Source organism: Sus scrofa, chromosome Y (assembly GCF_054392235.1).
Source record: "Sus scrofa isolate SSC_HxYL_T2T_F1_AM1 chromosome Y, Sscrofa_HxYL_maternal_Yorkshire_Landrace_v2.0, whole genome shotgun sequence".
NCBI classification, from domain to species: Eukaryota; Metazoa; Chordata; class Mammalia; order Artiodactyla; family Suidae; genus Sus; species Sus scrofa.
This window is the reverse complement of record NC_139402.1, coordinates 14479885-14551973: the sequence shown is the minus strand read 5'-3', so window position 1 is coordinate 14551973 and position 72089 is coordinate 14479885. Positions and strand designations below refer to the sequence as shown.

The window sequence follows — 72089 nt, the reverse complement described above, 5'->3', positions numbered from 1 at the left end:
CCCCACCGGAGCATCTCTATCTTTGGTGTCTCTGTGTGTGGTTCAGATGGTCTGTGCAGCTCTCACTCTGCTTCCCAGGTTTCAGACATGCTGCTGTGTTTTTCTTGGAGTCTTGGAGATCCCTCCGACTTGGCTGACCTTTCCATTGGTTAGGCGATTTTCCAGGGTATGTGTTCCCTTTCTCCTTCAGAGCTCCCTCTCAGGAGTGCTAGTCCAGTCCTGATTCCCCTTCCCTCTCTCTCTTTGTTTCCTGTTGTCCTACCCAGTTATGTCAAGAGGTTCTTACCATTTTGGGAGGTCTCAGTTCTTCTGCCAGCGTTCCGTGGCTGCTCTGTTTGAGTTGTTTTAAGTGTAGTTGTGTTTATTTGTATTGTGATGATGGAAAGGGCAAGTGTGTCCCAGTACTCTCCCACTATCTTGCCTCCCTGAAATTGCATCCTTCTGTATCTTTCTTTGTGGCCTTCCCTTCAAAGTCTACTTTGTTTGCCATGGTTAGCACAACTCCTGTCTTCCTCTCTTGTCCGTTGACATGAAATATCTTTTCCCATTCCCTCATGTCAGTCTGCTTGAGGTCATTGCTCTGAAGTGAGTCATTGTAGACAGCAGCTTGTATGTTTTTGCTTTTTTATCCAATCTGACACTCTGTGTCTATTGATCAGAGTATTCAGTCCATTGGCATTTAAGGTAATTCTTGAGAAAGATGTATTTATTGCCACTTTCCCCGTGTTTTTCAGTTGATGCTCTGTATCTCCTTTGTTCCTTTTCTGTTGTTTGGTTTGGGTTGGATGATTTCCATTTATTGTATGCTTGTGTACTTTTCTTTTTGGTTTTATGTGAATGTAATGTTTGGTTTTGAGTTGTGGTTTCCCTGTTTTTTAAGTATGCTAAACTCTCCCTATATCTGCTAGCTTTAGCCTGGTATTCATATAGGCTTGAACACATTTTATTTAAAAATAGGAGTCTATATTTTCTTCCTTTCCTTACCTACCTTCTATGATTTTGAAGTTCTTTATTAATATCTTCATGTGTGTCCTTTAGTTGTCCCTTGAGTTTATGGTCACTATTACAGTAGGTATGTATGTAGTTATGTATTTATTAATTTATTAGTTCTGTATTCTGACTTATTTAAGTGATTACTTTCCCCTTGGGATTTCTTCCACCCTATTTCTTACTACTTATGTTATGCTATTTTATTTTATTTTTTATTTTATTTTATATTTTATTTTACTTTATATTTTATTTTTCTATGTTAATTTACTTTTCTTAGGGAAGCCCTTGCATTGTTTCCTTAAGAATGGCTTTAATGTTGATGTACTCTGTTAGGTTTTGTTTGTTGAAGAAATTCTCTATTTCCCCTTCTATTTTAAATGATATTCAAAAATAAATACATACACAAAGTAATGATACATTTGCTGTGTAGAGTATTCTAGGCTGCAGATTTTTCCTTTTGGAAAGTTGAGTATATCTTGCTACTTTCATCAGGCCTGTAGTGGTTCTGTAGAGAAATCCGGTGTTTAGGGAGGTCCCTTATAATTAAGGATTTGTATCTCTCTTGCTACCTTTAGAATGCTCTCTCCATCTTCGCCTTTTGCCATTTTTATTGCAACATGTCTTGGTGCGGGCATATTTGGGTTCAAAGTGTTGGGGGCCTTCTGCGATTACTGCATCTCGATATCTCTTTCCTAGAGTTTGGAAAGTTTGAGGCATAATTACTTCCAATATATTTTCAATCATCTCTTCTTTTTCTTCTCCTTCTTGAATGCCTTTTATGCATAGATTGGCATGCTTTATATTATCACATAGATCTCTTATATTGCTTTTGTGTTTTTTCATTTGTTTTTCTGTCTGCTGTGCTGATTGGGTAATTTCCATCATTCTATCTTCCAAGTCACTAATTCATTCCTCTGCACTAGTCATCCTGCTCTTTAACTCAGTTTGGGTCTCTGCAAATGAATTTTCTATTTTTTTTCTATTTTTCCTTATATGTTGTAGTTCCCTCTAAAGTAATCTGCACTAATGTTTTTATCTGCTCTTAACTCCTTGATAATCAGCCTTCATTTTTTCAGTATTTCCACTACTTCCCTTTTGAACTCAATGCCTCTCAGCCTCCAAAGTTCTGTTTCCTTGTTTGCTGCTTCCCATGAATTCTCCCGTCCCTTGCCTGGGAGTTATTCCTGAGCTTCTTCACCTTGCCCATGTTTTTCTTTTCCTGTCAGTTTGGGGAAGCCAAAATACACTTGGAGGCTTACAGCTATGCAAGGGTAACTCCTTGTATTCTTTGGGTGGTTACACTGTATTTTTGGGCATGGGTGTTTGTACATTTGCTGCTTCCTTCTTTGGTGTGAGCAGGCTATCATGCCAAGGGTGCTGAGTGTATTTGCAGGGAGAAGGCAGCAAGGGATAGTGCTGGTTATTGATGGGATCTTAGCAGCAGCAAGGACTTGCAGGAAGGTGATGCAGGTAACTCCTAGTTTCAAGGTTGAGGGGGTGATAATGAGCTTCATGCACAATGATAAGCTACCTGGAGCATTTGGTAGTGGCAGCAGTAGGGTGTGTGTGTATTCCCAGAGTAGTGAGAGAAAAAACAGGCAGTGTTTGGTCACAATGACCTCAGTGGTGCCCTCGGAGATGATTAGGGCCACAAGTGGTAGCAGGCCATGCCCACCTCTGGAGTCAGAGGTAACCATGGTGGTTTGCCTCACAACTGTAGATGCTGGGAAGAAGCACCCTGTCCCTCTTAGCCCACACAGGAGGTGCTGCACCTGCTGCTCCTAGTTGCAGGGCCTTGGCAAAGGACAGTTTCCAAGCATCTGGGTGCTATCTGGAGCATCTGGCAGTGACAGCTGCAGGGCCAGTATGATCCTAGGGGTGTGAGAGCAACAGTTGTTGGTGCTCAATTGCGGCACCATCTCTGTTTTCTGACCTCTTAGGTGACTGTGGTCACAGGCTGTGACCTGCGGCTTCTGAGAGGAATACTTTGGTTTGACCCTGGTGCCTGTAGAGTACACAAGAGGCACCACATTTCATTTAGCCCCTGCTGTACTAAGCCTGCACCAGAGGTGCCTGGCTGCCTCTAGCCTGCCCAAGATGAATCCAAGGTGCTGTAGCCCAAGCAAGTGGCTTCTTGCCACCCATAGCCTGCATCAGGAACAACCTGACCTCGGAGAGCCTGTGCACATGTGAGCAGGGAGATTTCTTTGGGGCTCACCCCTCCTCCCCTTGCCCTCCCCAACAATAGTGCCTTGCTTTTGTAGACAAAGAGAAGTACTTTCTTTTTTTTATTTTTTTATTTTTTATTTATTTTATTTTCCCACTGTACAGCAAGGGGGTCAGGTTATCCTTACATGTATATATTACAATTACAGTTTTACCCCCACCCGTTGTTCTGTTGCAACATGAGTATCTAGACATAGTTCTCAATGCTATTCAGCAGGATCTCCTTGTAAATCTATTCTAAGTTCTGTCTGATAAGCCCAAGCTCCGGATCCCTCCCCCCCCCTCCCAACAGGCAACCACAAGAAGTACTTTCAACTCCAAGAAATATTGTAACATGACTGCTGGTAGGACTGAAAACAATTTTTCTGAATGTGGCTCCAGAAAGGTGGCGAAACAGAAACATGAAGCTGCCAAGTCAGACAGATTCTGCATCTTCAACGGATTTGTTAACCATGCTAAGGTTTGGCATTAAAGACCAGCATAATTATTTAAGCCTCTCTTTGTGGAAAGCAAGAACGCAACTTATAAGTGTGCAGCAGGAAATATAAAGGGGAGGAAATAAAGGCACACCTAACCCGGAGAGTTTGAGCATTTTAAAACAATAATGATACCCCCTCGTTTTTTGTTTGTTTGTTTGTTTGTTTGTTTGGTAAATGTTTCATTCGAAACTACCACCATGTGCTGATGGTGATGCAATCGCTGATTATGTCATTGGCCTTCATTATTGCAGTTATGGTGCACTTATGGACATGGGTCCTGGGGAAGCTAAACTATGCTGTAGTTTGGAGTATGAAATGTATTTTCTAACTTATGCTTATCTTTTTCTTTTTGTCTTTATAGGGCCATACATTTGGCATATGGAGGATCCCAGGCTAGGGGTCAAACCAGAGCTGTGTCTGCTGGCCTAAAACAGCCATAGCAATGCTGGAACTGAGCAACATCTGCACTTTGATCACAGCTCACGGCAACTCTGCGTCTTTAAAACCCCCTGAGTGAGGCCAGGGTTTGAAGCCACTTCCTCATCAGCACTAGTTCGGTTCGTTCACTTCTTAGCCATGGTGGGAACCCCATGAAATTTATTTATTTATTTTTGTAATGAAGACAATCTTGTCAGGTAAGATCCAAGTTCCCTTTGAAATAACAGAGTATAATGCAGCTGAGAAAATGCTACATAAAGAATATGTATTTTCCCTTTCAAAACTGAACTTCATCTGCCCCTCTTTCCCTACCATCTTAATTTAGGCATCCATTCAATACAACCTAGACTATTTCAGAAATCACTTAACTCCCACTGTCTTTTTCCTTAGTTGCATTTTCTTTTTTGAAACCGTTATCATCAAGGAGGCATGTCAAATATTCCTGTCTAACTACCAAAATTTTCAAATATGGAAAAACCACAAAACAATCTGGCATTGAAAACCACTAAAAAGACAAAAGGACAACTAACAATGGGAGAAAATTGTTTCCGACCATGCAACTAAAAAGGGATTAATCTCTAAAATATACAAACACCTTATACAATTCAACCACAAAAAAGCCAACAACCCAATGGAATAGGGGGCAAAAGACCTGCATAGACATTCCACGAAAGAATATATATACAGATGGTCAGAAAGCACATAAAAAATTCTAAACATCATTGTTTCTTAGGGAAGTGAAAATACAAACTACTATGAGGTACCTTTCTCACCTGTCAGAATGGCCATCCTTAACAAGTCCACACATAAAAAAATGCTGGAGAGGGTGTGGAGAAAAGGAAACTCTCCTACACTGATGAAAGGAATGTCAATTGTTACAACCATTATGGAAACCACCATGGAAATACTTCAGAAAAGTAAGTATAGAACTAGTACCTGACCGACCCAGAAATCCCACTCTTGGGCATACAGCTGGAAAAAAACGTCCCTTGAAAAAGACACAAGCACATGTATGTTCATTGCATCACTGTCCACAAGAGCCAAGACAGGGAAATAACCTAAATGTCCATTGAGAAGATTGGACTAAGATGTGGTGTGTATGTGTTCCATATACACACACATACACACAATGGAACCCCGACTCAGCCATAAAAAAGAACAAAGTAATGCCATTTGCAGCAACATGGCTGGAATTAGAGAAGATCATGCTAAGTGAAGTTACTCAGAAAGAGGAAGGCGAATACAATACGATATCACATATGTGTGGACTGTAACAGATGGCACAAGTGGAACTTTCCACCTGAAGGAAACTCATGAATGTGGACAACAGTGTTTGGGTTGCCAAAGGGGAGGCGGCAGGATTGTGATGGACTGGAAATCGGGGGTTAGAAAAGGTGCAACGTATTGCATGTGGAGTGGGTATGCAATGAGATCATGCTGTAAATCAATGGGAACTACATCTAGTCACTTTTGATGGAGCACAACGGAGGGTTATGTGAAAAAACAGGATGCGTACGTGTATGGGTGTGGGTCTTGGGTGGTTGGGGTGGTGTGTGCCTGGGTCACTTTGCTCAACAGTAGAAACTTGACAGAACATGGGAAACAAGCTATGATAGAAAAAATAAACATCATTTTAGAAAAAGAAACACAGCCCTTAATTGTTTCATAAATGAAGTAATTGCAACTATGAAGATAAACATATATGTTTATTTTTGAAATAAAGGAATTGCAGGAAATTGTTGACATTTGCAAGCATAAATGTTCATCTTCACTATCCTGCAGAATGTATAGACCGTTGATAGGTCAAAATTAGGATGGTGTTCAAATAATGAAGAGGATGGAGGTGTTGGCCTTGAGAGAGAGGCAGCAGAGGTATCAGTGGCCATTGGCAATGGGTACCACGGATGGTTGGTTGGTTGAGGGTTAGACAAAGGGCCCTCTCTTGGTGGTATATTCTGATATCTGGTTGGAAAAGGGGACGGCTTCACCGTCATTCCAAAATAACCACTCGGGAAGGGAGAAATAAGGTGGTACTGAGACATGGAAGTGGTAGTTGTAATGAAATTCACAAGGTGGCCACTTGCTGGAGAGTAGCTGCTTTGTGAGTGCGTATGAAACGTGGTCAACTGATTTAAAGTAGCATGTTGAGCCACAACAGTTTGTCCTGTGGTCTGGCTGATGCTGATGATGTAGAAGAAACGTCACTTCTCACGGGGGTAGTTGTATTAGAAATTCTCTGGCTGGTAGAAGGCCTTCTTACTAAAGGCACATGTAAATTTGTGGAGGTTGAAAATGCATTTTCTCCACGAGTTTCTGCTTCAAAATCAGAATTATGATTATCCACCTTACGCCCTGTTCTAGAGTGCTTCTTGCTGCAACCTTGAAGTAAAGAAGCCGATACTGGAGAAACATTTTTATACGTGACTCTTCTTTTCCTCCTTACCAACAGTTGAGGACAGCCTCATTTAAAGTTTGGATTATGGTAGAACTGCAGCTAAAACCAAGGAGAAATTTATTTAATGGTATTTGAAACAAGGACACGAGGAGACAGAAACCATAATATCTGACTCTTTGCATCATATGGAGTTAATATCATGAGACAATACACGTCCATTGCTAATATTTTCAAAAATGTTCTTAGTGGTCACAGCCAACTATTGCTCTCAAGGAAAAATGTCTGGTATATTTACATTAATAGTATTAGGCTCTGTGGCCTGCATTTTTTGAGGTTCATTGACAAGCCTCAAGGAGGCTAGGACAATGATTTATCATCCCAAATATTTTATGACCAAGCCATCCTCAATTTAAAAATGTTGAGCATGGATGTTCCTGTCGTGGCACAGTGGTTAACGCATCCGCCTTGGAACCATGGGTTTGCGGGTTTGATTCCTGGCCTTGCTCAGTGGGTTAAGGATCTGGTGTTGCCGTGAGCTATGGTGTACTTTGTAGATGTGGCTTGGATCCCACGTTGCTGTGACTCTGGCGTAGGACGGGGGCTATAGCTCCAATTCAACCCCTGGCCTGGGAACCACCATATGCCATGGGAGTGGCTCAGGAAATGGCAAAAAGACAAAAAATAATCATCATAATAAAAATGGAACAGTACTTCATCCCACTTTCAAGGTCTACTTTGACCCTATATGGATGAACATATTTGCACATGTCCAAAGAAAATCTTATACACTCCCTCTATAAGTAGTAACTGGAAATTTCTTAATGCCATGATCCAAGCACAGACTTCATTTTCTTCTGCCAGAAAGTCATCTAGTGAGGCACATCTTTGAAAATTCCTTTGCAACTTATTAAATGCATAGGGGTTAAGCTGTCAAACTCAGCTTTTCATACTCTCAGTTTCAAATATTCTGAAGGGAGACTTTCTCTCCAGAACTTCTTTCTTGACACGTTCTTCATTAATCACTATCAAGGTTCCATTTGCTTCCCACCAAGTGGACTTAAAGTGATCACTTTCAGCAGTTTTCCAAAGTTTTCTGGGAAAGGGCAGAGGAAGAAAATCATCGTCTTCATCTGGTTCAGAGGCACACAATGTGCGACATGGCTTTTTTATCAGGGAGCCTTCAGACAAAGCCCGAAAAGCCTTTTCTTCAATCTGAGACCTCAAGTCCAAGTCCCCAGTGATTGAGTTATCACACCATGGAGATGTAATGGAGGATTCTGAACCAGTTGGTGCATCTTTAGGAGACACAGGTTGAATTTCTGAAGGAGCATGTGCCATCTCAGATTAGTTTCTCTGCAGCTACTCTTCTCAACAGCATGCCTTTTGAACTCTGCAATTTTAAATGCTGCTTTGGTAAGCCTACAGAGATAAAATCGCCCATGCATCACAATGGTTGCTAAGCTAAGTAGCTGTCAGATGACAGGTCTCCTAGCAATCTGAGCATAACCTTCAGTCAGTGCTTACTTTCCTATGAAATTGGTCCAGTTAACGTAAAATATGAGCTCCTTACTTAAACAGTAACCCCCCCTAACAAAAGTGAGGTCAGCAAAATCCCATTCCAATGGAATCTTTTTAATAAATAAGAAAACACATCACATAAATAAATCCATTTCATCACAGAAGTAAACATAAATTCCCTATTATAAACATACACATTTGGTGCCTGTTATTAAGGCCTGGAAAATGGGACCAAAAAAACCAGTAAAGTGAAACATATGGTATGTATCACTTCCCAGTTTATAACTAGAATCTATGCCGCATCTGTATTCAGAAAAATCTTAGCCAGGATTTCCCTGGCAGCTAGCTTGTTAAGAATCTGTTGTTGTCACCGCTGTGATCTGGGTTCAATCCCTGGCCTGGGAAATTCTGCATGCCCCAGGTGCAGTCCATAAAATAAAAATTAAAAAAAAGAAATAAAGGAAACAAACACACACACACAAAAACACAACCTTTATCACTAAGCAAGACACGGAAGATCCCTGGGCACCAAGCAAAATATCTATAGCCATGGAGATATAGAAAGAGGGATAAATGCTGTGGTTAGGAGAGGAAATTTTGGGAAGCACCATCCAAAGGGATATGAGATTTCCTTGTGGATTGAGGCCAATATTTCACAACTGGAGAAGTGATGGGTGTACAACATTCTGAAGATAATATATGCCATTGCATTGAATACATTAAAATTCATACACAATGTTTTCACATTGTTAAAAACTGACAGTGATTTGCTATCACTAATTTTAGCACATAGAGTTTTCTGTGTATCCTACGTAAGTAGTCTGTGTGTTAAACAATATTCCTAATATTTTCTCCTTTGGATGGCTGAGAGAGGAATTCACAAGGCCAATTGGTATTCACTAGGGCATCAGAAAGTGAGGGGCTGAGCTCTAGATGGCATCAGCCTTAACTGCAAGGAGGTGTTAGGCTTACAAAGCACCTGTGGTGGGAATCCGTGGATGAAGTCCATGCTGGGAACCGGTTGCAGGGACAATGAAGAAGGAGGGGAAGGTCAAAGGAAGTGTAACGGCTCGAGTCCCATGATGTAGAGCAGTTACTCCCTGTAAGAGGTTAAGCTCTGCAGGCAGTTGTTTCCCACAGGTCATTGTTTCTTGCTGCCCAACTTGAGCATCCACATACTGGGAGGGGGTGTCCACAGCAAGTCTCTCAGGTGAACTGCAGCGGTTGGGGTGTATGGGGGTCTGTCTCCATCCTCCTGGAAACCTGTCATTCAAGCCTTCCATTATATGGGATAGGGGTGACCATCTACTCTTCTCTATCTGCTTCCTGCTGGCCTGGGGTGACAAGTACTGGGTGGATGGACATGGTACAGGCTACCATAGAGTTTGGGAAGTAAAGAAAAATGAGTTTAAATAGGAGTTTAGGATGTAGGTTGATACCAGTATTGTTGAAGGAGGACTTCCATTTTATCTGAGGAGGTTTTAACACTTGGTGTGGTATTAACCCATAAATCACAGGAGCTATTGGTCATAACACATGTTGTCTCCTTTCTGTTGCTGTATGAGGAGACCTTGAAAGTGTAAGGTTGCCGCTGCCAGCTGATGATGCTTTGAGAAGCGTCGGTCGCATCATGTCTGACAGGGCACATAAACCCTAAGATCTTAGCCAGGCAAGGTTTGCCTAAAATTACTCCTGAAATATTTCCTCGTCTTCCTTGGATGTCTGGCCCACAGTTACTCCATTCTGCCTTTTCTCCCTACTGGCCCATGCAGATGCCATGGTTAACGATCTCTGTATTTCTAGATGAGAGAAGAGGCAAGAATTTGGGGCCATAGAAATGCTCACCTGAAATCGAACTGTCTGAAGGCATGTACCTCACTTCTGGTCTCCTCCCTGAGCTCTGCTCAGCAGGTGCTGCAGGGAAACAGCTGCTGTGGCTCAAGTTTTACTCCAAGGAGAGCCTGAAGGCAAGTGCTATACTTGAGGTCACAGTTGGCTATAAGCCCCCATGGTCATTGACAGTTTTGACAGGCATTTTATGACCATATCATCCCACAGTGCTAGGAATGAACATCCCTCATTCTGGCCAAGAGTTCACAGATAGGCCACTCAATGTGCTAATACTGGACAAGGCCACGTTAGGAGTAGCCAAAAGTCTCTGGACCACCTGACTTGCTAGTCTATTATGGTCCAGGAAAATATTCCCTCTTGTTGCATTTTCCCATACTTAGATGTCACCGATCTCATATGGAACTGTCTATCATTTTCAGTGATTCAGGCGCACATTGGAAATGCAGGAAATAGCAATTTTCTGAAAACAGTGAATAAAAATCACACAGAGACACTCATGCTGAGAGAAGGAATTCAGAAAGAGAAAGACAAATACCATATGATATCACTGATATCTGCAAGCTACTATACAGCAGAAATGAAGCTTTCCACAGAAAAGAAAAACATGGACTTTGAGAATGGATGTATGATTCAAGGGGGTGCAGGAGGCAGAAGGGAGGGAGTGGGAGTGAGTGGGAGCTTGGGGTTAATTGATGTAGACTATTGCCTTTGGAATGGATGAGCAGTGAGATCCTTCAGTGTAGCACTGGGAACTATGTCTATTTGCTTACGATGGAGCATGACAATGTGAGAAAATAGGGTACACGTGTGTGTATAACTGGCTCACAATGCTGTATAGTATGAAATATAATAATGTATTGGGGAATTAAAATAAACATAAAACCTCTTTGGATAAGGAGTCAAAAAATAATATAAGATATTTGTGGTCCATTAAAATATTATATAGAAAGAAGAATTGGTAATGTCATAAGTAAAAATTGAAAAGCTTCACCCAGAACAGACCAGTATTACCCTGTTGAGGTGGATTGGTCTGTCTCTTACCTTTAAAGGAAGTTTTATACTGGTTTGCCCAGTGTTCTTACCCTGTTTTTCCCTAGATGGTTTAAGTGTTCCCAATACAAGGAATCTTAATATTTAGATTAGTATAGATTTAATAATATAATTAATAAATTAAATTAGAAGTTATGTCAATTGGCTAAAGTTTCAATTTTTATTTATTGAGCTTTATTAGCATTAGATGAAATCATATTTCTGCCCTTGTGAGGGCAGGTATTATATTACCAGGTGAGGTGATCTCACCAAGGATCATAAATAATTAGAGCTCTGGTGGGAAGAAACACATCAATTTAAATCAGTAGGAAAACAAACAACAACATGGGTCAGGTGTGGCAATCTTGGGATAGTGGTACACTTCTGATGGTGTTTTCATTTTGTCCAGCCCTGGGTGTTTTGTTATTAGGGCCTTGTTATAAGGTGACTTTGAAGTCAGTAGTTCTCTCTGTAGACCAATGCAATGTAGAGGCCCTTCCTAAGTGAGAAATATCAATTTCAGAGTTATTTTATTCACATTATTAGTGCATATGTGGCTTAAGAATTCCTGATAAGGGAACTTTCATCTAGCCTGGAGACAACCCTTTAAATGATACTTTTCCAGAGTGTCTAGCCCCCTGGTTATCATGGAGCATCTGATATTCTCCCAGAGGCAGATTACAGCAATCAGTTTCCCAAGCTTAGAATATTTTCTGATTAATCCAGCTAAACTTTGAAATATTGTCACATAGCATCAAAGAACTCTTTGGGAAGTTAGTTTTAGAAAGTGAACCCTAACCTCGAAACACAGAACTAGAATATGAATCACAAGGTTTTGCTCTAAACGGATCTTCATTTTTCAGCAGATATGGTCGCTTTAGAATTGTAGAAGTTATACCCCAAAATGGGAAACACATTTCCTAAGTATTTCTTCTTCATTATTGGGTTTGCCTAGGAGCCAGGAAGAACCAAGTCACCTCTTGTATTTCCCATAATCCTGGCTCTTTAATTCATAGGTATTGTTTACCTTTTTTTAATCTTTTTGCCTTTTCTAGAGCTGTTCCCATGGCATATGGTGGTTCTCAGGCTAGGGGTCTAATTGGAGCTATAGCCACCAGCCTATGCCAGAGCCACAGCAATATGGGGTCCGAGCCGCATCTGCAACCTACACCATACCTCAAAGCAATGCCGGATTCTCAACCCACTGAGCAAGGCCAGGGACTGAATGTGCAACCTCATGGTTCCTAGTCAGATTCATTAACCACTGCTCCACAATGGGAACTCCTATTGTTTACCTATATTAACTTCCCTGCTTTAAGGGCAGACTTTTAGCACGCACACAAGGACATCAGGATGGCAAGTCTGACCATGAGGGGTTAATTTTTCAGCCATAATCCTATTGATTTTGTTCATACATTTCATTGCACAAATTGTCCCCTGTAAGTTACACTTCATAAGTTTGCAAAAAAATAACATATATATTTATATATATAAACACAAACACACACAGAAGAAAAATTTAAAACACCTGGTCAAATAGAGTCATACTTTATTGTTTAATATTACTTATTCATTCAACCAAAGTAACAAAGGATTTCAAAAGCAAATGCAAATTAAAGACCAGCAAATTCATGTAACCTGTTATCAAAAGCTAAGATTAAGAAAGTTAGTAAAACCTTCTTTTAACAGAGAGACAGAAACTAAATTCAAGTTTTGCACTAGCTTACCTTTAAAATTATTTTACTTCATTAATGTGAATTCCCAATGCAGTCAATTCTGACCAAGCACAAAAGTCCTTTCTCACTGTCCACTTCCCATAAAACTACCATCACTTTCTGCATCCATATTATTCTGTCTGCTACCGTTCCATTCAAGATAATAAGCTATAAGACAGACTTACTTTCTGTTCCCCTGGTAAAATGCAATTCCATTCCTCCTCCCTTCTTTACTGAAAAACCCATCAAACTTTCCTGGATGGACTTTTTATCATTTCTAAAAGAACATGCTTCCTGGTACAGAATATCTCAGCACAGCACCAAAATACCAATCATAGTCTTAAGTGATGTTGTAGTCTCTTCTTCGTAACTGAAGTCTCAGTATCTGATTTGACTTTTATCAAACCTAGGTACAATATGTTATTATACTTATGTTGATGACTCTGAAGACCTGTGCACATAAGTTAAATCAACAAATTTTAACTTTAACATCAAATGTTAATTCAATACTGAATATTTTCCTGTTCATGCGAATCCAAAATTAACTTACCTTATGTATTTTGAGAATTACAGATTTTTGATGAAGTAATTTTGGCAAAGTGGTACATGCACAACACACACAAAATACACAAAACAGGAACCTCAGATTTCCCATTCCAAAGCTTCAGCCATGAAGAACCCACAACTGTGGATTCAAATTGCAATGAGAGACAGTGGATTCAAATTGGGATTCTGACAGATGGAACAAAACAAGATCACTTGTGTAGATGTTTAAACCCCTTACATAGTCTTTAATTGATGATGGTAATGATAATTTTAATAGTTCTTTCCCCAAAATAAATTTTTCTATGGTACATAATTTTGACCCAGTTATGCATACATGTACAAATTCTATTTTCACATATTGTCATGCTCCATCACAAATGACTAGACATAGGTGCCAGTGCTGCAGAGCAGGATCTCTTTACTCATCAATTCCAGAGGCAAAGTTTATATTTATTAACCCCAAGCTCCCAACCTACCCAATCCCTCCCCCATGGCAATAACAAAACTATTCTGCAAGTTCGTGAAGTACATTTGTGCCTTATATTAGGTTCCAGATATAAATGATATCACACAGTATCTGTCTTTCTCTTTCTGACTTACTTCACTCTGCATGAGAGTCTCTAGTTCCATCCATGTTGCCACAAATGGCATTATTTTGTTCTTTTTTATGACTGAGTAGTGTTCCATTTTGTATATCTACCATATCTTCCTAAGCAAGTCATCTGTCAATGGACATTTGGGTTGTTTCCATGCCTTGGCTATTGTGAATAGAGATGCAATGTACATTTGAGTGCCTGTGTTTTTTAAGTAGAGTTTTGTCTGGATGTATGTGCAAACATGGGATTGCTGGGTCATATGGTAGTTCTATGTAAGACTTCTAAGATACCTCCATACTGTTCTCCATAGTGGTTTTACCAGTTCACATTCCCACCAACAGTGCAGGAGGGTTCCCTTTTCCCCATGCCTCATCCAGCATTTGTTATTTGTGGATGTATTAGTGACAGCCATTCAGACTGGTGAGAGGTGGTGTCTCATGGGTGTTCTCATTTTCATGTCTCTAATAATCAGTGATGTTGAGCATTTTTTCATGTGCTTGTTGGCCATTTATACATCTACGTTGGGAAAATGTCTATTCAGGTCTTTTGCCAATTTTTCCATTGAGTTGTTGTTTTTGCTGTTTAGTGGTGTACGTTGCTTGTATATTCTAGACATTAAGACTCATCAGTGGCATCATTTGTGTCTATTTTCTCCCATTCCGCAAGTTGTCTTTTTGTTTTCTTTTTGGTTTCCTTTCTGTGCCAAACTTGTAAGTTTGATTAGGTCCTATTGACTTATTTCTGCTCTTAATTCCATTGCTTTGGGACACTGACCTGAGAACATATCCATGAGGTTGATGTCAGAGAGCATTTGCCTATGTTCTCTTCCAGGATTTTGATGGTTGATTTTCTTATATTTAAGTCTTTACGCCTTTTTTCAGCTTATTTTCTTATGTAGTGTGAGGGCATGTTCTAGTTTCATTGATTTACATGCAGCTATTCAGGCTTCCCAGCAATGCTTGCTGAAAAGACTGTATTTTTCCCATTTTATGTTCTCGCATCCTTCGTCAAATATTAGTTGGACCATAGGTGTCTGGGTTAATTTCTTGGTTCTCTAGTCTGTTGCATTGGTCTATATTTCTGTTTTGGCACCAGGACCACACTGTCTTGATGACTGAGGCTTTGTAATATTGCATGAATTCTGGGAAAGTTATGCCTCCCGCTTGGTTTTTGTTCTTCAGAACTGCTTTGGCAATTCTGGGCTTTCTGTGGTTCCATACAAAGTTTTGGATTGTTTGTTCTCGTTCTGTGAAAATGTCATAGGTCATTTGATAGGGATTGTATTGAATCTGAAGATTGCTTTGGGTGGTAGTGTATCCATTTGTACAAAATTAATTTCTCCAACCCAGGATCACGTACTGTCTTTCCATTTCTTTACATCTCTTTTAGTTTCCTTGTTTAATGTTTTATAGTTCTCAGCATATAAGTGCTTTACATCCTTGTTCAGGTGTATTCCCAGGTATTTGGTTTCTTGGAGTGCAATTATAAAAGGTATTGTGTTTTTGTATTCCTCTTCTAAAGTTTCATTATTAGTATACAGAAATGTGACTGATTTCTGAATATGGATCATATATCCTGCTACGTTGCTGACTTTGTTGATCAGTTCAAAGTAGTTTTTGTGTTGTCTTTTGGGTTTTCTACGCATAGTATCATGACATCTGCATCCAGTGACAGTTTTATCGCTTCTCTTCCTACTTGGATGCCTTTCATTTCTTTGGTTTGTCTGATTGATGTGGCTAGCCCTTCCAGTAAAATGTTGAATAACAGTGGTGATAGTGGACATCCTTGTCTTGTTCTAGATTTTGGTGGAAAAGTTTTCAGCTTTTCTGCATTGAGTATTATATATGGGCCGTGGGTTTGTCATAAATGGCTTTAATTATGTTAAGGAGTGTTCCCTCTATACCTACTTAGGTAAGAGTTTTTATCATGAAGGGCTGTTGGACTGTGTCAAATGCTTTTTCTGCATCTATTGAGATGATCATGTTGTTTTTGACTTTTCTTTTGTTAATGTGGTGTATGGCTGATTGATTTGACACTGATTGATATGTTGAACCATCCCTGTGCACCTGGGGTGAATCGCACCTGGTCATGGTGTGTGACCTTTCTGATATGTTTTGTGCATTTGGATGGTTAAACTTTTGTTGAGAATTTTTTGCATCTACATTCATCAAATTTATAGGCCTGTAGTTTTCTTTTTTGGTGGTATTTTTGTCTGTCTTGGTAATTAAGCTGCTGTTGGCATCATAGAATGTCTTTGGAAGTGTTCCTTCTTCTTCAATTTTTGAAAAATTTTAAGGAGGATGTGTATAATTTCCTCTTTGTGTGTTTGGTGTAATTTTCCTGGGAAGCCATCTGGTCCGGGATTTCTTTTGTAGGTAGTGTTTTTATAACATATTCAATTTTGTCTCTAGTGATTGCTCTGTTCAGTTGATCTATTTCTTTTCAGTTCACTTTTGGCAGGATGTAAGACTCTAGAAAGTTGTCCATTTCTTCCAGGTTGTCAAATTTGTCAACAGCCAATTGCTCATAATATTCTCTCATTTTTTTTTTTTTTGTATTTCTTTACTATACATTGGACTTACCTTTTCCATTTCTGATTTCGTTTATTTGGGTTATTTCTCTCATCTTTTTGGTGAGACTAGCCAGAGGTTTGCCTATATGTTGACCTTTTCAAAGAACTAGCATTTTATTTGATTGATTGTTCCTATCATTTTTGAAACTCTATTTAATTGATTTCTTCTTTGGCTTTTATTATTTCCTTTCTTCAGTCAAATTTAGGTTTTGCTGGTTCTTTCATCTTTTTCATTTTATTTATATTTCCTTTTATTTTATTTTATTTTCCCACTGTACAGCAAGTGGTCAAGTTATCCTTACATGTATACATTACAATTACATTTTTCCCCTACCATTTGTTCCGTTGCAACATGAGTATCTAGACATAGTTCTCAATGCTATTCAGCAGGATCTCCTTGTAAATCTATTCTAAGTTGTGTCTGATAAGCCCAAGCTCCCAATCCCTCGCTCTCCCATCAGGCAGCCACAAGTCTCTTCTCCAAGTCCATGATTTTCTCTTCTGAGGAGATGTTCATTTGTGCTGGATATTAGATTCCAGGTATAAGTGATATCCTATGGTATTTGCCTTTGTCTTTCTGGCTCATTTCACTCAGGATGAGATTCTCTAGTTCCATCCATGTTGCTTCAACTGGCATTATGTCATTCTTTTTTATGGCCGAGTAGTATTCCCTTGTGTATCTATACCACCTCTTCCAAATCCAATCATCTGTGGATGGACATTTAGGTTGTTTCCATGTCCTGGCTATTGTGAATAGTGCTGCAATGAACATGCGGATGCATGTGTCTCTTTTAGGTAGAGTTTTGTCCGGATGTATGCCCAAGAGTGGGATTGTGGGGTGATATGGAAGTTCTGTGTATAGATTTCTAAGGTGTCTCCAAAATGTTCTCCATAGTGGCTGTACCAGTTTACATTCCCACCAACAGTGCAGGAGGGTTCCCTTTTCTCCACACCCCCTCCAGCACTTGTTATTTGTGGATTTATTAATGATGGCCATTCTGACTGGTGTGAGGTGGTATCTCATGGTAGTTTTGACTTGCATTTCTCTTATAATCAATGATGTTGAGCCTTTTTTCATGTGTTTGCTGGCCATATGTATATCTTCCTTGGAGAAATGTCTATTCAGGTCTTTTGCCCATGTATCCATTGATTGATTGCGTTTTTTGCTGTTAGGTTGTATAAGTGGCTTATATATTCTAGAGATTAAGCCCTTGTCGGTTGCATCATTTGACACTATGTTCTCCCATTCTGAAAGTTGTCCTTTCGTTTTCTTCTGGGTTTGCTTTGCGGAGCAAAAGCTTTTCAGTTTGATGAGGTCCCATGGGTTTATTTTTGCTCGAATTTCTATTGCTTTGGGAGACTGACCTGAGAAAATACTCATGAGGTTGATGTCAGAGAGTGTTTTGCCTATGTTCTCTTCTAGGAGTTTGATGGTGTCCTGTCATATATTTAAGTCTTTCAGCCATTTGGAGTTTATTTTTGTGCATGGTGTGAGGGTGTGTTCTAGTTTCATTTCCTTGCATGCAGTTGTCCAGGATTCCCAGCAATGCTTGCTGAATAGACTTTCTTTTTCCCATTTGATGTTCTTGCCTCCCTTGTCAAAGATTAATTGACCATAGGTGTCAGGGTTTATTTCTGGGTTCTCTATTCTGTTCCATTGGTCCGTCTGTCTCTTTTGATACCAGTACCACACACTGTTTTGATGACTGTGGCTTTGTAGTATTTCTTGAAGTCTGGGAGAGTGATGCCTCCTGCTTGGTTTTTGTTTCTCAGGATTGCTTTGGCAATTCTGGGTCTTTTGTGGTTCCATATAAATGTTTGGATTGTTTGTTCTAGTTCTGTGAAAAATGTCCTGGGGAATTTGATAGGAATTGCATTGAATGTGTAGATTGCTTTGGGTAGTATGGCCATTTTTACAATATTGATTTTCCCAATCCAGGAACATGGAATATCTTTTCATTTCTTTAAAACTTCTTTGATTTCTTTGATGAAAGTTTTATAGTCCTCGGCATATAGGTCCTTTACCTCCTTGGTCAGGTGTATTCTGAGGCATTTGATTTTGTGAGGTGCAATTTTAAAAGGTATTGTTTTTTGTATTCTTTTTCTAATATTTCTTTGTTGTTATACTGAAATGCGACTGACTTCTGCATGTTAATCTTATATCCTGCTACTTTGCTGAATCTATTAATCAGTTCAAGGAGTTTTGGTGTTGAGTCCTTAGGGTTTTCTATGTATAGGCTCATGTCGTCAGCATACAGTGACAGTTATATTACTTCTCTTCCTATATGGATGTCTGTTATTACCTTTACATTTTGGAATTTTTATTATAATTCGTCTTTGTGTAGGCTTGTTTGGGATCAGCTTGTTTTGGGCCTTCCTGTTTCTTGATATCAGTATGCTTTTGATTTGGAGAGTTTTCAGCCATAAGTTCTTCAAATATACTTTCAATCCCCTTTTATTCTTCTCCTTCTGGAATGCCTATTATTTGTAGATTGACTCACTTTATATTGCCCCATAGGTCTCATATTGCTTTTATGTTTCTTCATTTGGTTTTGTGTCTGCTGTCTCTTTGGAAGAATTACATTATGTTCTCTTCACATCACTAAATCATTCCTGTGCATTATTCATTCTGCTTTATTGCCTTAAGGTCAGTTTGTATTTCTGCAAATAAATTTCTTGTTTTTCATGGCTTCTCCTTATGTTTTCTAGTTCCTTTCTAAAGGAATCTGCATTGCTCTTCACATCCACTCTTAATTCCTTCAGTATGTTCACTATCTGCCTTCTGATCTCAATGTCTGTCAGACTGTAGAGGTCTGTTTAATTGTTGACTGCTTTAGGTGAATTATCCTGCTCCTTTAATTGGGCATGGTTTCTGTGCTTCTTCGTCTTGCTCATGTTTCTCTTTTTCTGTGAGTTTGGGGAAGCCAAACTTTTGTCCTGTATGGCTACATCTATGCAAGAGCACCCCTTTGTATTTTGGGGGGGTTACTATTTATTTTTGGTGTGGGAGTTTGAATATTATTTCTTTGGTGTGAGCAGACTGTTTTCTCCAGGATGCTCAGTGTGTTTTCAGGGAGGAGGAGGCAATGGGTAGGGCCAGCAATCATTGCCTTTTTGGCAATGGCATTAAGGACCTGCAGGAAGTTTGCACAGGCTATTCCTAGCTGCAGGGCCCTGCAAAGTTGTAATAAGTTCTGGGCAGATCTTCAAGGTGACCAGAGCATTTGGTAGTAGCAACAGAAGGGTGTGTGAGTTCCCAGGGGAGTGAGAGTGACCACAGCTTTTGTTTGATTGCAATGCCCTCCTCTGAGGTGATTGGAACCACAGGTGGTCCCTGTTCAGGGATGCCTATTGGGAGCAGTGGCCATCTCTAGAGTCAGTGATAACTGCAGTGGTTTGGCCCTGCCACATGTAGAGCATGCATGAAGAAACCTGTCTCACTTATCCCACATAGGAGGTGTTGAAAAGTGTGCTCCTAGTTGCAGGATCCTGGGATGTGACAGAGATCAGGCATGTGGGTACTGCCCAGAACATTTGACAGTGGCAACATCAAGGCAGGTGTGTTCCTGGGTGTGTGAGAGCACCAACATTTGGCATTCAGTCACCCTCCTGTGTGGTGCCCTGTAGGTGAATGGGACTACAAGTGATTTTTGTTCAGATATTTCCAATGGTAATGGGCCATGCTCATCTCTGGAATCAGGGATAACTGTGGTGGTTTTCCACCTGCTGCCTGCAGACCTGGGCTAAGAAGCACCCTGTCCCAATTAGCCCACGTATGAGGTGCTGCACTAGTTGCTCCTGATTGTAGGGTCTTGGGAAGGGACAGTGACCGAGTGTCTGGGGGCCACCCAGAGCATTTGGAAGTCACAGCTTCAGGATGGGTGTGTTCCCAGAGGAGTGAGAGCAAGAGCATATGGTGCTTGGTTGCAATGCCCTCTTTTTTTGGCACCTCCTGTGGTGAGTGGGGTCGCTGGTGGAGTCCACTCACAAGTCTCCAGTGGTGACCAGCCACATATCCTTCTGGCCTCTGATACATCCACTGCAGTCTGTCCCTTCCACTTTCAGAGCCTGAGTCTCCAGCCCCCACCTAAGCCTCTCAGTCTGTGGGGTCTAGGCCATTGGTTCAGATGATCTGTGTGGCTCTCACCCTGCTTTTCTGTTCTCAGTCCAGCTCCTATGTTTTCCTTGGCCACTTTGAGGTCCTGCTGTCTCAGCTGAACTTTTGTCAGTTAGGTGGCTTCTCAAGAGGTGAATTTCTTTTCTCATTCAGAGCCCCCTCTTGGGGATGCTAGTCTTGTCCTGATTCCTTTTCTCTCTCTTTTTCCTTCTGTTCTACCCAGTGATGCCAAGAGTTTCTTGCCCTTTTTGGAGGTTTCAGTTCTTCTGCTAGCATTCAGTTGATGACCTGTGCCAGTAGTTTTACATGTAGATGTGTTTTTAGATTTTTTTGATGTGTTTGTGGGTAAGGGTGTGCAGAACCCCTTACTCCTCTGCCATCTTGATACGCCCCCCCAAACCCCTTTTTAACAAAGTTTGTAAAAAATATAGCATTTCTCTTTGTCCTTGAGAATCAACTTTCACCACGTACCCTTATTCCTGAAATTTCAATTCCAAAAAGATGGTGGAGCTAAGGCTTCCAGAAGTCCAGGTAGAACAACTGCATCTTGAAGACACAGGCAAATTCCTCCTGGGATGACTTTGTTTCCATAAGGGAAGAAAACATTTCCCTCAGTACTTACAAGCCTCTTTCCTGCATCTTAAAGTTCCATGTCATGTAAGTGCAGGCATGGAGTTTGTGGGCCCTGTCCTAATATTTGTATATTTTTTTCTGTCAGGAGAAGCCTGGTTTATAAAATGGACTGCAAGAATGGCGTGTCCTTCACTGGCCCCAGGGTCTGGATTAGTTTAGTGTATGGATCAGACATGGGATGGGGAACCTGAATCCTGGTTATGCCTAAGATTCCATTAGCAACTTCCCTCAGGGGCCTGTATTGTGGTTTTCAGGGGGTTGTGAACCATTCTTTTAACTCAGTTTGAATGGGAGCATGCTGCTGAGCTATGGAATGGGTGGAGGTGTCCCACACCCATGGCAAAAGAATGGAGGCTGGGAGAGGTAGCTTATCATGTTCTGTGTGAGCAAGGGTGAGGAGGAGAGAGGGCTCGGCAAGAGAGAAAGGAATGAGAAGTGTGAAGGAGGCTCTGATTTTAGGTAAAATGTCTCTGCCAAGAATTGGGACTGGACACCTGGTTAATATCAGGAAAGAACAGCTAAAGGGTATTCCTGAAGAGGTGCAGTTTAGAGGGGGTGTTGATAAGAGTTTGGAGATTAGACCACCAACATGCAAAATAGAGACATGAGAGGGGTGTTTGTGACCTGTTAATTCAGGTCGTAATGAATAAGTGGCCCCTAGTTAAAAAAGAAAACTTACCTCCAACCAGCAGCATTACCTGCTTCTCCAATGGAGTGGTAGTTGTGGGTTCCAGAGGGGTCCAGCTGTTTCCAGAGCTGATAGACCCTCAGTCTTCTGTGATCATAACAAAGTGGCTTGGCCTGTCAAAGTTTGATGCTTCTGGTGTTTATTCAGGGAGGCACGTGGCCCTCCCCTGAGAGGTTTCGAGTGGCCTCTCTTGTCACACCTGCAGCATGGGCCTGGAGTGTCTTGGAGCCATTGTCCAGCTGAGGGAGCCTGTATTTGTGGGAGCCATGAGTGGCCATTGCCAGCATTTCGTATTTACCCTGATCTCTTTTTAAGTGTTGGCTCTCAGCCTCTTTATCCTGATTATTAAAGAACTTGAAGGGGAGGGTGAAGACATCCTGCTGAGGGGTTTGAGGGCAATCCTCCCACTTTTGTAATCTGTGCCTTATGTCAGGTGCAGACACAGAGATGAAGGGAAGATTTAAGAAAATATTTCTTCCTAACAGGAAAAGTTTAACTTTGTGTATATTTGGAGTGCCTCTGTTAATAAAGAAAGAAGTAAGGCAGGATTTTCATGAGGGCCTTGGCTAATTTCTTTTTGTTTTCTTTCTTTCCTTGGTAGATAAGAGCTGCTTCCCAGAGTCCTGCTCTGAGACAATTTACCAAGTGACTCTGCAGTTTGAAGCCTGGGGAATCGACCAGAGAGTCTGTTTGGAGCCTGTCTCAGGACTGGTATTGCCCTCACTCTTTGGGTCTTATTTTGCCAGTGGAGGTCATCTGTGTGGGCCTGAGTGGCCAACCAGGCCCTTTCCTTTTCCTTGGGGTAGAGGATGTAGGATAAGGTGATATCAACATCATTGAAGGTAAGGTCATGGGACTGAGTGATTTGGTCAAATTCCTAACATAGGTGGAGGGGTCAGAAGAGAAGGAGTCTAATCTTTTTTACAACTTAAGAGGGATTGGACAAGGAATTAGGGACATGGACCCAGACAATCCCTTCAGTTCCTGCAGTATCCCCTAATGGGACAAAATGAGCTAGTTGGGAGGTGTTTTGGGAGGCAGGAATTTGGACCCATGAATGTGTACGAGGAGGAGAGAAATTGGGGTCTGTATCTGGTTTAGGATTGGGAGAAGCTGATGAAAGTTTGGTGGGGGGAGGAGGATTTTGAGTTGGTGGGAGAGCTGGAGGCATGGAGATATTTGTATTGGGGAGAATAATGATCTGCAGAATCAAAGCAGGAGCTGTCAGAATGAGAGGGAATATGACATGCATGATGGAGAAGAATTTGAAATGTGGAGCAAGAAGAACAGAGAGAGGGGTGTGAGCTGAGGGTAAAGACTGCCTGAGCATAGGGAATTTCATACCACTTGTCATTACAGGGACAAAAGTTATTGAGGTCACTGAAGACATTGAAATTGAAGGTAGACTTGTGGTTGCCAAGGGGGAGTGGGACGGGGAGGGAGTAGGATGGATGAGGAGCTTGGTGTTAATAGATGCATACTATTGCTTTTGGAATTGATTAGTAATGAGATCCTGCTGTGTATCACTGGGAATTTTGCCTAGTCACTTATGATAGAGCATGTTAATGTGAGATAAAAGTATATATACATGTATGTATAACTGGTCACCATGCTGTACAGCGATGAAGAAGAAAATTGACAGACCACAGTGAACCAGCTATAATGGAAACAAATATCATTACATAAAAACCTGAAAGTGGGCTTTTGGGTCCATGGAGAGCCATTATGAAATGTATATCCTGTGCATGCTGAGTTAAAAAGAATTAAAATTGCTTGGACCTAACATCTCCTTTTGGGGAGATTCTGAATTTCAGAAGAGGCAGCCAAGAGGTGTGTTCTGTGGAGGAGTGGAGGGCATATTCCACATGATGAAGACTAAGAGAGGATGTGGGGTAAGGAAAGGGCCAACTCCCAAAGCTGCTTATTAGGCTGATTGTCTCTAAAGTCTGGATAGTGGATGCTGAGGGACAGAGAGAGCGGTTTTGCTCTGATGTGGATGTCCCCAGATGAGAGGGATGGGGCCAAGTGTCTATGCATTCTACAGACCTAGTGTGATGCTTTGTTGCAGAAGGTTGTACTCTGATGTGCCAGAGGAACTGGGGCCCAAGAGCCATGCTGACAGGAGACCCAGAAAAGTGGCAATTACTCACCCAAGTATAAGAAGTCAAGTGTTGGATGCAGAGTCAGTCATGGAAAGGTGGAATTCCCCATTAGGGGTTCCTCCCTGCTTGAGCAGGAGAGGATTTGTTTAGAGGTGCCTGGATCAGGGACCCAAACCTCAGTGGGGTCCAGAGGTTAAGCCAGGAAGAACTGCCCCTGCCTGCTGCTCTCTGGGTTTCAAACCCAGGAGTTTTGAGCACCACTGATCTTCCCATTCCCTCACCATTCCCTCTTGGGTTTTAGCACCATATGTGAATTTTGCTGAGGGAGGAGTGGGCAAGGGCATTTGATAAACAGGAGAGATTTATTAATGGCTCAGGAGGGCACCAGCCTTGACTGTGAGGAGATTCCAGGCTTATAAAGGATCTGTGGCAGGAATCTGTGGTAGGAGTTCATGGCAGGAACTTTGATGGGAACAATGAAGAAAGAGGAGGGGAAGGTCAAGGGAGGTGTAGGTGGTTGAGTCCCATGACAGAGAGCAGGTAATCCCCATAGGAGATTAACCTATGCAGGCAGTTGTTTTCCTCAGGCCACTGTTTCTTGCTGTCCAACTTGAGCATTCAGTTCTCAGAGAGGGTGTCCATAGCACATCTGCATGGTGAACAGCCCTATATTTGGGCTATGGGGGTATGTCTTCATCCTGAGGAGAACCTGCCATTTTCATAGTCATATTAGCACAGCATATATGATTCTTTTAATATGTCTGTAACTATATGGTAAATATTCATGAAGTAAAGATTTTGAGTGAACTTAGGGCCTCTATCATTAGGGAAAACCTAACAATTGGGAGATAAATCATAACAAGAGAGTTTATATGTAAAATTTATTTATATATGGGTAAAAGGAAAATTGCTATTGTTGAAGGAGCCACAGAATATCTTAAAAAAACAATAAGGATTAATAATCTTTTTTATATTTTTTAGAATATAAAGGAAGGAGACTGTGGGGTGTTGGAGCGGAAATAACAAAGGCAAAGAGTCAGGAGCACTGAGGTTTCACATATGCTTGTTGACCAGCAAATGGCCAGGGGATCTGAGAGAAAGTGAGGCCTTCATATCATTATGGGGTGGTAGGTTTTATAGGGGCTTGTGCCTGAAGTAACCAGTGTCAGACTTAGCATCCGGCTACATAGGAGTCATAGGAGGAAAGGGTGAGTACGTTCCTAGATATCATCATGCAGGGGTAGGGGGAGAGGGTGAGAATGTTGCAACATAGATTGTGTGCTGAAGGTTAAGTCAAATGTAGTCAGGGCCATCATTGTTCCAGACAGTCCATTCCTGGTTGGAAATGATAACGGGGTGGGCAGTTGGGTGGTTTCATCTGGCTCTCTGAATATCATTGCATAAGAATCTATGAACATAGGAGTATAAATATAAAATAGGACCTAGATTTTGTGAAACAGTCTTAATATTGAGAAACAGGTTTCTCCTTTGCAAGATGAGACTTCATTTTCGGTAAGAACTTTTGTTGGTTCTCGGCTGAAAGAAGTGTTAAAATAAAGGTGTGACTGGATTACTGTTATGACCTTGGTAAATAATATTTAATATGTGTTCAAGAAATACATAATGCATTCTATATTTATCACATTTTAGGAGGCATTTTTTTCACAACTAGAAAGAGTGTCAAATTTGGCAGTATGTCTTAGTGTAAAGCAGTTCTTTTTTTTTTTTTTTTTTGTCTTTTTGCTATTTCTTTGGGCCGCTCCCGCGGCATATGGAGGATCCCAGGCTAGGGGTCGAATTGAAGCTGTAGCCACTGGTCTACGCCAGAGCCACAACAACACGGGATCTGAGCCGTGTCTGCAACCTACACCACAGATCACGGCAATGCCAGATATTTAACCCACTGAGCAAGGGCAGGGACCGAACCCGCAACGTCATGGTTCCTAGTCAGATTCATTAACCACTGCGCCATGACGGGAACTCCTGTAATGCAGTTCTTAATTCAGAATGCTGCTTATTAACAAAAGGTAATAAAATTTCTTTTCATTAAATATTTTGTGATGATATAACATACACCATGGAAGGTAGCTTCATGAAATTTGACAGTTGTTTTTTTTCCAATTTTTTTGGAAAATGTTAAAGATATCTCTACTTTTCAAGACATTTCCGTAGATTTCCAAATGCAGACTTTGTGGGGGATTTATTGGTACAATGTTTAGTATATGTGAAAAAATAGTAGTTCATGTTAAGAGGTAAAAAATTCTCATTAAATTGTGGCTGAGAATTTTGGGGTGCTAGAATGGCAGGATCATATATGAAAGAAGGCACCTTTGTGGATATCAGGGGAAGATGGCCTAATTCAGTTGACTCCTAGATCCAAATTGCAAATCACACCATGAATCATAATCATAGGAGAGAGTGAAGAGTTTTATCCTGAAAAGATGCATATAGTATGTTTTATGTACTTACCCATATGAAGAATAAATTTATTTTGGTCTCTGCATCTCTTTAAGAGTTAGCATTGTTGTACAGGGGTTTTCTTTATCTTAGTTGTGGGAAGCTTTCCTAAATTGGGTGGAAATGTTGTCTTCAGATATATTTATCCAATACATGTAAAATTTAACTCGCAGACAGAATGTGGATGGGAATGGGATTCTACAAGAGAAGTAGTAACTTAGCAAGGTGAAAAGAGGAGACCAGGGTAGTGATGACACAGTGACAGGTGTAGAGATCCTCATTTCAGTACCAGGCTCAGGAAGTTTCAGGGTGAGGGCAAAATCACTTTTCCTGTACTCTAAACCCATGGAGCAGCAAATAAACAAGTAATCAGCCACTTCTAATTTTTCTCATTCTCTCCCTTGTGAACTGAAGTTTGGCACTTGCCTTCAGGCTGTACATGGAGTAAAACAGGAGCCACTACAACTCCCTGAAGGGAGTTCAGGGTGGAGACTGGGAGTGAGGCACTCTGTGCTCTAGGAAACCTGGAAGAACAGGCTTTTCAGACAATCAGATATTTTTAGGAGCTTTTATGTGCCCAATTCTTGCATCTCCTCATATCTAGAAAACACTAAAATCTTTAATGCTGATGTCTGCTCCTTGCTAGTCTCCTTCAGCAGAGCAGCAACAAAATTTATAAAATGTATGTGTGCTTCATGCACCACCCCTAACCTTTATCATATTCTGATATTTCCCCTTCCCTCCTTTGGGTGGTATTTCAGCCCATCTGCAGGTAAGAATAAAGAATGTCCCAGTCATCTGTGAATTCAGTCACCTCCAAGTGAGCTGAGAGCCAGTGGGCCTTTCAGGCTATCAAATCTCAGGATATTGATCATCTTAGCTGAGGTGCATATCAAAGGAATGGCTTCAGTGAGCCCAGGGCTCTTTGATTCCTGCTACCTGCCCTTTCTTCCAAAAACTCCTATAGATCCTGGCTCCCCCCTCACCACCTCAGAGCTGTTTCTCAGGGTGACTTGAGATGCTGTCTCCTGGGTCTAAGTCCTAATTTCACCCCAAATCATACATAACTCTCAACTTTCAGGTTGTGTAATTTTTTAGATGACACTCTGCATAGACCAAAGTATTTAACAGTGGTTGAGTCCACATAAATACAGTGATTTTAAGTGGCAACAGTGGACCATTTTCTGAGTTATTCAGAAATATGGGGCATAGGCTATGTGAGGACAAACAAGTACACTTGCCTGAAGGCCCTTTTACTCTGGGCCTCTCTTTAGCTTGACATGCTACATTTTAGACTATTGAAAGCCCACTTCTAAACTCCAAGATTTTTCTCTATGTTCACGATTCCATAAGTGCTTTCCAAACCTAAACTTGAGAGGACAGCTTACATTTTCTGAGGAGTAGGGAGTGAGTGTGGTGGTCAGAAAGATGCAATCTGCATTCATATTGCATTTGATGTATAGATGGCTTGGGGAAGAATGGGTTTCATTTCTCATATCTCTCCTCTTAAGCCCAGGATACATGTCTTCTCTATAATTATTTGCTTAAGGTCCATTATGCTCTCATGACCATCATTATCATCATAATTTGATGAACCTACTGTTGTAAGATTCTTCTTTTGCTCACATTCATCCTTAGCATGGATTATTTGGAAAGGACTTTTTTTTACAACTTTGGGAGGGTAATTACATGATCTGCAAATGATCACTATATTTCCTCCCTTTTATTACTTGATATTTAGATATATATATGCTTTATTATTCCCTCTTCTTTTCTCAACAGGGTGCCTATAGTGTCCTTTTTTTAATCTCTTCCTTTTCAAATGCTCATTGTATCTATTTTCTGACATTATAATTGATTCATTTGGATGTTATCTCTCTGACCCACTACTTGCAAAGATGTCTTCCATTCATATTTGTTGCACCTCAGATCTTCTTGCAGTATCTTCTATCCTTTTTTTTTTTTTTGGTTTGTTTATTGATTTTTGCAGGCTAATTGATCTAATTACCTGCACTGTTGTAGAATTTCCAGAAATCACCTCAGAGTACAATTGAAGATGGAGAACAGTTTTACTAACACCAAATAATTTCCAATCATAGACCCCAATCAGAAAGGGAGAGATACATTTATATTTCTTGCTTATGTGTCTAACATGCTATATTAACTTTTAATTATGTGCAGTATACAGAAAGATATATAGCTGTGCAGAATGTCTTACATTGTTACTTTGATGATTAATCTCAAGAACAATCTAGCTATTTTTTGAATACTTGAGAACAATCAAGACTCAAAGTTTCTCAAGTCCTAATGACTCTGTTTTTCTCAGAGCCCTCATGTGGGTCCCCTTAAGTTCACCCAGATGGATGGTGGCAGCGAGATGTATTCACTCTTGTCAGGCTCCCTATTCCCTTTTCCACACCCCTACATTTCCCCCTCTGGATGCTCATCTTCCTCGATGTGCATCAGTCACTGGCAAATGCTGAACCTCGAGGGGTGGACTTGGAACATAAATCCTAGATGGGATGCATCAAGCTGAGTAGCACAGTTAAAATTACAAGGGCCAAGGTATAGCAATAGTAGTGGAATAAATATGATAAGCATTACATTTTTCCACAAGTCCCCTTTTACCCAAGACCAAACAGAAGTCCACAGAGGAAAATTATTATTAGACATTGCCCTAACTTGATTCCTGATGTCATTTAACACAACAGTTACATTATCAGAAAGATCAGGAATATATACAAACATTCTGCTTTTATGATGGCACATGTCCCTTCTTGGGCAGCTGTTAGGTCTAGTGTCATTCCATTTTGAAGGACAGCCTTTTTCATCAGGACTTGTTCAGTATTAAATGCCTTTATAGCTTTCATTTCATCATCGATTAAAGCTTGCTTGGTAAAGTAAGTTAAAACTTCTACCCTCAGCATGATATCTGTCATTCCTGGTGATGGGACACATACAGCTGCCAAGTAATCCTACAGAATTGCAAAGACAGATCATGCCCAACAAGCATGCAAGTAAGGGATATTAATAAGGGGTTGATCTAGAGATGATAAAATATTTCCATGGGTGAAAGCATATCCTGAAGTACACCTTCTTTCCCATCCTGGTGGCAACCACAGCCACAAGTTTGTCGCACATATCCAGTGGGTCCCATTGGGGGTAATCCAATGGATTCCAGAATTATTTCTCCAGCCTGTCCCTGGTCATAGAGAGATTGTCTCTGGGTTATAAGTCACTGGAATAGTGTGGGTGCAGTGTTCTGTGGTAAGTAACCCATATGTTTTCAATCCTTTGGGTTTATCAGATTATCATTAAATCCTCTTCTATGTTCATTTTGCTCCCAACAAATAGTTGCTGATTCTTTTCATCATCACTTTTCTGAGGCAACCCACATATACTCATTCCAAATCTGATAAAATTGATCAAAATACCTACTGCGTTCCTTTGAGTTTTTTTGGCAGTCCTATAATATGCCATATAATACTGGAAGGCTCTTTCCCTAGCAGTTGTGTAGTTGAAGATAACATTTTGTCCCTCAGTAGAGTCAAAGGTAGCACCCTGACAGCAAGACTAGGAAGTAACATTATGCATACTCAAACTAGCAATATGAGAATTTTGCTGGTACAAAAGGTCAAGTCACGCTGGCAGAAAGGTGATACCCACCAAGGCAGTCCATCCATTACAGGCATTGGCAGGGCTCTACATACCCAGAAGCTGGATTGGTTGAGATAGTTTGCATGGGAATGGGTCCATGTCATGAAGACATTGTCCTGGGTCATTGCTTTGTTCAGATGTCATAGCAGAGCAGGATTGTCTCCAGTAGCCACAAAATGCTCTGAGCTGAAGTCATTTTCCTCCTTTTTATTTTTTTTGTAAGGCTGAGCCTCAGTTGTCAGTCTGGATCTCTCTCTCTACCTCCCTCAAGGCATCTTTGTCAGCAGCAATCTTTACGCTAGTGTGCTGAATCCAAGGAAGAATGCCTCTGACCTTAATTGCAGCGGGGATGTCTAGTACCACAGTGTATGGACCAGCCCAGAAAGGTTGAATGGTTTTTTTTTAAATATTTTACCCACACCATATTTCCTGGCTTATAAGAGTGAACCCCCACTCCCAGCAGGATAGGGAGCCTTTCCTGGGTGAAGCTGGTTATTTCTTCCATCGCCTTTCCCAACTGGTCCATCTGCTGTGACATACCCAATTCCTTAGAGACCAAGAGGTCCCCTCTCAAATATCTTTTCAAAGGAGGAGGGCACCTGAACAGAATCTCATAAGGGGAATAGTCGGGCAATCACAATGTCATTCTGATTTTCCTGAGGTGTTATTGGCAGAAGATCTACGCAGCTCAGTCCTGTTTCATGTGTTAATTTGGCCAATGCTGTTTTAACTGTTCTGTTCATTTTTTCTTTTTATTGTTCCTGAGCTATGTGGTTAAGAGGCTTCTTGTAATTTCCATCTAATGCCCAATAGCTTACTTAGAAGTTGAATTATCTCTGCCACAAAATCTGTCCCATTGTCAGATCCAATGATGAGGGGCACAACTCTCTCCATATACCTCAAGCCACTTCTCCTGCCTTTTCAGTCCTTGCCAGGTATACCTCCACCCACCCTGAATAGGTACATGGTAGGACAAGTAGATATTTATAGCCCTGGCAAGGTGTCACTCCAGAAAAATCAACTTCCAAACTTTCCAAGAAGAGGGTGCCTTTTACTTGTAAATTCCAGGAGGCAATTGAGTCTTTGGTGCTGCATTATTCTCAGTGCAAGTGACACATTGTTGACCTGAGCACCCAGAGCGGTTACTGGGGAACAATGCAATTCCTAGTTAATATATCATAAGCCTTGGTCTTACTGAGGTGGGTTGACTGACAAAAATCTTGTACTCTTTTAAATGCCAGAGAGGAAGGCACAGATATTCATCCTTCTGGCAACACTCACCATCCATCACCTCACTGGATGCCCCTTTCAGGTTTTAGCCATTCGAGCTCTTCATTACTACATACAGGCTGTGCTGGGAGTGAAGGCATCACTGGAACCTTAGTTACCTTTGGTTCCTGTGTAGTTCTCTCCTTGGGTGATTGTCAGCCAGCCAGTTTCCTTTGGCCTCTGCTGGCTAGCCTACTTGGTGTCCTCTGCAGTGCATTACTGCCACGTTTTCTGAGTCTCAAACAGCTTCCAAGAGCATTCAGATTTCTTAGTTATTTTTTATTCCTTTGCCCTCAGTGTTAACAGATATCTTTCTTTATAGATTGCCCCATGAACATGCAAAGTAGTAAATGCATACCTAGTGTCCATGTAAACGTTGGTCTTCTTTCCTTTTGCCAGTTATAGAGCTTGGATTAAGGCCCATAACTCTGCTCCTTGCCCTGGCCATCCCATTTGTAATGCCTCAGCTATATTTCCCTCTGTTATTTGTTTTGAGGGCAAACCCTGATTGTCTTCGCCCTTCAGCCACAAAGCTGGTACCATCTGTGTTGTATGTTACCTCCACATCAGTCAGTGGAGGGTCCTGAAGATTGGGCCAACTGGCCTAACTTTCCTCCAAAATTTCTTCACAATCATGGTCAGGCAGGCCTGACCCCAAGAGGAGGAAAGTGGCTGGGTTAATAGGTTCTATCCAAACATGGAGATTTTCACACAATAGTCCCTGGCATTGGAGGACTCGTGATATGAAAGCCATTTGGCTCCAGGCCCTGTGAGTAAGCCAGGACAGAATGCGGAACTTTAACATGAATCATATATTCCAAGGTCAGATTTTCAGCTTCTTTTACCATTAATGACAGCCATGGTCTGGATGCCTGAGGGCTATCCCGAGGCCATGGTGTCCAGTCTTTTAGACAAGTAGGCCACCAGTCTCTGCCAGGACCTTACAGTCTGGGTTAGGACCCCCAAAGCCACTTGTTCCTTTTCTCCTTTTCACGACAAGCAAATTAAAGTCTTTAGTCACATCAGGAAGTCCTAGTGCAGGAGCTTGCATGACCAGTTTTTGAGCTTTAAGAACACCTATTCTTATTTAGACCCCTCTGAAGTAGTGTTTGCCCAGACCCAGCAGTATCCTCATTGAGTGGCTTAACAATTTGTGAGAACACTGGTATCCAGATGCAGGAAAACTCACCAACCCCAAGGAATTCCTGCTCTTTCCTGTTGGTTGTCGGTCTCTCAACATGGCAGATGGCCTGACACCATTAAATTCCCAAAGTCCTCCTCCCAGCTGTGATGTTAAATCCCAAATAACATACCATTGTTGGCAGAATGGTGCCTTTTTCCAGGAAACCTTATAATCAGCCTGTTCCAGCAAGCCCAATAAAGCCAGTGTCCCCCTCCAACATTGGTCTTGTTGTGCAGCTGCCAGTAGGAGATTGTCCATGTACCAGAGGATCTAGCAATTCCTCTCCTCTATCAGAAAGGCTATTAAATCCACAGCCAGCACCTCTCCAAACAGGGCAGGGGAATTTTTAAATCCTCGTGAGAGCCTAGCATAAGTTAATTGGACTTTTCTTCCTGTGTTTGGATCCTCCCACTCGAAAGCAAACAAGTTCTGGCTTTGAGATGCTACTTGTAAACCAAAGAAGGCTTCCTTTAAGTCTAGGCAAGTGAACCAAGCTGTGTATGCGGTCATTAATCCAGGCAAAGAGTATCAGTTAGGGGCATTGGGATGAAGCATCACAACTACCTCATTAGCAGCCCACAGATCCTGTTGCAGCAGTAAGGGTAAGCTTTCCCTTCCTCCTACTTGACAGGGAGGATGAGAGTGTTCCTTGGAGACTGGTGTTCAATCAGTGTACCTGCTTCTCTCAGTTGGCTAATAAGTCCTTGGATCCCCAGCTTTGCTCCTCTGGGAATGGGACACTGCTGCTTCCTCACAGGTGTTTTCCCAGCTTTAAGTCCACTAGTATGGGGGGTGGTTTTTGGCAAGTCCTGGGGAAATCCATTCTGCCCATACCAAGGGAAAAAAATCCTTGAGTTGGCCTGGAGCCTCTTTCCCCACATGAGCAAAAATCCTCTATTCTTTTTCGCTAGGAATGGCGAATGAGTATATATTGATCTTTTCTGATCAGCAATCTAGGCTCCTGGTGGGGAGAAAAGGAAATCTTGGCCCCTCATTTGGTGAGTAGGTCTCAGCCCAACATGGGATGGAACATTCAGGCACTTATAAAAACTCATGTGTGACTGGATGTCCTCCCAGCTTGCAATTTTGTGGTCCACACAAGGCCTGATGCACCTGGTCCCCCATAGCACCCACTATAGTTGTAGTCATTTGTATCAGAGGTGCCATGGTCTCGGTTACCACTGAGCATTCTGCCCCTGTGTTCACCAAGAAGGCTACAAGTTGGTTCCCTATTTTAACTCTAAACATGTTCTCCCATGACCTAGTTTGAAGGAGACTTGGCCTCCCTATTCCAAGCCCATTCCTGCCATTCCAATGGTTCTGATATCAGATGGTTCCATTGTAAAGAGTCTCCTAGTACTGCCCTTGAGGTCTGATTTCCCCCGAGTCTGAGTCAGACCCAGTAAGCCAATCTTACTGGGGATCCTTTGGGGGGCACTTGCTTTCCCAATGTCCAAAGCTTTTGCAATGGGCACACTAATTCTTCCGTAAAGGTGGTCTACCTAATGGACTGGACCTGCCTTTGCGAGATGCTGGACATCATTCTAGATCAGAGCAGCCAGGTTTGGCTGCCAATAGAGCTATTTTTTTGTCAAACAATTTTGTCTGCCTCTCTTTGCACCTCCTGGTCTCTATTGGCAATAACCTTATTGGCCAACTCAAAGAGCTAAGAACTGTTTGTTCCTGGAAATCCCTCCAACTTTGGGGTTTTCTCCAAAAATCAAGGAAGGATTGGACTACACAAGGCACATTTATGATTCTTTGATTTTCTGTGTTCTCTGTGTCAATAGGGCTGTAGATTTGAAAAGCCTCACAGAGTCTTTGATAAAATTAAGTAGAGGTTTCACCAGGCTTTTGCACCACTACAGTGATTTTGGGGATTTTGGTTGGCTTTCAGGCCCCTCTCTTGAAGCCCTCTATGAAAACTGTTTTATATCACTCCAAGGCCTTCCTACTTCCATCTGTGTTGAAGTCCTGGCCTGGTTCTCTGTGTTATAGGGTGTGTCCTCTTTGGCCCATCTTTCAACATTTCTGAATCCCAATAGGGGTGCTCTACTGTTACTGCTTACATGCCTCTGTAAGGATCCCATAGCATTCCTCTGTGCTGAAAAAAGGAATCAGCTGCTGGGAGATGTCTCCCAGATGGGTTAGCATGTCTGAAATATCGATGTCATTAGGTCAATCACAGCTTGGGTTTTCTCAGGATATTTTGCATTGTTCTGTTTCCAATAAAGTAAATATTTGGTAGAGAAGGGTGGATAATACAGGGCAGCCAGACCTGGCTGTATATGACCATCTTCACCCACCAGAGGCAGTGCTTGCACCTCTTTCAAAGGCATTTGAAGTCCACTCTGTGGGCTATGTGTACATCACAGCTGCCTGTGCCCATTTGTCTCTTCTCCGGTCTCTTTACCAGTGGGGTAAGGATGGATAAATCAGCTGTGGCGGGGCTGTTGGTGCTCCACCCCGAGGGGTCAGTTCTGGACTAACAGTCCGGACTCCTTCCTGTGAGCCTGGAGCTTGTGCTCCAGCTCTTGGCTGATATGGAGGTGGAATGAGGATTTCTTGTTCTTGCCCTTGTTGAAGAATTTTTGTCAGAGGCTTTATGCCAATTCAGAGAGAACCTGGGCTACCAGAATATTACTTCCCCTGGCAGTGTTATAGCAGATGTGTGCCCTCAGTGGAGTGTTTTGAGCAATTAGAAGCCAGGGCTCTATCTAAAGGAATTGGACTTAATGGCTCAGGGCAGCCATCCACAACCTGGTAGACTGCTAGCAATATAAAGATCCATTCTGGCGGGCAGATGACTCAAAAAGTAGGCCACTCCAGGTCACATATCGTTCTCAACTTTCCTGGACTGAGTTTGACCTCATAATTTCTCCGAGTCCTTTTTGAAATGTCTTTTTTTTTTCTTCTTTTTTTTTTTATTTTCCCACTGTACAGCAAGGGGGTCAGGTTATCCTTACATGTATACGTTACAATTATATTTTTCCCCCACCCTTTGTTCTGTTGCAACATGAGTATCTAGACATAGTTCTCAATGCTATTCAGCAGGATCTCCTTGTAAATCTATTCTAAGTTGTGTCTGATAAGCCCAAGCTCCCGATCCCTCCCACTCCCTCCCTCTCCCATCAGGCAGCCACAAGTCTCTTCCCCAAGTCCATGATTTTCTTTTCTGAGGAGATGTTCATTTGTGCTAGATATTAGATTCCAGTTATAAGTGATATCATATGGTATTTGCCTTTGTCTTTCTGGCTCATTTCACTCAGGATGAGATTCTCTAGCTCCATCCATGTTGCTACAAATGGCATTATGTCATTCTTTTTTATGGCTGAGTAGTATTCCATTGTGTATATATACACCACATCTTCGGAATCCAATCCTCTGTGGATGGACATTTGGGTTGTTTCCATGTCCTGGCTATTGTGAATAGTGCTGCAATGAACATGCGGGTTCACGTGTCTCTTTTAAGTAGAGTTTTGTCTGGATAGATGCCCAAGAGTGGGATTGCATGGTCATGTGGAAGTTCTATGTATAGATTTATAAGGTATCTCCAAACTGTTCTCCATAGTGGCTGTACCAGTTTACATTCCCACCAACAGTGCAGGAGGGTTCCCTTTTCTCCACAGCCCCTCCAGCACTTGTTATTTGTGGATTTATGAATGATGGCCATTCTGACTGGTGTGAGGTGGTATCTCATGGTAGTTTTGATTTGCATTTCTCTTATAATCAGCGATGTTGAGCATTTTTTCATATGTTTGTTGGCCATCTGTATATCTTCTTTGGAGAAATGTCTACTCAGGTCTTTTGCCATGTATCCATTGATTGATTGGGTTTTTTTTGCTCTTGAGTTGTATAAGTTGTTTATATATTCTAGAGATTAAGCCCTTGTCGGTTGCATCATTTGAAGCTATTTTCTCCCATTCTGTTAGTTGTCTTTTTGTTTTCTTTTGGGTTTCCTTTGCTGTGCAAAAGCTTTTCAGTTTGATGAGGTCCCATGGGTTTATTTTTGCTCTAATTTCTATTGCTTTGGGAGACTGACCTGAGAAAATATTCATGAGGTTGATGTCAGAGAGTGTTTTGCCTAAGTTTTCTTCTAGGAGTTTGATGGTGTCTTGTCATATATTTAAGTCTTTCAGCCCTTTTGAGTTTATTTTTGTGCATGGTGTGAGGGTGTGTTCTAGTTTCATTGCTTTGCATGCTGCTGTCCAGGTTTCCCAGCAATGCTTGCTGAATAGACTTTCTTTTTCCCATTTGATGTTCTTGCCTCCCTTGTCAAAGATTAATTGACCATAGGTGTCAGGGTTTATTTCTGGGTTCTCTATTCTGTTCCATTGGTCTGTCTGTCTGTTTTGATACCAGTACCACACACTGTTTTGATGACTGTGGCTTTGTAGTATTTCTTGAAGTCTGGGAGAGTTATGCCTCCTTCTTGGTTTTTGTTTCTCAGGATTGCTTTGGCGATTCTGGGTCTTTTGTGGTTCCATATAAACGTTTGGATTGTTAGTTCTAGTTCTGTGAACAATGTCATGGGTAATTTGATAGGGATTGCCTTGAATCTGTAGATTGCTTTGGGTAGGATGGCCATTTTCACAATATTGATTTTCCCAATCCAGGAGCATGGAATATCTTTTCATTTCTTTACAACGTCTTTGATTTCTTTGATTAAAGTTTTATAGTTCTCGGCATATATGTCCTTTACCTCCTTGATAGGGTGTATTCCGAGGTATTTAATTTTGTGAGGTGCAATTTCAAAAGGTATCATATTTTTGTATTCCTTTTCTAATGTTTCATTGCTGGTATACAGAAATGCAACGGACTTCTGAATGTTAATCTTATATCCTGCCACTTTGCTGAATTTATTAATCAGTTCAAGGAGTTTTGGGGTTGAGTCCTTAGGGTTTTCTAGGTATAGTATCATGTCATCTGCATACAGTGACAGTTTGATCTCTTCTCTTCCTATATGGATGCCTTTGATTTCTTTTGTTTGTCTAATTGCTGTGGCTGGGACTTCCAAAACTCTGTTGAAGAGCAGTGGTGAGAGTGGGCATCCCTGTCTTGTTCCAGATTTGAGTGAGAAGGCTTTCAGTTTTTCCCCATTGAGGATTATATTTGCTGTGGGTTTCTCATAAATGGCTTTGATTATATTCAGGAATGTTCCCTCTATACCCACTTTGGGGAGGGTCTTGATCATGAATGGATGTTGAACTTTGTCAAATGCTTTTTCTGTGTCTATTGAGATGATCATATGATTTTTGACTTTTTTTTTTGTTAATGTGGTGTATGATGCTGATTGATTTGCATATGTTGAACCATCCTTGTGAACCTGGGATGAACCCAACCTGGTCATGTTGTATAATTTTTTTGGTATGTTGTTGGATTCGGTTGGCTAAGATTTTGTTGAGAATTTTTGCATCTATATTCATCAATGATATTGGGCGATAGTTTTCTTTTTTGGTGGTATCTCTGTCTGGTTTTGGAATGAGGGTGATGGTGGCCTCATAGAATGTTTTTGGGAGTATTCCTTCTTCTTCAACCTTTGAAAGAGTTTAAGGAGGATGGGCACCAATTCCTCTTTATATGTTTGATAAAATTCACCTGTGAAGCCATCTGGTCCTGGACTTTTATTTGTAGGGAGTGATTTTACGACCTCTTCAATTTCATTTCTAGTGATCGGTCTGTTCAGTTGGTCTGTTTCTGCTTGATTCAGTTTTGGCAGGCTGTAAGATTCTAGAAAATTGTCCATTTCTTCCAGATTGTCAAACTTGTTGCCATACAGTTGTTCATAGTATTCTCTTATGGTTTTTTGTATTTCTGCTGTATCCGTTGTGATTTCTCCTTTTTCTTTTATGATTTTGGTTATTTGGGCTCTTTCTCTCCTCTTTTTAGTGAGTCTGGCCAGGGGTTTGTCCATTGTGTTCACCTTTTCAAAGAACCAGCTTTTGGTTTTATTACTTTTCTCTATTGTTTTTTGAGTCTCTATTTTATTGATTTCTTCTTTGATCTTTAAAATTTCCTTCCTTCTGCTGACTTTAGGTCTTTTTTGTTCTTCTTTTTCTAATTCGTTTAGGTGAAGGGTTAAGTTGTCCATTTGGGATCTTTCTTCTTTTTTGAGAAAGGCCTGAATTGCTATAAATTTCCCTCTGAGCACTGCTTTCACAGCATCCCATAGATTTTGAGAGGTTGTGTCTTCATTATCATTTGTTTCAAGGTAGTTTTTAATGTCCTTCTTGATTTCCTCATTGTCCCATTGGTTTTTTAGTAGCATGTTGTTTAGTCTCCATGGAGTAGGTTTTTTCTCTTTGCTTTTCCCATGGTTGATTTCTAATTTCATGGCATTGTGGTCAGAGAAGACATTTGAGATAATTTCTACGCTCCTAAATTTATTGAGATTCGCTTTGTGTCCCAATATGTGGTGGATTCTTGAGAGTGTTCCATGAGCATTTGAGAAGAATGTGTATTCTGCTTTTTTTGGATGTAGTGTCCTGAAGATATCAATGAAGTCTACCTTTTCTATTGTTTCCTTTAGGATCTCTGTTGCTTTATTGGTTTTCTGTCTAGAGGATCTGTGCATTGATGTGAGGGGGGTATTAAGGTCTCCTACTATGATTGTATTCTCATCAATATCTCCCTTTGTGTCTGTTAATATTTGTTGTATGCATCTGGGTGCTCCTATATTTGGGGCATATATGTTAATGATAGTAACATCCTCTCCTTTGATGGATCCCTTAATCATTAACTAGTGTCCTTCTTTGTCTTTCTTTATGTCTTTTGTTTTAAAGTCTATTTGGTCTGATCTGAGTGTTGCAACTCCTGCTTTTCTGTCATGTCTATTGCCATGAAATATTTTTCCACACCCTTTCACTTTCAATCTATATGTATCTTTTGTCGTAAGGTGAGTTTCTTGTAGGCAGCATATTGAAGGTTTTTGCCTTTTTATCCACTCAGCCACTCTTTGTCTTTTGATTGGGGCATTCAGTCCATTGACATTTAAGGTGATAAATGATAGATGATTATTTATTGTCATTTGAACCAAACACCACACACCACCAGCCCCCGAGAAAAGGCCTGCAGCCCAGAAAGTCTAGAACAAGCTTAGCCAGGCTGTGAATAGACTGGCATAATTCTCGGATGGTTTTTCTGAGTCGGGCTGCCTGGGGAGGAGCCTCTTGGGCTTCCAACGGCCCTGCTCCCACCCAAGCCCCCAGGGGCTGCTCTAGTCGATCAGCTTCGTAGGTCTCTCAGCTCCAGGTAGGACCCCCTGCAGCCCAGAAAAGCTGCAACCAGCCTGGCCGTGTCGGGAAAAGATCTCAGATGGTTTTTCTGAGTCAGGCTGCCCTGAGGAGGAGCCTCTTGGGTCTCCAACGGCCCTGCTACCCGCCCAAACCCCAAGGGGGTGCCCAAGTGGACCAGCTGCATAGGACTGCAAGCTCCATGAAGGACCCCCTGCAGCCCAGAAAAGTTGCAATAAGCCTGGCCGAGTTGGGAAAAGATCTCAGATGGTTTTTCTGAGTTGGGATGCCCTGAGGAGGAGCCTCTTGGGTCTCCAACGGCCCTGCTACCCGCCCACACCACCAGGGGGTGCCCCACTCCCAAGAAGTAACTGCTCAGCACCACCAGCCCCCTGGAAGAGCCCCTGCAGCCCAGAAAAGCTGCAACAAGCTCAGCCAGATTGTGAAAAGATCCACCTGCATTCTCAGGCTGTCCTTCTGAGTTGGGCTGCCCTAGGCAAGAGCCTCTTAGGTTCTCAGTGACCCAGATAGCTGCTCCAGCCCTCAGGGGGTGCTGCACTCCTGAGGAGCAGCTGCCTAACACCGCCAACCCCCTGCAAGAACCCCACAGCCTCAAAACACCAGAGCAAGCTCTGCATGACCAAGTGAAATCTGCTACCATCGTGGTGTGGACCTCCCAGTCCTGTCTGCCCTGAGGAAGTCCTCCTTTGCTTCAAAGAAACACTGTTAGCCCCATCAACAACCCAGAAAAGCCACACTGCCTCAAAAAAGATTGACCAACAACGCCAGCCCTCAGGAAATATTCCACGGCAGTGACAAGGCAAACACTGCCCGATCACGGAGAGTACAACTCCCTCAGGAGAAAGAAGACAACAAGCAGGATGAAGAAGCTGAGAAACCACCCCCAGTCAAACCAACAGGAGAACTCACCTAAAACAGTCAACAATGAAACAGATCTCTACAGTCTGACAGACCTGGAATTCAAAAGAGAAATAGTGAAAATACTGAAGGAATTAAGAGAAGATAGAAACAGTAATGCAGACACCATCAGAAAGGAACTAGAAAATATAAGGAGGAGCCAAGAAAAACTAGAACATTCATTTGCAGAGATGCAAACTGAACTAGGGGCAGTAAAAACCAGAATGAATAATGCGGAAGAACGAATCAGTGATATGGAAGTTAGAATAATGGAAATCACTCCATCCATTCAACAGACAGAAAACCGAATCAAAAAACTGGAAAGAGACCTATGGGATAATATAGAGACCTATGGGATAATATAAAGCGGGCCAATCTATGCGTAATAAGAATTCCAGAAGGAGTAGATAAAGATAAGGGGATGGAAAATATATTTGAAGAAATTATCGCTGGAAACTTCCCAAATCTAAAGGATACTGGATTCAAGATACAAAAAGCACAGAGGGCCCCAAACAAACTGAACCCAAACAGACCCACACCAAGACACATCATAATAAAAGTGGCAAAAGTTAGTAATAAAGAGAGGATCCTGAAGGCAGCAAGAGAAAACCAGAATGTTACCTACAAGGGAACCCCCATCAGCATATCAGCTGATTTCTCTACAGAAACACTACAGGCCAGGAGGGAATGGCAAGAGATATTTAAAGTGCTCAAAGGAAAAAATATGCAACCTAGAATACTCTATCCAGCAAGAATATCATTTAAAATAGAAGGGGAAATAAAAATTTTTCCCCGCAAACAAAAACGTAAAGAATACAGCAACACAAAACCCAGGTTAAAGGAAATATTGAAAGGGCTTCGCTAAACCAAAAAGAAAGGAAGAAAAGGGAAGAAAAAACAAAAAGAAAAAAAAGAAGAAGAAGAGGAAGAACTAGGACTGAGGAAACTGCAATCAGAGAGCAGTCACTCAAATAAGCCAGCATACAGATTTAATCATGAACATGCTTCAAACAAAATAAAATTAAAAAGAAAAAAATAAAAAAGAGTCATCAAAACCATAAAATGTGGGCATGGATGTTAGGAAGTAAATAACCCTTATTGTTTGTTTTTATGTTTCTCTTCTTAATTTTAATATAGTAATGAAGTGTTTGAACTTACAGGACCATCAGGTAAAAACACACAATTATGGGAAGGGGTTAGCATACTTAAAAAACAGGGCAACCACAAGCCAAAACAAAATATTGCATTTGCAAAAAATGAAAAAAAAATACACTCAAGCAGATAATAACAGGAGACCATCCAACCCCCCAAAAAAAAAGAAAAAAAAGAAAGGAAGAATGGAAGAATGGAAAACCATAGAGTCACATTTTGAAATTTCTAATGATGCCTTCTAACGCTGTCAACTTCAGCACTCCACTTCCCATCTAGGTTTCCTCTTCACTTACTTATATCCCAAGTACCTTTGTCTCCTCCACTCCTGGAAGCAGTGGAGCTCACAGGTGGCCTCTGCTACCACTGGAATATATAATGCCTTACCTGCTAAGTGTCTCAAACTAGAAACTGGTTTTGACTGATGTGACCCAAAACATCCAACCACTGTAAGATTCCTCATACATATTCTTCTTTCTTCTGTCCTTTGATGCCACCTTCGTGGGATCACTGGAGAATGAGTGCAAACATGTACCAGCAGTCAAATGTGCCAGCCATCCCATAAATACTGTGCAGGGGGTGTGTCCCAACTTAGATCAAAAGGAGGGGTATCACAGCAGAGGGGACAAGTGAGAGAGTCCCAAAAATCCTTAGTGCATAGTTTGTAAACTGGTAAAGTCAACGTTTCCTGGCTTAACCCTTTAAAGAGTGCCCCTCCCAGTTTCTATGGGCACAACCTTCCCTGACTCATACATCCCTTTCCTAAGCAGCACACTCGGTGGTCCAGGAACAGGATCAGATTAGGTATCTCCAAGATAAGTCCTGCCCTGTGTGGCCACACTGTGTGGGTGACACAGAGGAAACAAGGGAGAGTGCCCCCTTCTCACAAGGTGGCCTTTCAGATGTCCACCTAACTATGCCCCTCTTGAGAGTTTATGTGCCTCTTGGCATATGGCTGGTCTGTATAAACCCTGGAACTGGACCAGACTCACAGGAAGGGAAGGAGTCCCTCAGAGCCTGGCACAGCCTTGAAGCCTCATGAGGTCACCACGGAAATGCAGGTTAGGACCCACTCAGATTCTGTAGCCACTCGAGCCATGGATCCACAAACAAATCTGATGTTAAGCAAATCTGGTCCTATTCACTCTCAAAGGCACACTCAGAGGTTATCACTGTCCCTCCTGCTCCCCCAGCAGTTCCTGGCTACTGCTCTGGTCAGGTACAACTTCCAACTGGGAGAGAGTAGGTGTTCTGATCAGGCCCACCCTCTGATCCGGAGCCCCCTAGGTATACTACTGTGGTCAGCAACAGCTTCTGACTGGGAGAATCTGTTCCTGACTCATGATCCTTTCCCTCAGTGCACTCATCCCTCAGGGGGTTGATCAGTCTTATTTTCTGCCCTGTGAGCAGGACCTGTCCCCGGATCCTTACCTGGATAATCCACAGTCCACACTGGGTCCATCTTGTCAGTCAACCTGTCCAGAGGCTGCAGGGCCCACTGATCCTGAGTTCCCTGAAATCAGGGAGGTGCACCTATATTCAGCACTGGGCAGCCCTGATACTGCAAGCTGGGGTGCCAACCAAGGATGATGGTGGCTCAAAACATCAGTCTCTCTGAGGGAATCTCACTGTGGCCTCCACTCGAGGAAGATGGAGAACAGCTTTATTAACATGGACATATTCTTGGAGAATAGCTTCCCAATCATAGACCCCTAACAGAAAGGGGAGACACTTTTATAGTGCTTGTTTACATGTATAACATGCTATTGTAACTTAATTACATGCAGGACACAGAGGGATTATAGCTGAGCAGAATGTCTTACATTGTTACTTTGATGATTAACCTCTAGCACAATCTACCTGTTTTTGAATATCTTTAGAAAAATCCGGCCCCAGACTTTCTCAAGTTCGAATGCCTTTGTTTTTCTCAAGGCCCTCATCTGGCTCACCTTAGGTTCACCAAGATGGATGGTGATGACAAGATGGCATCTCCTTGTCCACCTCCCTATTCTCATTTCCACACTTGCTGCAGCAAGACCCAAATAGCGTCTCTCATAATTATGAAGTTTCTTTTCAGAGTTTTAGCTACTGGTTTTAGCAGCCTTTAATAATCCTTGTCTGGATTTATTAAATCATCAAAATTGCAAATGTATTGGGAGTTCCCATCATGGCTCATTGGTAAGGGACATGCCTCGTATCCATGAGGATGTGGGATTAATCCCTGAACCTGCTCAGTTTGTAAAGTATACAGCATTGCCTCTGAGCTTCTGTGTGTGTCACAGACATGGCTCAGATGTGGTGTCTCTGTGGCTGTGGTTTAGATCAGCAGCTCCAGCTCTGATTAGACTCCTAGCCTGGGAACTTCCATTATGCCACAAAGAGTGGTGCTAAGGAAAACAAACAGAAAGAAAAATTGCTGATATATTAGTTCTGATACTCGTCTATTAGTTGAAGCTTTTATATTTTAGAAAAGGAACTTTCCTTCATTTACTATTTGATGACCTGTTTATTTTAGAAGTTGATAAAATAATTCTTGCTGCTATTCTTTTCAGTTGATGGAGAGAACTAGTCAATGCTTAACTTTCTTTTTGCAAACTGTATTTTCTAAATGATTGACAGTAAATATCACTCCATTGTAATGAAAAAAATCAATCAAAAATTTTAAAATAATGAGGTCCTCTTCTCCGCTTTTTCTTTGGCAGCAGGCACATCAACACTTAGATGTTCAAACAATTTTAAATTCTATCTTCCCAAATCCTGCTTTCAAGATCATTCTTTCAGGCACCAGCAAAGTATTGCCTTTTGTCAATGAAGTTATTTCCTTCAGACTCATCTTGATGCCAGGTACATTTATTCATTGAGTTCTATCCAGTCTATGTAAGAGATACTATGGTGATATGATGATCATGTCTCTATGTGCCAAAAGTTCAATACGCTCTTGATTTGTTATCTATTTACACAATTTCTTCAGGTTTTTTTTTTTTTAGAGAAATTCTCATACCGTAATTCTGTTACAGATGTGGACAGTATAACTTTTTGAGGGATTGTAAACAACAGAAGTGGGAGAGCATTTCTATCACAGAAAGTCTAACACCATAAAGTCTGGAGCTTGCTCTTAGCAGAATTGCTTTTGGGGCATCAGTTTTTCTCTTACATTAGGAATTGACATCACTTATATGCATATTTATGTTTTTCTCTGAAATGTACTCTGATATTATTATAACATCCAGCTATTTAATGACTAGCACTAGGAGGACATGTGTTGCATTTCACTACTAACTTATGTTTTTCTACTGCATCCACGCTTTTATACCTAGTGTATGTTTCATGAAGAAAACATATACTTTGATCATATGTTGTTGTTTTTGATTTGTAGGCATTTTTTGCAGTTTGAAGTTTGGGTTTGGAAATTTACATGTAGAATCTATAGGGAATGGGGCCCTACAGTACAGCACAGGGAAATGTGTGTGATTGGGTCACATTATTGTTTGACAGAAATTGAAGAAACATTGTGAATTGACTGTACTTTAATATAACAATAATTTTGGGGATTGCATTTTAGCTGTAAAATATATATGACATATTACTATTTAGATGACATTCAACTGTATAATGCAGAGGCTTGGGTACATTTATATTGCTGTGCAATAATCACACACAATTCATTTTCTTGCTTTTAAAAGGCTACTCTAAACAGCAACTTAGTAACCAGATAATATCTCCCTTTATCATTTACCCTCTGTATCTGGTAACATATAAATACATTGTAATTATCTGAGATTTATGTAGTAATAAAAATTTGTCCTTTAGGGTGTGCATTATTATGCATACCATTATATTTTCAAGGTTCACCCATTTTGTTGCATTTGTTTGTATTTAAATATAATTAATATTCTATTGTATCTATATACTGTCCATTGTCCTGTATACACAAGCAATGCTAATTGGTTCCAGTTTTCACCCTATCCTCACTAACAAATTCCTGGACACATCAAAAGCAGTTCTGGGGGGGGTGGATTTTATAGCCATACAACTTAGGAAAGAAGAAAAAGCTCAAATAAACAACATAAACTTACACCTAAAACAGCTAGAGAAGGAAGAACAGACAAAGCCCAAAATAAGCTGAAGGAAAGAAATCACAAATATCAGAGCTGAAGTAAGTGAAATAAAGACAAAGTAATAGATATGATCAATGAAACCAAGAGCTGGCTCTTTGAAAAGATCAATAAAATTGATCAACTTCTAGCTAGGCCCATCCAGAAAGAATGAGAGAGGGGTCAAATCAGTAAAATTTGAAATGAAAAAGGAGATATTACAACAGACTCCACAGAAATTCAAAAGATCCCGAGACTACTAGAACCAACTATATGCCAATAAAATAGGTTGATTCTTACAATCTTCTTACAAGACTGAACCAGGAAGATATAGAAAATATGAAGAGACCAATCCCAAGTACCAAAATTGAAAATGTGACTAAAATTCCCCCCCCACCAAAAACCAAATGTCTGGGACCTAATAGCTCCACAGGCTAATTCAATCCAATATTTAGAGGAGAGTTAATGCTTATGCTTCCTTAAACCCTTCAAAAAATAGCAGAGGAAAAAAAGAACCTGAAGCTCACGCTTGAAAGCCAACATCACCATGATACCAAAGCCAGACAAAGGTATCACCTAAAAGAGAAAATCACACAGCCACATCACTGATAAACCTAGATATCAAAATCCTCACCAAATTTTTACCGAATAGAATTCAAATACACAGTAAAAGGATCATATGCCATGACCAAGTGGGATTTATCCTAGGGATGCAAAGGTACTCCAATATCTGCAAATCAATCAGTGTGATACACCACATCAACAACTGAAAAATAAAAACCACAATCATCTCAGTAGATGCAGAAAATCCTTCTGATGAAATTCAACACATTTTTCTTATTAAAAAAAAGAAACCTCACCAGAAAGTGGGCATAGAGGGAACCTACCTCCACATAATAAAAGCCATATATTGCAACTAATAGCTAACCTCATTCTCAAATGGTGAAACACTGAAAATGTTTCCACTAAGATCAGGAACAAGACAAGGATGTCCACTTTCCCCAATGCTATTCCACATAGTTCGGCAAGTCCTAGCCATGGCAATCAGAGAAGAAAAATAATTAAAAGGGAATCCAAATTGGAAAAGAAGAAGTACCACTATCACTATTTGCAAATGGCAAGACACTATACCAAGAAAACCCTAAAGACAGCACCAGAAAACTAATAGAGCCCATCAGTGAATTTAGCAAAGTAGTAGGATGTATAGTTAATACACAGAAATGACTTGCATGTTTGTATACTGACAATGGAAGATCAGATGGAAAAATCAGAGGGACTGTCCTATTAACCATCACATCAAAAAATTAAAATACCTAGGAATAAACCGGCCTAAAGGGACAAATTCTATACTTCAACTAGCATAAGATGCTGATGAAAGAAATCAAAGATGCCACAAAGAGATGCAAAGATATACCATGCTGTTGGATTGAAAGAATCAACATGGTCAAAATGACTCTTTTACCCCAGGCAACCTACAGATTGAATGCAATACTTTTCAAACTACCAAGGACATTCTTTACAGAACTAGAAAAGAACATCTTAAAATTTCCATGGAAATACAAGAGACTGCAGATTGGCAAAGCAGCATTGAAGAAGAACATTTGAAATTGAAGAATCAGGCTCCTTGACTTTGGACAATATGCAAAGCCACAGTTATCTGAAAATATATGGTACTGGCACAAAAACAGAAACAGATTAATGGAACAGAATATAATGCCAAGACATAAACCCAAACAACTATAGTCAACTAATCTATGACACAGGAGGAAGGAACATACAGTGGAAGAAATATAGTCTCTTCCATAAAGGGTGCTGGGGAAACTGGCAAGATTCATGTGAAGGAAGGAAAGTAGAACATGCTCTAAAACATACACAAAGATCTTATTTTTAAAATATCAAATCCAGAAAGATTTTTCCCTTTCATTGGGACATTTGGGCTATTTACATTTTCTTAATTTTAATTTTATTTAGAAGCATAGTTAATTTACAATGTACTGTTTCAGGTGCACAGTAAAATGAATCTGTTATACCTATGCTTACATCCGTTTTTTTCCCCTTGGATTTTTTTTTTTTTTTTTGCCCATATAGGTTTCTACACAATATTGAGTAGAATACCCTGTACTACAGAGAAGCAAACCATTTACAACAGTTAATGTTTTATTAAATAATTTTCACTTTCTCAATCCATTCTTTATTCCCATTTTCTTTAATACCTACTTAATTTTAAATTAATCTGGTAAGTTATTTTCTACTTACTTTCTCAGGTTTATTAGTGGTAATTCTTTTTTTTTCATTGTACTAGTTATTTCTTTAAGTCTTGGTATGTACAACTTAGTTTATGACAAACTATGTTAAGGAGATAATGTGTCTCTTCACGTATTGTGAAATAACCCATATCTGTACATTTATTGTCTCCTCGGCCTTCATACTCTTGTCAGGAATGTTACATCTTCATATATTTTAGGCACACAATACATTGCTGTTCTTTTTCTTCACAGTCAAGTCTATGAGATTGATGCAAAAGAAAAAAATAATCTCACAAATTTATCCCTGTAGTTTACCATTTTCAACTGTCCGTGTGTGTGTGTGCATGCAGATTTGCCATATCAGTTTGTAGCTGTTGTACAGCCATTTCATGAACTAATTTGTACATAAAATAAAAACAACAAATATTCATTATACTTTTTAGTATTTTAGAGTTTTCTTTACGGTCATAATTAATCAGTAGTTTTAAAATGAAAAAAAATTCTGAGCAAGTGTGTTATAAAATTGAAATCTCATGCTTATTACAATATATACATGCACATGACAGGTAGACCACATTTTATTTGATTAAAGCTTACACAGAATAGACACCTTGAGGCCAAAAATTATCATTTCAACATCTTTTTGTAGAAAATTGCAGCTCATAGATTTCATAGATACCTACCAACTACTGAGTAAGAATTTAATTATCTCAATGATGGTTGTTATTATAAGAACTTTTGAAACTAAATTCTGAGGGAGACTGTGCTAGTGAAATATGTAATACTGCTATCTCTTGCCTTAGCACCTGTAGACAGAGAAAAATAGTGTAAGTTAGCCTGTTGTTTTCATTGCCAATCTACCAAATCTTTCTTAGTATTCATAGTCAAGACTTGAAACAGTTATTGACCTCGTTTATTGTTAATATACACTTTAAGCAAATAGCTTATTAGCTACTGTTTTATGCTACTTACTAAATTAGTCAATAGTAATGGTAATTATAACAGGCATATGTGATTGTAAATACTTTACTATAGTAATGTTCTGACAAATTTGAAATCGCCTAAAATGTTTTATTGACAATTTTCTTAAACTTATTTGCATTTACACATATGTTTCAGGAAGGGAAAGAAGTAGGGTTGTTTGGCAGGCTTCTTCCAACAACCCCAGACTTAGCAAAGGATGCAAGAGAAAGCATATTATCTGCTGAGATATATACATGCTCTCTAATCAGTTACTATTACATCATTTTGATTGCTTCCATTTACATGGGTCTTGAACTCTAAAATATTATGTGAGTGTAGTTTTATCAAATCCACTCCTTTCCTATAATTTAGTGTTTTTTAAATTTAGGATAGTTGTATAATTTTTTCCATTTTATTTGTGTGGGGTTACGTATGAAACACCAGTTGAACAACTAATCTATTTCTAGTGTTAAGTTTGTTTTATAATCTGTGCCTGCAAGTGACATTTTACATGTAACATTAAATATATTCAAAAATATCTCTGAATTACTTTCCTACCACCACGACTTTCCTTTCCTGATCGTTTAGTCATTGTATGGACTTTTGTTCCCCCACCAAGGAAGCGAGTTACCAAAAATGTAGGAACAAGGACAATTTCAAGAGAACTAAAGAGATCAGTTGAGTACCCAGGCCACAGGGGTAGAAAATTCAACCTATTTCATGTGCTTGTCTGTGTCCAATCCCTAGGTCATACAGAGCATGGTACCATCGGGAGAAAACTCTTCATGCCCGGGCCTTCCAGCAGAATGGAAACAACAAGGTGGATCCAACCTTCTGATTTGTTTGGGGGCTAGCCAGAGATTGATTTCTATCTCACCTGACTGGAAGGATTGACAAGGCCACTGGGCAGGTGGCAGTCTTAGTTGTGAAGACAACTGAAAATGGAGACAAGCACCACCCCAGGTGCACTCACAAGCAGACATCAAGAAGATCAAGACAGCAGAAGAGAGATCGTAGTACCTTTAGCTGGGGAGGTTGGTACAGGCTTCATTTGCACAAAGTCAGGAGAAGGTGTCTGGTTTTGAAATGCCATGAAAACAGCACAAGACTCCACTGTGCACCAAGGTTTCCAAAATGAGATTCTGGAAACCTAACAGAATTCAATCCCCAAATTACCTCACACAATTTTTTAACACAACTGCCCTAAAATACTCACTGAGCTAATGGAGGACACAGGTTGACAGTGAAATCAAACCAGGACAGTGGTGCAAATACAAAATGAGAATATTAACAAAGTCATAAAAAATCCAAGAGCTAAAAAATATAACTGAATTGATAAATTGACCAGAGGGGTCAACTGCAGTTTTGATCAGGTAGAAGAATGAGTGAACTTGAGACAGCTCATTTGAAGTAATAAAATCAGAGGTGCAAAGCAAAAAACAAGTGAAGAAATTGAAAGGGATCCAAAAGGCTGATGGAACTTTGTCAAGTGGATCTATCATCTATTTATCTATCTGTTATCTATTATCTATCTATCTATCTATCTATCTATCTATCTATATATCATCTCTCTATCTGTCTGTCTGTCTATCATCTATCTATCTATCTATTTATCATCTCTCTATCATATATTTATCACTGGAATCCCAGAAGGAAAGAGAATAATGTCATAAAGCTTATTTGGGGAAGTCTAAGCTGAAAACACCCCAAATCTGAAGAAAGAAAATGACATGCACACTTCCTGGTCTAAGTGTGCTACAAGTAGGATACATCCAAAGAGATCTCATCCAAACACAGTGTTGTCAGAATGGGGAAATTAAAGAGATTATCTTAAAAGAGGCAAGAAAAAATGAATCCATCACTCATCAGGGGGAATATAAGATTATCAGTGCTACAGGGAGTAGGGTGATTGATTCAAGCACTAATAGAAAAATATGTTAACCAAGAATATTACATATAGCAAAACTCTCCTTTCAAAAAGAAAAGAAGAAAAAGGATAGCAGCAGAGCAATAGACATGAGGCTCACATACTCCCACAAATACATTGAAAAATTCTTTTGTATGTGGAAGAATTGCACAAAATATTTGCTAAATGGTGATGGAAGGTCCCAGGATTCCAATGATCAAGAATAACTTCACAAAACTGGGGAGGACAAAACAAAGAAGAAAAAAAGAGTGAAGAGGAATGGGGAAGAACTCCTGGACACTGGGCAGTTCCCCAACAACAGCGAGGTGAGCAGACAGGACAGAAGAAGAACTTTGGAGCTTTGACGGGAAAATAGCAATCAGTGTGAAGCATTTCAAATGGAAAGAGCCCTCCACAAATGATCAGTTCTACCACCCTGGACTTTCAACTAAATATAGAACTAACATTCAATCCAACAATCCTAATCGTGGGCATCCATCTAGACAAAACTCACTTTGAGAAAAATTCATGCACCCCTATGCTCACAGCAGCACTATCCACAATAGCGAAGACATGAATGGGTTAAGAAGATGTATATATACACGACAGAATACTAATCAGCCATAAAAAAGAATCTTCATTTATCATACCATTTGCAGCAACATAGAGATTCTCATATTAGGTAAATTAAGTAGGAGAAAGACAATAAAGCCACACAAAATCACTTCTATGTTGAATCTAAAATATGGCACAGATGAAACTATCTGCAGAACAGTAAAAGCGTATGGCCATGGAGAGCACAGTCTGGATGTCTAAGGGAGGGAGAAATGTGGAGAGGGAGTTTGGGGTTGGTGGATGCAAACGCTTACATTTCTAATGGATAAGCCATTCGGTCATCCTCTACAGCACAGGGGACTCTGTATGACTCGGCCAATTTGGTGTAAAACAGAAATTAAAGAAATATTATAAATCAATTACACATTACTATAAAAACCAAGATAATGTTATTTGCCTCCACCTAGATGTAAATAGATATTCTCATACTAATTGAAGTAAGTCATAAAAAGAAAGAACAATGCCACATGATATCACTTATACATGGGATCTAAAATGTGGCACAATGAGCCTGTCTAAAAGGAGAAACTGATCGCAGCCATGGAGAAATAATTTGTGGTAGCCAACGTGCGAAGGGGTGGGTGGAACTGACAAGGAGAGTGGGGTTAGTAGTTGCAAACATTTACATTTAGAAATCATAAGCGAGGAGTCCCTACTGAATAGAACAGGAAACTATACTCAACCTCATAGGATGGCATATGATGGAAGATAAATGCAAAAAGAATATGCATAAATATATGCATACTTACATATATACATGTCTATATTCTCACACACATGCGTATATATATGTCAATATGCTATATAGCAGAAATTGTCACAACACAATATATATAAATTGTAGTATAATAAAGATGAAAAAATAAAGAGGGAAAAACATTGAAATGCAAAGAAAGGTAGTAAAAAGGAAAGGAGGACACTAAAGGTACAAAACACTTAGGAAATAATTTTTATTTATGACATTACCAATTCTTCTTTCTATATATTTTTTTAATTTTATTTTTTCACTCCTTATCAGAAGAGGTTTCACTTTTATTTTATTTCCCCAATACATCATTATATTTTCTACTATACAGCATTGTGAGCCAGTTATACACACAGGTGTACCCTATTTTCTCACATTGTCATGCTCCATCGTAAGCAAATAGACATAGTTCCCAGTGCTACACTGCAGGATCTCACTGCTCATCCATTCCAAAGGCAATAGTCTACATCAATTAACCCCAAGCTCCCACTCACTCCCACTCCCTCCCTTCTGCCTCCTGCACCCCCTTGAATCATACATCTATTCTCAAAGTCCATGTTTTTCTTTTCTGTGGAAAGCTTCATTTCTGCTGTATAGTAGCTTGCAGATATCAGTGATATCATATGGTATTTGTCTTTCTCTTTCTGAATTCCTTCTCTCAGCATGAGTGTCTCTGTGTGATTTTTATTCACTGTTTTCAGAAAATTGCTACTTCCTGCATTTCCAATGTGTGCCTGAATCACTGAAAATGATAGACAGTTCCATATGAGATCGGTGACCTCTAAGTATGGGAAAATGCAACAAGAGGGAATATTTTCCTGGACCATAATAGACTGGCAAGTCAGGTGGTCCAGAGACTTTTGGCTACTCCTAACATGGCCTTGTCCAGTATTAGCACATTGAGTGGCCTATCTGTGAATTCTTGGCCAGAATGAGGGATATTCATTCCTAGCACTGTGGGATGAAATGGTCCTAAAATGCCTGTCAAAACTGTCAATGACCATGGGGGCTTATAGCCAACTGTGACCTCAAGTATAGCACTTGCCTTCAGGCTCTCCTTGGAGTAAAACTTGAGCCACAGCAGCTGTTTCCCTGCAGCACCTGCTGAGCAGAGCTCAGGGAGGCGACCAGAAGAGAGGTACATGCCTTCAGACAGTTCGATTTCAGGTGAGCATTTCTATGGCCCCAAATTCTTGCCTCTTCTCTCATCTAGAAATACAGAGATCATTAACCATGGCATCTGCATGGGCCAGTAGGGAGAAGAGGCAGAATGGAGTAGCTGTGGGCCAGACATCCAAGGAAGACGAGGAAATATTTCAGAAGTAATTTTAGGCAAGCCTTGCCTGGCTAAGATCTTAGGGTTTATGTGCCCTGTCAGACATGATGCCACTGATGCTTCTCAAAGCTGCATCAGCTGGCAGCGGCAACCTTACACTTTCAAGGTCTCCTCATACAGCAACAGAAAGGAGACAACATGCGTTATGACCAATAGCTCCTGTGATTTATGGGTTAATACCACACCAAGTGTTAAAACCTCCTCAGATAAAACGGAAGCCCTCCTTCAACAATACTGGTATCAACCTACATCCTAAACTCCTATTTAAACTCATTTTTCTTTACTTCCCAACCTCTACGGTAGCTTGTACCATGTCCATCCACCCAGTACTTGTCACCCCAGGCCAGCAGGAAGCAGATAGAGAAGAGTAGATGGTCACCCCTATCCCCTATAATGGAAGGCTTGAATGACAGGTTTCCAGGAGGATGGAGACAGACCCCCATACACCACAACCACGGCTGTTCACCTGAGAGACTTGCTGTGGACACCCCCTCCCAGTATGTGGATGCTCAAGTTGGGCAGCAAGAAACAATGACCTGTGGGAAACAACTGCCTGCAGAGCTTAACCTCTTACAGGGAGTAACTGCTCTACATCATGGGACTCGAGCCGTTACACTTCCTTTGACCTTCCCCTCCTTCTTCATTGTCCCTGCAACCGGTTCCCAGCATGGACTTCATCCACGGATTCCCACCACAGGTGCTTTGTAAGCCTAACACCTCCTTGCAGTTAAGGCTGATGCCATCTAGAGCTCAGCCCCTCACTTTCTGATGCCCTAGTGAATACCAATTGGCCTTGTGAATTCCTCTCTCAGCCATCCAAAGGAGAAAATATTAGGAATATTGTTTAACACACAGACTACTTACGTAGGATACACAGAAAACTCTATGCGCTAAAATTAGTGATAGCAAATCACTGTCAGTTTTTAACAATGTGAAAACATTGTGTATGAATTTTAACGTATTCAATGCAATGGCTTATATTATCTTCAGAATGTTGTACACCCATCACTTCTCCAGTTGTGAAATATTGGCCTCAATCCACAAGGAAATCTCATATCCCTTTGGATGGTGCTTCCCAAAATTTCCTCTCCTAACCACAGCATTTATCCCTCTTTCTATATCTCGATGGCTATAGATATTTTGCTTGGTGCCCAGGGACCTTCCGTGTCTTGCTCAGTGATAAAGGTTGTGTTTTTGTGTGTGTGTGTTTGTTTCCTTTATTTCTTTTTTTTTAATTTTTATTTTATGGACTGCACCTGGGGCATGCAGAATTTCCCAGGCCAGGGATTGAACCCAGATCACAGCGGTGACAACAACAGATTCTTAACAAGCTAGCTGCCAGGGAAATCCTGGCTAAGATTTTTCTGAATACAGATGCGGCATAGATTCTAGTTATAAACTGGGAAGTGATACATACCATATGTTTCACTTTACTGGTTTTTTTGGTCCCATTTTCCAGGCCTTAATAACAGGCACCAAATGTGTATGTTTATAATAGGGAATTTATGTTTACTTCTGGGATGAAATGGATTTATTTATGTGATGGGTTTTCTTACTTATTAAAAAGATTCCATTGGAATGGGAATTTGCTGATCGCACTTTTGTTAGGGGGGGTTACTGTTTAAGTAAGGAGCTCATATTTTATGTTAACTGGACCAATTTCATAGGAAAATAAGCACTGACTGAAGGTTATGCTCAGAATGCTAGGAGACCTGTCATCTGACAGCTACTTAGCTTAGCAACCATTGTGATGCATGGGCGATTTTATCTCTGTAAGCTTACCAAAGCAGCATTTAAAACTGCAGAGTTCAAAAAGCATGCTGTTGAGAAGAGTAGCTGCAGAGAAACTAATCTGAGATGGCACATGCTCCTTCAGAAATGCAACCTGTGTCTCCTAAAGATGCACAAACTGGTTCAGAATCCTCCATTACACCTCCATGGTGTGATAACTCAATCACTGGGGACTTGGACTTGAGGTCTCAGATTGAAGAAACGGCTTTTCGGGCTTTGTCTGAAGGCTCCCTGATAAAAAAGCCATGTCGCACATTGTGTGCCATTGAACCAGATGAAGACGATGATTTTCTTCCTCTGCCCTTTCCCAGAAAACTTTGGAAAACTGCTGAAAGTGATCACTTTAAGTCCACTTGGTGGGAAGCAAATGGAACCTTGATAGTGATTAATGAAGAACGCGTCAAGAAAGAAGTTCTGGAGAGAAAGTCTCCCTTCAGAATATTTGAAACTGAGAGTATGAAAAGCTGAGTTCAACAGCTTAACCCCTATGCATTTAATAAGCTGCAAAGGAATTTTCAAAGATGTGCCTCACTAGCTGACTTTCTGGCAGAAGAAAATGAAGTCTCTGCTCGGAACAAGGCATTAAGAAATTTCCAGTTACTACTTATAGAGGGAGTGTATAAAATTCTCTTTGGACATGTGCAAATATGTCCATCCATATAGGGTCAAAGTAGACCTTGAAAGTGGGATGAAGTACTGTTCCATTTTTATTATGATGATTATTTTTTGTCTTTTTGCCATTTCCTGAGCCACTCCCATGCCATATGGTGGTTCCCAGGCCAGGGGTTGAATTGGAGCTATAGCCCCCGTCCTACGCCAGAGTCACAGCAACGTGGGATCCAAGCCACATCTACAAAGTACACCATAGCTCACGGCAACACCAGATCCTTAACCCACTGAGCAAGGCCAGGAATCAAACCCGCAAACCCATGGTTCCAAGGCGGATGCGTTAACCACTGTGCCACGACAGGAACATCCATGCTCAACATTTTTAAATTGAGGATGGCTTGGTCATAAAATATTTGGGATGATAAATCATTGTCCTAGCCTCCTTGAGGCTTGTCAATGAACCTCAAAAAATGCAGGCCACAGAGCCTAATACTATTAATGTAGATATACCAGACACTTTTCCTTGAGGACAATAGTTGGCTGTGACCACTAAGAACATTTTTGAAAATATTAGCAATGGACGTGTATTGTCTCATGATATTAACTCCATATGATGCAAAGAGTCAGATATTATGGTTTCTGTCTCCTCGTGTCCTTGTTTCAAATACCATTAAATAAATTTCTCCTTGGTTTTAGCTGCAGTTCTACCATAATCCAAACTTTAAATGAGGCTGTCCTCAACTGTTGGTAAGGAGGAAAAGAAGAGTCACGTATAAAAATGCTTCTCCAGTATTGGCTTCTCTACTTCAAGGTTGCAGCAAGAAACATTCTAGAACAGGGCGTAAGGTGGATAATCATAATTCTGATTTTGAAGCAGAAACTCGTGGAGAAAATGCATTTTCAACCTCCACAAATTTACATGTGCCTTTAGTAAGAAGGCCTTCTACCAGCCAGAGAATTTCTAATACAACTACCCCCATGAGAAGTGACGTTTCTTCTACATCATCAGCATCAGCCAGACCACAGGACAAACTGTCGTGGCTCAACATGCTACTTTAAATCAGTTGACCACGTTTCATACGCACTCACAAAAGAAGCTACTCTCCAGCAAGTGGCCACATTGTGAATTTCATTACAACTACCACTTCCATGTCTCAGTACCACCTTATTTCTCCCTTCCCGAGTGGTTATTTTGGAATGACGGTGAAGCCGTCCCCTTTTCCAACCAGATATCAGAATATACCACCAAGAGAGGGCCCTTTGTCTAACCCTCAACCAACCAACCATCCGTGGTTCCCAATGCCAATGGCCACTGATACCTCTGCTGCCTCTCTGTCAAGGCCAACACCTCCATCCTCTTCATTATTTGAACACCATCCTAATTTTGACCTATCAACGGTCTATACATTCTGCAGGATAGTGAAGATGAACATTTATGCTTGCAAATGTCAACAATTTCCTGCAATTCCTTTATTTCAAAAATAAACATATATGTTTATCTTCATAGTTGCAATTACTTCATTTATGAAACAATTAAGGGCTGTGTTTCTTTTTCTAAAATGATGTTTATTTTTTCTATCATAGCTTGTTTCCCATGTTCTGTCAAGTTTCTACTGTTGAGCAAAGTGACCCAGGCACACACCACCCCAACCACCCAAGACCCACACCCATACACGTACGCATCCTGTTTTTTCACATAACCCTCCGTTGTGCTCCATCAAAAGTGACTAGATGTAGTTCCCATTGATTTACAGCATGAGCTCATTGCATACCCACTCCACATGCAATACGTTGCACCTTTTCTAACCCCCGATTTCCAGTCCATCACAATCCTGCCGCCTCCCCTTTGGCAACCCAAACACTGTTGTCCACATTCATGAGTTTCGTTCAGGTGGAAAGTTCCACTTGTGCCATCTGTTACAGTCCACACATATGTGATATCGTATTGTATTCGCCTTCCTCTTTCTGAGTAACTTCACTTAGCATGATCTTCTCTAATTCCAGCCATGTTGCTGCAAATGGCATTACTTTGTTCATTTTATGGCTGAGTCGGGGTTCCATTGTGTGTATGTGTGTGTATATGGAACACATACACACCACATCTTAGTCCAATCTTCTCAATGGACATTTAGGTTATTTCCCTGTCTTGGCTCTTGTGGACAGTGATGCAATGAACATACATGTGCTTGTGTCTTTTTCAAGGGAAGTTTTTTTTCAGCTGTATGCCCAAGAGTGGGATTTCTGGGTCGGTCAGGTACTAGTTCTATACTTACTTTTCTGAAGTATTTCCATGGTGGTTTCCTTAATGGTTGTAACAATTGACATTCCTTTCATCAGTGTAGGAGAGTTTCCTTTTCTCCACACCCTCTCCAGCATTTTTTTATGTGTGGACTTGTTAAGGATGGCCATTCTGACAGGTGAGAAAGGTACCTCATAGTAATTTGTATTTTCACTTCCCTAAGAAACAATGATGTTTAGAATTTTTTATGTGCTTTCTGACCACCTGTATATATATTCTTTTGTGGAATGTCTATGCAGGTCTTTTGCCCCTATTCCATTGGGTTGTTGGCTTTTTTGTGGTTGAATTGTATAAGGTGTTTGTATATTTTAGAGACTAATCCCTTCTTAGTTGCATGGTCAGAAACAATTTTCTCCCATTGTAAGTTGTCCTTTTGTCTTTTTAGTGGTTTTCAATGCCAGATTGTTTTGTGGTTTTTCCATATTTGAAAATTTTGGTAGTTAGACAGGAATATTTGACATGCCTCCTTGATGATAACGTTTTCAAAAAAGAAAATGCAACTAAGGAAAAAGACAGTGGGAGTTAAGTGATTTCTGAAATAGTCCAGGTTGTATTGAATGGATGCCTAAATTAAGATGGTAGGGAAAGAGGGGCAGATGAAGTTCAGTTTTGAAAGGGAAAATACATATTCTTTATGTAGCATTTTCTCAGCTGCATTATACTCTGTTATTTCAAAGGGAACTTGGATCTTACCTGACAAGATTGTCTTCATTACAAAAAAAAAAATAAAATAAATTTCATGGGGTTCCCACCATGGCTAAGAAGTTAACAAACCGAACTAGTGCTGATGAGGAAGTGGCTTCAAACCCTGCCCTCACTCAGGGGGTTTTAAAGAGGCAGAGTTGCCATGAGCTGTGATCAAAGTGCAGATGTTGCTCAGTTCCAGCATTGCTATGGCTGTTTTAGGCCAGCAGACACAGCTCTGGTTTGACCCCTAGCCTGGGATCCTCCATATGCCAAATGTATGGCCCTATAAAGACAAAAAGAAAAAGATAAGCATAAGTTGGAAAATACATTTCATCCTCCAAACTACAGCATAGTTTAGCTTCCCCAGGACCCATGTCCATAAGTGCACCATAACTGCAATAATGAAGACCAATGACATAATCAGCGATTGCATCACCATCAGCACATGGTGGTAGTTTCGAATGAAACATTTACCAAACAAACAAAACAAAAACGAGGGGGTATCATTATTGCTTTAAAATGCTCAAACTCTCCGGGTTAGGTGTGCCTTTATTTCCTCCCCTTTATATTTCCTGGTGCACACTTATAGGTTGCGTTCTTGCTTTCCACAAAGAGAGGCTTAAATAATTATGCTGGTCTTTAATGCCAAACCTTAGCATGATTAACAAATCCGTTGAAGATGTAGAATCTGTCTGACTTGGCAGCTTCATGTTTCTGTTTCGCCACCTTTCTGGAGCCACATTCGGAAAAATTGTTTTCAGTCCTACCAGCAGTCATGTTACAATGTTTCTTGGAGTTGAAAGTACTTCTTGTGGTTGCCTGTTGGGAGGGGGAAGGAGTGGGAGGGATCCGGAGCTTGGGCTTATCAGACAGAACTTAGAATAGATTTACAAGGAGATCCTGCTGAATAGCATTGAGAACTATGTCTAGATACTCATGTTGCAACAGAACAACGGGTGGGGGAAAAACTGTAATTGTAATATATACATGTAAAGATAACCTGACCCCCTTGCTGTACAGTGGGAAAATAAAATAAATAAAAAAAAGAAAGTACTTCTCTTTGTCTACAAAAGCAAGGCACTATTGTTGGGGAGGGCAAGGGGAGGAGGGGTGAGCCCCAAAGAAATATCCCTGCTCACATGTGCACAGGCTCTCCGAGGGCAGGTTGTTCCTGATGCAGGCTATGGGTGGCAAGAAGCCACTTGCTTGGGCTACAGCACCCTGGATTCATCTTGGGCAGGCTAGAGGCAGCCAGGCACCTCTGGTGCAGGCTTAGTACAGCAGGGGCTAAGTGAAATGTGGTGCCTCTTGTGTACTCTACAGGCACCAGGGTCAAACCAAAGTATTCCTCTCAGAAGCCGCAGGTCACAGCCTGTGACCACAGTCACCTAAGAGGTCAGAAAACAGAGATGGTGCCGCAATTGAGCACCAACAACTGTTGCTCTCACACCCCTAGGATCATACTGGCCCTGCAGCTGTCACTGCCAGATGCTCCAGATAGCACCCAGATGCTTGGAAACTGTCCTTTGCCAAGGCCCTGCAACTAGGAGCAGCAGGTGCAGCACCTCCTGTGTGGGCTAAGAGGGACAGGGTGCTTCTTCCCAGCATCTACAGTTGTGAGGCAAACCACCATGGTTACCTCTGACTCCAGAGGTGGGCATGGCCTGCTACCACTTGTGGCCCTAATCATCTCCGAGGGCACCACTGAGGTCATTGTGACCAAACACTGCCTGTTTTTTTCTCTCACTACTCTGGGAATACACACACACCCTACTGCTGCCACTACCAAATGGTCCAGGCAGCTTATAATTTTGCATGAAGCTCATCATCACCTCCTCAGCCTTGAAACTAGGAGTTACCTGCATCACCTTCCTGCAAGTCCTTGCTGCTGCTAAGATCCCGTCAATAACCAGCACTATCCCTTGCTGCCTTCTCCCTGCAAATACACTCAGCCCCCTTGGCATGATAGCCTGCTCACACCAAAGAAAGAAGCAGCAAATATACAAACACCCATGCCCAAAAATACAGGGTAACCACCCAAAGAATACAAGGAGTTACCCTTGCATAGCTGTAAGCCTCCAAGTCTATTTTGGCTTCCCCAAACTGACAGGAAAAGAAAAACATGGGCAAGGTGAAGAAGCTCAGGAATAACTCCCAGGCAAGGGACAGGAGAATTCATGGGAAGCAGCAAACAAGGAAACAGAACTTTGGAGGCTGAGAGGCATTGAGTTCAAAAGGGAAGTAGTGGAAATACTGAAAAAATGAAGGCTGATTATCAAGGAGTTAAGAGAAGATAAAACATTAGTGCAGATTACTTTAGAGAGAACTACAACATATAAGGAAAAATAGAAAAAAAAATAGAAAATTCATTTGCAGAGACCCAAACTGAGTTAAAGAGCAGGATGACTAGTGCAGAGGAATGAATTAGTGACTTGGAAGATAGAATAATGGAAATTACCCATTCAGCACAGCAGACAGAAAAACAAATGAAAAAACACAAAAGAAATATAAGAGATCTATGCGATAATATAAAGCATGCCAATCTATGCATAAAAGGCATTCAAGAAGGAGAAGAAAAAGAAGAGATGATTGAAGATATATTGGAAGTAATTATGCCTCAAACTTTCCAAACTCTAGGAAACAGATATCGAGATGCAGTAATCGCAGAAGGCCCCCAACACTTTGAACCCAAATATGCCCACACCAAGACATGTTGCAATAAAAATGGCAAAAGGCGAAGATGGAGAGAGCATTCTAAAAGTAGCAAGGGAAATACAAATCCTTAATTATAAGGGACCTCCCTAAACACTGGATTTCTCTACAGAACCACTACAGGCCTGACGAAAGTAGCAAGATATACTCAACTTTCCAAAAGGAAAAATCTGCAGGCTAGAATACTCTACACAGCAAATGTATCACTACTTTGTGTATGTATTTATTTTTGAATATCATTTAAAATAGAAGGGGAAATAGAGAATTTCTTCAACAAACAAAACCTAACAGAGTACATCAACATTAAAGCCATTCTTAAGGAAACAATGCAAGGGCTTCCCTAAGAAAAGTAAATTAACATAGAAAAATAAAATATAAAGTAAAATAAAATATAAAATAAAATAAAAAATAAAATAAAATAGCATAACATAAGTAGTAAGAAATAGGGTGGAAGAAATCCCAAGGGGAAAGTAATCACTTAAATAAGTCAGAATACAGAACTAATAAATTAATAAATACATAACTACATACATACCTACTGTAATAGTGACCATAAACTCAAGGGACAACTAAAGGACACACATGAAGATATTAATAAAGAACTTCAAATTCATAGAAGGTAGGTAAGGAAAGGAAGAAAATATAGACTCCTATTTTTAAATAAAATGTGTTCAAGCCTATATGAATACCAGGCTAAAGCTAGCAGATATAGGGAGAGTTTAGCATGCTTAAAAAACAGGGAAACCACAACTCAAAACCAAACATTACATTCACAAAAAAACCAAAAAGAAAAGTACACAAGCATACAATAAATGGAAATCATCCAACCCAAACCAAACAACAGAAAAGGAACAAAGGAGATACAGAGCATCAACTGAAAAACACGGGGAAAGTGGCAATAAATACATCTTTCTCAAGAATTACCTTAAATGCCAATGGACTGAATACTCTGATCAATAGACACAGAGTGTCAGATTGGATAAAAAAGCAAAAACATACAAGCTGCTGTCTACAATGACTCACTTCAGAGCAATGACCTCAAGCAGATTGACATGAGGGAATGGGAAAAGATATTTCATGTCAACGGCCAAGAGAGGAAAACAGGAGTTGTGCTAACCATGGCAAACAAAGTAGACTTTGAAGGGAAGGCCACAAAGAAAGATACAGAAGGATGCAATTTCAGGGAGGCAAGATGGTGGGAGAGCACAGGTACACACTTGCCCTTTCCGTCATCACAATACAAATAAACACAACTACACTTAAAACAACTCAAACAGAGCAGCCACGGAACGCTGGCAGAAGAACTGAGACCTCCCAAAACGGTAAGAACCTCTTGACATAACTGGGTAGGACAACAGGAAACAAAGAGAGAGAGAGAAGGGGAATCAGGACTGGACTAGCACTCCTGAGAGGGAGCTCTGAAGGAGAAAGGGAACACATACCCTGGAAAATCGCCTAACCAATGGAAAGGTCAGCCAAGTCGGAGGGATCTCCAAGACTCCAAGAAAAACACAGCAGCATGTCTGAGACCTGGGAAGCAGAGTGAGAGCTGCACAGACCATCTGAGCCACACACAGAGACACCAAAGATAGAGATGCTCCGGTGGGGGCTGGGCACCAAGTCCTAGGCTCCAGAGGTCAGTCCCTGGGAGCATGCTGGTGTGGGAGGCATGGAGAGAGCCTAAGGGATTAGATAAGCAGTTTACCTTGGGTGGAAGGAGCAATAAGTGAATGGCTGGGGATTGGAAAGCCCAAATAGAGGGAACCTGGCAGAGGATCTGGACCCACAGGAGAGAGAAGGTGCCATTGTTGGGGAGGGGAGAGCAGGAGGGGTGGGTCAACATAGAAGACTCCTCGAACCACAGTGTGTGCAATTGCCCACTGGCTAATAGAGAGCAGAGCGTTACCAGCACATCTCCACTAATCCACCCCACACCCGCCCGGCCAGAAGCAAAGTGTCATCCATGACAGATTGGTGCCACCCCCTGTGCAGAGCTAACCACTGCCATGGCATTCCCAGGCAGGCCTTCCCACCCATGCAAAGCACCCCACTGCCCCTGGGCACCCTGTAAGCCCTTCCCCACATCAGGATGTGCACCACCACTGCAGCAGGAAGGGGCTATCCCAACCACCCTTGGGAAGCACCCCACTGCTGCAGAGGGGACACACTGGCCCCACCATCTTTGCGAACTGCTCTGCTGATGTGGCATGTCCAGCAAGCCCTGTCAAGCCACAGGAAGGTCAAGTCCATCACAGCAAGCACCAGCCACACCTGCATTCACTCAGGAAGCTCCCTGCTGCCACAGAGCACTCAGGAAAGCCCTGAACATGTGCAGAGTGCACCTCCACCATGGCAAGCACCAGCGAGCCACACCAGGTCAACGGAAACACCTCTCTACCATGGAGCGACCAGGCCATCACTGCCCAGGCTTGGAAAGTGCTCTGCGGCCACAGCATGCCCCAGGAAGCCCCACCCAGAGGCAGGAAATGCACCTCCACCGAGGTGCACACCAGGCAGCCCCACCCAAACTCAGGAAGGGGCCTACACTGTGGAGTGACCCAGAAAGACCTGCCCTCACTTGGGAAGTGCCCTGCTGCTGTTGCACACAGGCAAGAACTGCCTGCCCAGGCTCGGGAAGTGCCCTGCTGAGGCAGAGTGAGCCAGCCAGCAACCCCAACTATCAGGAAACACATGGCTGCTAGGGATCACCAGGTAATGCCCTGCTTGGCTCTGGGGCATGCTCATCCACCATGGCAGAAAAAAGCCATGGCTGCCCACACTCACACGTGCCCCACTGCTGCAGAATACCACAGTGAGCCCCACCTGGCTAAGGCATTCCCCAGCCAGATCCTCCTGGCCACAGGAAGGACATACCCACAGTGGTGTGCCCTGGCCAGCCCTGCATGCCCTCCAGAAGTGCACCACTACAACGGTGCCCCCCAGACTCTGTCAAAATACATGTGGGCTTCTCCAAACTTACAGAAATTGAAATGGAAAACACGAGCAAGAGGAAGAAGCTCAGAAAACATTCCCAGTTAAAGCAACAGGAGAATTCACCTCAAGCAGTCAACAATGAAACAGACCTCTGAAATCTGACACATTTTGAGTTCAAATGGGAGATAGTGAAACTACTGAAGGAATTAAGAGAACATATGAACAGTAATGCGGACTCCCTCAGAAAGGGGCTAAAAATATAAGGAGCAGCCATGCAAATGTAGAAAATTCACTTGCAGTGAAACAAACCGAGCCAAGGGCAGTAAAGGTCAGAATGAATAATGCAGAGGAGCAAATTAGTGACATGGATCATTGAATAAAGGAAATCGCCCAAAGAGGACAGCAGACAGAAAACCCAATGAATAAACATGAAAGCAATATGAGACCTATGGGATACTATAACGCAGGACAATCTACACATAATAGGAATTCCAGAGGAGAAGAAAAAGAAAAGGGGATTGAACATGTATTTGAGGTAATTATCTCCAGAAAGTTTCAAATTCTAAAGGATACTGATTTCAAGATACAGGAAACAGATGTCCCCAAACACGTTGAACCCAAATGGACACACACCAAGACATAGTATAATAAAAATGGCCAAAGTTAAAGAGAGGATTCTAAGGGTGGCAAGAGAAAAGCAAAATGTCCATTATAAGGGAATCCCCCAAAGGCGAATAGCTGATATCTATTCGGAAACACTACAAGCTAGGTGGGAGTGGCAAGAGATATTTAAAATGCTGAAACGAAAAAGAAATCTGCAATGTGGAATAATTTATCCATCAAGAATATGAGTTTAAATAGAAGGGGAAACAAAGAGTTTCTCCAACAACAACAACAATAACAAAATCTAAAAGAGTACAGAAGTACAAAATGCACGCTAAAAGAAAGAAAGTTTTCTCTAAATTTAAAAAATAAAAAAAGAGGAAGAACAAGGATGGAGGAAAGCAGGATTAGAGACCAGTCACATAAATAAGGCAGGATACAGATCTAATGGTGAAGAGGTTAAAAAAAAAAAAAAGGCATAAAAATCCTACAATGTGGGCAAAGGGAGTAAGGAAATATAGAGACTCTTTTTATTCTGCTTTTTGAATTTTATTATTGTAATGAAGTGGGTGAGCCTACATCACCATTCACCTAGAGTACACAGTTATAACAAGTGGTTATCACACTTAAAAAACAGGGCAGCCACAAATCGAAACAGAACTTTACTTTCACAAAAACTGAAAAGAGAACTACTCAAACTTAAAATAAATGGACCGCCCAAACAAACCAAACCAAACCAAAACAAACCAAACCAAAACAAAACAAAACAAAATTGGAATCATAAAAGTCCATGGCCAGATGGCTTCACAGGTGAAATCTGTCAAACATAAAAAGAGGAATCGATGCCCATCCTCCTTATGCTTTTTCAAAAGTTCAAAGAAGACGGAACATTCCAAAAGATATTCTATGATGCTACCATCACCTTAATTCCAAAACCAGACAAAGATACCACCCAAAAAGATGACTATTGGCCAATATCTTTGAAGAGTATAGATGCAAAAATTCTAAAAAATGATTAGTCAACTGAATCCAAAAACTCATCAAAAAGATCATCCACCACAACAAGGTGGGATGCCTCCCAGGTTCACAAGGATGGTTCAATATACAAACAGGAAGCAACATCGTACACCGTATTAACAAAAGAAAAGTCAAAAACCATATGAACATCTCAATAGATGCAGAAAAACCATTTGACAAAGTCCAGCATCCACTCATGATAGAAACACTCACCAAAGTGGGTATTGAGGGAATATTCCTGAACATAAGCAAAGCCATTTATGACAAACACACAGCAAATACAATCATCAATGGAGACAATTGGACAATCCTCCCACCAAAGTCTGGAACAAGAAAGGGATGCCCACTCTCAACACTCCTATGCGACATATTATTGGAAGGCCTAGCCACAGCAGTCAGACAAACAAAAGAAATAAATGGACTCCAAGTAGGAAGAGAAGAGCTAAACGTGTCACTGTATGCAGATGACAGGACACTATATAGAGAAAACCCCAAAGACTCAGCACAAAAGCTATTTGAATGGATCAACACAGTCAGCAAAGGAGCAGGATATAAGAGTCACATTCATAAATCAGTCACGTTTCTGTATACTAAGAATGAAATCTTAGAGAAGGAATACAAGTATACAATAACTTTTAAAATTGCACCCCCCAAAAATGAAATACCTAGTGATAGGCCTTTTTGAGGAGGCTAACGACCTATATAACAAGAATTATAAAATGATAATTAAGGAAGTTAAAGAAGATGTAGAGAAATGGAAAGATATTCCATGATCCTGGGTTGGAAAAATTAACATTGTAAAAATGTCCTTTCTAAGCAGAGCTATCTAAGTATTCACTTCAATCCCTATCAAAATAGCAATGATGATTTTTACAAAAACTAGAACAAACAATCCAAAAATTTATATGGAACCACAAAAGATCCAAAATTTCAAAAGCAATCTGGAGGAGAAAAAGCCAAGTAGGAGGCATTGACGCTCCCAGACCTCAAGCAACATTACAAAGCCACAGTCATCAAGACAGTGTGTTGCTGGTGCCACAACAGACAGAGAGACTAATGGAACAGACCAGAGAGCCCAGAAATGAACACTGATGCCTATGATCATTTAATCTTTGACATTGTAGGCCAGAACATAAAATGGGAAGGAGAGAATCTTTTCAGCCAGAATTGCTGGGAATCCTGGACAGCTACACAAATCAATGAACCCTCACACCGTGCACAAAAATAAACTCGAAATGGATGAATGTCCTAAGTATAAGACAAGACACCTTCAATCCCCTGGAGGAGTATATACGCAAAACATTATCTGACATCAAGCGCATGAATATTTCCTCAGGTCAGTCTCCCAAAGCAACAGAAATAAAAGCAAAAATAAACCAATGGGACCTAATCACACGGACAACATTTTGCACAGCAAAGGAAACTAACAAAAACAAAAAGTCAACTTACAGAATGGGATAGTGCAGTTTGAAATGATGAAACTTACAGGGGCCTCATCTCTTAAATATACAAACAACGTATACAGCTCAACAGCAAACAAACAAACAACTCCATGGAAAAATGGGCAGAAGCCCTGCATAGACTTCTTGGCAAGGAAGATATGCAGATGGCCAACAAGCACATTAAAAAAATGCTCAACATCCCTGATTAATAGAGAAATGCAAATCCAAACTCCCGCAAGATACCACCACACACCAATCGGAATGGCCATCACTGATACATCCACAAGTAACAAGCGCTAGTGGGGTTGTGGGAAAAAGGGAACCCTCCTGTACTGTTGGTGGGAATGGAAGCTGGTACAACCGCTGTGGAGAACAGTGTGGGGGTACCTTTGAAATCTATACAGAGAACTGCCACATGATCTGGCAATCCAACTCTTGTGGATATATCCAGACAAAATTTCCTTAGAAAAGTCACCTGCACCTGCATGTTCACTGCATCGCGACTCACAATAGCCAATACAGGGAAATATCAAAAAAGGCCATCGACAGATTACTGGACTGGGATAATATGGATATGTGTACACAGGGCAACACTACTCCCCTTAAAAAGAATGAAATAATGCCATTTGCAGCAAGATGGGGTGGAATTAGAGACTCTCATCCTGAGTGAAGTAAGGCAGAAAGAGGAAGACAAATACTACATGATGTCACTTATAATTGGTATCTACTACACAGCACAGATGATCATTTCCACAGAAAAGAGGATCATACACCTAGAGGATAAATTCGTGCTTACCAAGCAGAGGGAGCGGGAGTGGGATGGTTTGGGAGCTTGTGGTTCATAGAGTCAGACAACTGCCTTGGGATGGATGAACAATGAGACCATGCTGGGTAGCACTGAGAACTATGTCTAGGCACTTAGGATGAAGCATGATTGTGTAAGAAAGAGAATGTATACATGTATGTGTATCTGGGTTACCATGCTATAGAGTACAAAATCGAAAGAATGCTATAAACCAGTTCTAATGGAAAAAAATGTTTATATCATTATATAAATATAAAGTAAAATAAAATAGTGAAAAAGAGACCTTTTACGGACAAGATAATCTAAGATAATTTAACAAATTCTGTTAAAAAAACTGTTTCTGAAATAAATATTAAAAATAATAATAATAATAAATAGAGATAAAAAGAAAAAAATCAGTAAAACTAAGAACTGTTTTGTTGAAAAGTTAAAAAATAAAAAACAACATAAAAGGTAAAATAAAAAAGAAAAAAAAAGCAAAAGCAAAGAATAAGTAAAAAGACAAAATGCTGGCCAGACTCACCGGACGAGGAAAGAAAAAAAGTGATTTAAAAAACATAAGCAATCAGAGTTCCTGTCATGGCTCAGTGGTTAACGAATCTGACTAGGAACCATGAGGTTGCGGGTTTGATCCCTGGCCTTGCTCAGTGGGTTAAGGATCCGGCATTGCCATGAGCTGTGGTGTAGGTTGCAGATGTGGCTGGGATCCCGTATTGCTGTGGCTCTGGTGTAGGCCGCCAGTTACAGCTACATTTAGTCCCCTAGCCTGGGAACCTCCATATGACAGGGGTGCAGCCCTAGGAAAGTCAAAAAGACAAAAAACAAAACCAAACAAAAGCAAAAACAAACATAAAAATCCTAGGTTTGAAGAAAATAAAATGTAAGAAATGAAAAAGAAGAAATCCCAATGGATACTGCAAAAACACCCCCCCAAAAAAACTAAGCAAATATCATAAATACTTAATTGCCAACAAATTTTAAAACCTCCTAGAAATGGACAACTTTCTAGAGAGTTAAAACATGCAACAAATGAATCCAGAAGAAATAGATGATCAACTGAACAGACAGGTCACTAGAAATGAAATTGAATATGTAATAAAAACACTCCCTGCAAACAAAAGCCTAGCATCACATAGGAACAATGGTGAAATATTCCAAACATACAAGGGGAAACAGTCCTATCCTCCTTACACCTTTCCACAAGCATGACAAAGAAGAAACATTCCCAAAGATTGTCCATGAACCCAGCATCACCCTAACACCAATGCCAAAGACACTACCCAAAAAGTAAATTTTATGCCAATATCTGTGATGAAATAGAAGTAAAAATTCCCAACAAAATTTTTTCAGCCAAGTCCAACAACATGCAAAATAGGATCATACACAACGACCAAGTGGATTTTGTCCCGGGTTTGCAAGGAGGGTTCAAACTACTCAAATCAAACAATGTCACACAGTACATGAACATACGAAAGGTAAAAACCCACATGATCCTCTCAATAGATGTAGCAAAAGCATTCGACAACGTCCAACATCCATTTATGACCAAACCTCTTACCAAAGTGGGTATTTGAGAAATATATCTTAACATGATAAAAGCCATTTATGACAAACCCACAGCCAACATACTCCTCAAACGAAAAAAGCTGAAAGCCTCTGCACTAAACTCTGAAACGAGGCAAGAAGGCCCATTCTCACCACTTTTATTCAACCTACTATTGGAAGTGCTAGGCACAGCAATGAGACAAACAAAATACATCAAACGTGTCCAAACTGGCAGAGAAGAGGCAAAGTATTCACTACGTGCTGATGACAAGATGCAATCTATAGGAAATCCTAAGGCGGCCACACCAAAACTACCCAAACTGACCCACCAATTTGGCAAAATAGCAGGATACAAAATTAGCACTCGGTAATTGGTGGCCCTTTGGGCTACTCACAATAAACTCTTGGCAAAAGAATAAAAAATAGCATATTTTGAAAAATGCACCCCGAAAATTTAAAGACCGAGGAATAAACTGGACCAAGGAGGTGAAAGATTATAAGCTGAACTGTAAGAAATTAAAGAAGATTCAAATAAAGGGACAGAGAGTCCATGATCCAGGTTTGGAAGAATTAATATTATTAAAAAGCAATAGTGTGCAATGAAATCTATGGATTCAATGAGATCGCTAGCAGAAGACACCTGACATTGTAACAGAACTAGGACAAAGGGAAAATTCAAAAATTGATATGGAACCATGTAAAACCCAGAATTGCCAGAGCAATCCTGAGGGGGGCAAAAAATAAACAAATAAATAAAAACAAAGTAGGAGGCATAAATCTCCTAGACATCAGGCAATTTTTCAGAGCCACAGTAATCAAGACACTGTGGTACTGGTACCAAAACAGACCTACAGACCAATGGGACAACATAGGGACCGCAGGAATAAAGTCACAACCCCGCATTCCATTAATCTTTGACAAAGGTGGCAAGAATGTAAAGTAGGAAAAAGACAGCTTGTTTTCACCAGCTGGGGCTGGGGAAACTGGACAGATGCATGCAAATCAATGAAACTGGAATACACCCTCACACCATGTACAAAAATAAACTTCAAGTGGCTTAAAGATTTAAATATAAGGTAGGACACCATCAGACTCCAAGAAGAACCACAGGCAAAACATACTCTGACATCAACAATAAAAAATGTTTCCTCAAGGGCAGTCTCCCAAGGAAACAGAAATAAAAGCAAAAGTAAACAAAGGACTCAATCAAATTGACAAGCTTTTGCACAGCAAAGGAAACAATGAAACAAGACAACCATTGGAATGAGAGAAAACACTTTCCAATGATGCCACTGAGAGGGCTTAATCTCTGAAATAAATGACTTAGAAAACTCAACAGCAAAAACCTACCAGCCAGTTGAACAATGGGAAAAAGACTCGAAGAGATATTTATCCAAAGGATACCTGCAGATGGCCGACAGGCACATGAAAAAATGCTCGACCTCACTAATTTTTAGAGAAATGCAACTCAAAATTACTATGAAGTACCACCTCACACCTGTCAGAATGGCCAGCATTAGCAAGTCAATAAATAAAAAGTTCTAGAGAGGGTGTGGAGAAAAGTGAGCCCAGCTGCACTGTTAGCTGGAAAGTAAATTGGGACAACCACTACAACCACTATGCTGATCAGTATGGTTGTACATTAGAAAACTAAATATAGAACTACCCTATGGCCCAACAATACCACTCTGGGGCATATACCCAGATAACTCTTTCCTTGAAAGATATACATGGACTGGAAAGGTCATTTTAGCACTATTCACAATATGCAAGACATAGAAACAACCTAAATTTCCATTGACTGAAGAGTACATTAAAAAGATGTGGTACATATTCACAATGGGAAACTACTGAGTCCAGAAGAACAAATAATGCCATTTGCAGCACCAAGGGTGGAACTAGAGATGCTCATACTAGGTGAAGTAGGTCAGAAAGGAAGCAACAAATACCATTTGATATCACCAATCTGGAAATGAATAA

At 40.8% G+C, this 72089-nt stretch overlaps 3 pseudogenes; 1 reads left to right on the top strand and 2 right to left on the bottom strand.

Moving 5' to 3' along the window:
• Positions 1–5839: 5839 nt before the first annotated feature.
• On the bottom strand, positions 5840–7866 carry LOC146394386 (heat shock transcription factor, Y-linked-like; annotated as a pseudogene).
• A 14070-nt stretch (positions 7867–21936) lies between these two features.
• LOC146394385 (endogenous retrovirus group PABLB member 1 Env polyprotein-like) lies at positions 21937–31647 on the bottom strand (annotated as a pseudogene).
• A 957-nt stretch (positions 31648–32604) lies between these two features.
• Positions 32605–57550, top strand: LOC146394384 (heat shock transcription factor, Y-linked-like; annotated as a pseudogene).
• Positions 57551–72089: the final 14539 nt, after the last annotated feature.